At 35.1% G+C, this 72,089-nt stretch overlaps 4 protein-coding genes and 1 long non-coding RNA gene across 8 annotated transcripts; 1 reads left to right on the forward strand and 4 right to left on the reverse strand.

Moving 5' to 3' along the window:
* Positions 1-5,623: 5,623 nt before the first annotated feature.
* On the reverse strand, positions 5,624-11,294 carry LOC107789846 (tRNA A64-2'-O-ribosylphosphate transferase). Of its 2 annotated transcripts, none has more exons than XM_016611715.2 (7): positions 10,844-11,294; positions 9,460-9,612; positions 8,248-8,938; positions 7,308-7,408; positions 7,054-7,162; positions 6,544-6,603; positions 5,624-6,350 (listed from the first exon to the last, which is right to left on the reverse strand). In XM_016611715.2, exons 1-7 carry the CDS (start codon positions 10,907-10,909, stop codon positions 6,181-6,183), a joined length of 1,350 nt encoding a protein of 449 aa, XP_016467201.1. In that variant the 5' UTR covers positions 10,910-11,294; the 3' UTR covers positions 5,624-6,180. The 2 variants fall into 2 exon arrangements, with proteins under 2 accessions (XP_016467201.1, XP_016467200.1); XM_016611714.2 differs by having other exon boundaries at positions 9,460-9,617; positions 10,844-11,246.
* Positions 11,295-13,817: 2,523 nt separating this feature from the next.
* On the reverse strand, positions 13,818-19,338 carry LOC107789845 (senescence/dehydration-associated protein At4g35985, chloroplastic). Of its 2 annotated transcripts, XM_016611712.2 has the most exons (5): positions 18,416-19,338; positions 17,223-17,329; positions 15,442-15,608; positions 15,262-15,346; positions 13,818-14,152 (listed from the first exon to the last, which is right to left on the reverse strand). In XM_016611712.2, exons 1-5 carry the CDS (start codon positions 18,983-18,985, stop codon positions 13,996-13,998), a joined length of 1,086 nt encoding a protein of 361 aa, XP_016467198.1. In that variant the 5' UTR covers positions 18,986-19,338; the 3' UTR covers positions 13,818-13,995. The 2 variants fall into 2 exon arrangements, with proteins under 2 accessions (XP_016467198.1, XP_016467199.1); XM_016611713.2 differs by lacking the exon at positions 15,262-15,346.
* Positions 19,339-23,906: 4,568 nt separating this feature from the next.
* Positions 23,907-29,589, reverse strand: LOC142162918 (uncharacterized). The gene is made up of 2 exons (XR_012694414.1): positions 29,129-29,589; positions 23,907-24,107 (listed from the first exon to the last, which is right to left on the reverse strand). It is a non-coding gene; the product is annotated as an uncharacterized LOC142162918 (long non-coding RNA).
* A 13,012-nt stretch (positions 29,590-42,601) lies between these two features.
* Positions 42,602-45,022, forward strand: LOC107784648 (cytochrome B5-like protein). Its single transcript, XM_016605803.2, has 5 exons — positions 42,602-42,823; positions 42,955-42,992; positions 44,044-44,121; positions 44,240-44,331; positions 44,644-45,022. The coding sequence occupies exons 1-5, from the start codon at positions 42,742-42,744 to the stop codon at positions 44,708-44,710; spliced, it is 357 nt and encodes a 118-aa protein (XP_016461289.2). The 5' UTR covers positions 42,602-42,741; the 3' UTR covers positions 44,711-45,022.
* Positions 45,023-45,714: 692 nt separating this feature from the next.
* Positions 45,715-56,176, reverse strand: LOC107784649 (uncharacterized). Of its 2 annotated transcripts, none has more exons than XM_016605804.2 (14): positions 55,954-56,176; positions 53,741-53,796; positions 53,439-53,613; positions 52,868-52,969; positions 51,943-52,011; positions 51,031-51,147; positions 50,832-50,909; positions 50,137-50,199; positions 49,918-50,014; positions 49,264-49,342; positions 48,951-49,162; positions 48,497-48,642; positions 47,557-47,679; positions 45,715-46,295 (listed from the first exon to the last, which is right to left on the reverse strand). In XM_016605804.2, exons 1-14 carry the CDS (start codon positions 56,038-56,040, stop codon positions 46,143-46,145), a joined length of 1,557 nt encoding a protein of 518 aa, XP_016461290.2. In that variant the 5' UTR covers positions 56,041-56,176; the 3' UTR covers positions 45,715-46,142. The 2 variants fall into 2 exon arrangements, with proteins under 2 accessions (XP_016461290.2, XP_075076157.1); XM_075220056.1 differs by having other exon boundaries at positions 53,439-53,633; positions 55,954-56,091.
* Between the last annotated feature and the right edge of the window lie 15,913 nt (positions 56,177-72,089).

Genomic DNA, 72,089 nt, shown 5'->3' on the forward strand with positions numbered 1-72,089 from the left:
GATGGACCTCACTCACAGTTAACAAGAAGGAAGGGGGATTGGGAATCAAGAACTTGAAGATCCAGAATCAAAGTTTGTTGATAAAGTGGTATGGAGATTTGCTTCAGAAGAACAATCTTTATGGAAGAAGGTAGTCAGAGAAAAGTATGGCATGGAAGGAAAATGGATAAGCAAGCTTGTGAGAAATCCATACGAGGTCAGTTGTGGAAGTCTATTAGAAATTTGTGGCCTAAGATCATTAACAAGTCAAACTTCAGAATTGGTAATGGTTTGAAGGTATCTTTCTGGGAGGATAATTGGTTAGGTCAAGGATCACTAAAACAATCCTTTCCTGATATTTATTTACTGAACCAACAACAGGAAGCAACAGTAGCAGAGGTTTGGACAAATCAAGGATGGACTCTGACCTTCAGAAGACTATTAAATGATTGGGAGATTAATAAATTAATAGAATTCTATAAGAATTTGGAACGATTCAAAGTGACCTCTACTGCAGAAGACAGGGTCACATGGCAAGGGAATAGCAAAGGGAAGTTCTCAGTTAAAGCAGCATATAAGGAGTTCAACATCTCAAACAATCAGATTGGCTGCTGGCCATGGAAATTGATTTGGAAGGTTAAAATTCCTTATAAAGTAGCATGCTTTACATTGTTGTTGGCAAAGGAGGCAGTACTAACTCCGGATAATTTGATCAAAAGAGGATTCCAGCTATGTTCTAGATGTTACTTATGTGGAGAGGAGGCAGAGACAATCAATCATCTCTTTTTGCACTATAGAGTGACTTTACAATTATGGAGGATATTCATCAATTTGAGGGGAATACTGTGGGTTATGCCAAGAAGAATACCTGAAGTTTTAACATGTGGGAACAGAGAAGGCAACCTATCCAGTAATAAAGAGAGAAAGATTGTCCCAGCTTGCATCTGGTGGACAATTTGGGAAAAAAGAAATCAAAGATGCTTTGAAGATAGATACAGTAACATTCAAAAGATGAAAATGAAATATTTAGTTCTTTTTTACTTTTGGTGTAAAGGAGAATATTTAGAATATCATGAATCTATTTTTGATGTTTTAGAATCCTTATGAGAAGACAAAGGATTAGGAGTGTCTTTTCTTATTAGGCCTCCTTGTAATTATGGGTGATTTCACAGCTTTTGTGTAGTCTTTTATTTATATATAAATATGTTACCTTTTCAAAAAAAAAAGGAGGGTTTTTTTCCTAAATTAGTAGTGTGCGAGCTAGCGTGTCCTCACCTTGACTATTCTGCTGGATACTTATTGCCTCCCACTAGCACAATTAGTTTGCAACAAAATAAGAAAAGATAGTTGATGAAAGTGCATCGAATATGGTTTACGGCATCGCTAAGGGAGAATGTACCGAACTTTGTTCCATATATGTAAGCATGCCTTTAACAAATCTCAGAGAAGATCCAATATATGACAATATTTTCAGTACCCCTATAAGACTTTCTACTGCTTAGTTCTTGGCGATAATGTAATATTCGCTGCTTGGATGTAAAAGTTGGGTTCCGATTTAGTTGATCGTTCTTATATGGTGAGCATTTTACTGGTACTTCGATTTACTTCAGCATTGGTTTTATTACATTTGAGTTGGATATTTCTTGGTTGGGTTCGATTTTTGTCTCTTTACATCTCTCACTTTTCTGGATTAAGTGGCAGTATCATAAAGTAAAGAATCATAGATAGAAAGATTTTAAAGTGAAGCCTTATAATGAGGTTATACAAGTTCTGAGCTTATCAATCTCTGCACTGTTAAAGGCAAACCACATAGAACTGCAGTGTATATGAAGTCGTTTGAGCATATCATTCCTCTCAATTCACCACCTCATTTATGCTACACTTCGACTTTATTTAGTTATAAAGAGATGTTGATTCTGATTAATTTCTCTTCATTGGGTTATAGAATAATTTCTAACTTATATTTTTTGAATGCGAGTGCAAATTCTATTTAGTGAAAAATGTTTAGTTGTCATTTTGACCGAAGACTTTCTATAGGTAGTATCCATAAGATGAAACTCTGCTTCTAAAGCTATCAAAATGGTCGAATTTGTGATTTCAATGCATAGTTTAATGTTGTCTAGGGATGCATTAGGAAACTTTGGATATAAGCATTCAGCAAAATATGGAACAAAAAATCCGGAGACGAAAGAAGTTCTCCAAAGGTCGAAAAGATATTTTGTAGAAAGGGAAGACTTTCACTGTTATCTTATTTAATAACCTCGAGCTTGATAGCCTTGGATTTTTCGGAAAACTTGGTGCGTGCAAGGTTCGTGCATTCAATGAATTTTACTAATTTAAAGAAAATCAATTGGAGAATCCTAAACCAATTTCATTATAAGGATTTCTGGACCTCTCTCTTATTTATTTCATGCGATTACAAGAGTAGATACGGTAAATCTACCTAGATTATATAGAAGTAATGAAGTGATAATTTCATGATGTTTTGACAAGCAGATGGCTGCAGTTTTGGTTGCAAATGTGGCAACTGCATGACTTGCTCAAACATGTGCGTCGTTTTTCATTTATTGTACAACTGTCATGTATATCATCCCATTGGATCATCAACCCTATATAAACGTACTCGTGTTCAAGGCTTTGTTGCACCGAGTTTCTTGCTCTTCACATCCTCTCTGCTAGCTTTGAAGAAACTCGATACTACCGAGGATGGCAAGTGATTTTGCTCGATACATTGCCAATTTGAGGCAGTCACTTTTCGACGAGGTCTGATTCAGATCCTATTCCCTACTTTCTCTTTTTGATCAGGTTTTTTCCTTTTTATTTCTTTTATCCATCATTCATCTTCAGGGTGGCAATGATAGCAGGGTAAACTGGTACCTTGATGGAAATCTACTACTCTTGATGCGATAAAAGAAAAATTGACTAATTTTGCGAAAAAATTTAATAGGCAAAGGACTATGATTCTTAGCTTAAAAGCGATAAATGAAGGACAAAGTGCCAGATTCTAGCGCCCAAAATTTGATTTTCTTGCAATTTTCTTGACTCCCGATCATGAGGATACATTCTCGATAACAAGTTTGATGTATGCAAAGTTGGAATTGCTGAGGGATGCTTATACATGTCCTTTTTCTTGAACCGCTACTTATAGAATGAGCTTTCTACTCAAAATGAAAAGACACGTGATGGAAATGAACTGCTTGTTTGTATACAGAAACTCCTTGATCGGCAATTTCTTCAACTGGAGCGTTTGGAATCCAACAATGAGGGCTATCTTGAGGATGTTTGTGCTGACTATTTCAAGGATGCAGCTAAGTTTGTTGGCTTAATAGTGCCAGAACTGTAAGTATTTGTATTCTTCTCTAATTTTCTTTTTCAACTTCTTCCCCTCTCACAGGTCTGATATGTATGCATATAGGCAAGCACCTCCCTACGATGTGCATTCTATAGAGAGCCTCCTTCATCGGTTCAAGGGAATGGCGACTGCGTGAGTGTTTTCGTTTCTCCATCTTCATGTATCGTTTCCTCCTTTTTCTCCCTGTATCTTTTTCGTTTCCTAGTTCCTTTTTGTGTGGGGTTGAGGGAGGGGGGGGGGGGAAGGGGAGCTTTGAAGCAACAGTAAAGTTGTCTCCATGTGACCTATAGGTCAGCCATGGATATTTGCATCAGGTAGTCTGCCTATGTCATTACCCCTTAGGGTACGGCCCTTTTCCGGACCCTTCGTGAATGTAGGATGCTTTATGGGGAAGTAAAAAAGAGGTACTTTTGGCAGCTTGTGAAAATTATCTACAATTGGCTATTTCCAATGGTATGTTCACATTTAAAAGCATTTTCTTATTAGCATCCACTCCATTCTTAATTTGTTGGCTTATTGTAATCCTGTTTTAGTATTGCCTAGTAAAATCTTTACCTTATCAAAAAAAAAAAAAAAGTATTCCCTAGTAACTGAGTCTACTCTGTTGTGTTTGCAGTATGGGAGCTATAAAAGTGACGCATCAAATCGATTGCATGAGGGAACACCTAAAGCGTGGAGATTTTGAAGCGTAAGATCTAAGGAGGAAATTTATGGCTTTATTTTTGCAGATGATTGTGATTGTATTGACTTCAGATATGTAAACAGGTGCAAGCTTGCGTTTGAGCGAATTAAGCAGGAGAATGAGTTTTTGCAATTCAAACTGGATAATTACTTCAAGGTTCTCTTGAATATCATATAAAAAGTTTCTCATTGTTTGCATTTTTATAGTCATTGTTTTAGAAGTGAAGTCTTGGAGCAATGGTAAAATTGTCTCATTGTGACCTATAGGTCATGGGTTCAAGCTGTGGAAGCAGTCACTAATGCTTATATTAGAGTAGATTGTCTACATCATATCCCTTGGGGTGTGGCCCTTCCCGGAACCTACGTGAACGCGGGATGTTTTGTGCACCGGGCTGCCCTTTTTTTTAACTTCTCAATTTGGTTTTTTCAGCTGAGGAAGCAAGCTCCACCTGCTGAGATAGAGGACCAACCCGAGTATGGGTATATGGATACTGACAGCGAGTAGGAAGTGGCATCCCGGTCAGCCAACGCCTTCAGAAGATAAGTCAATCAAGTAAATGGATATGTGAGTAGATGTATGGAAAAAAATGGGAATAAGAGGAAGGAACTTCTATTTGCTTTCTTTGTATCCCTGATTGTAGTGTTAATAAACTTGAGTCACTGATCTCAGGTCTACTTTTGGTCATTATGACTTCTATAATCTATTATCATGTTGCTAATGCAAGTGTCTGGGATGGTCTCTTATCATGTTCCTTTTCTCCAATTGCTTTGTTGCCTGCCTCTCTGCCTTCATAAGGTAGGGATAAGGTCTGCATACACATTGTCCTCCTCAGACCCTACTTGTGGGATTTTATTGAGTCTGCTGTTGTTGTTGTTTCCAATTGCTTTGTTCTTTTTGAGATGGTTTTGCTTGGGAGCGGTGTTTGACATGAGAATTTGGTACATATTTGCTTTAAGGTTTGATACTTGAATGCTATAATAGGATTGAATATGCATCAAAAGTTTTGGTTCAATGACGAAATCTTTTGGGTTCAGTTCATCCAAAAACTTGGTCAGTATTAGTTGAATCAAATCTTTTGTAAATGTGAGTATTTACAACTATATATAGTCGCCTTTTTATTAGATAAACCTTAGCGATGACTTAGCAGTACGCGTTGAAGCCCGCTTTTTGCTGGACTAAAGCGTATAAAGCTATATATATGTCTAGCATTGTATGCACAAGATTGGCAAGATGGGGTGGAATGAAAATCTTGGAATTCTTCCCCTCTACTTAAGTTTTCAGGGACCGAGTTACCCAGTGTTTGTGTTGGTGGAAAGTAGCAGAGATTAGTAAATATTGAACTTTGATCCTTCTAATCTGCTCCAAGTGTATGCCAGACTGCCAGCGTGAGGTTAGCCTGTTGCTATTCTGTTAAAGGAAAATGGTCAAATTTGAAATGGAGCAACTTTATTCTCTGGTAGACATTTGATCTAATATTTCGTTAGAGAAGACTTGGATCTTTATTCTCAAAAAATTTGAACACATGGAATCCATCCGTTTCACACAAAAGATCTGTTATAATAAGGGAAAATACAAGATGTTGCGAATAATCCGAATGGCAATAGCATGAATTGACCAAAAGTGTAACGGATAGCAAAATTGAGCAAGTTCGAATAGTACAAGGAAAAAATGAACCTCTCCCGTTCTATTAATGGACATTGCCAAAGCTGTTCTACTACAAAAGCCGGGGCTGTGATAGCAATGTCCTGCTCTTGAGACAATTGGATAAGTCTGCTGGATGCAAAGTAACACATTACTATAAGTTCTTTTCTTACAATATGTTCAAACTTCGCATAAATACTTATTGATTAGAACCGTTCAAATATATATATCTAAGATCAACTAATTGTACATCTGCCACTGGCAAGGGCCGTTCACATACCTACTCAGCTTGCACTTGACAGAAATTAGGAAAACAAAACATCGCTTCAAGTGCGTTGGAGAGATGACAGAACTCCCAATGAAAGGAACTGCTTTATTCAAACGATAACAGAAAAAGCAAGAAAAACCAGATGAATATAGCAGCTTTACTCTTCCTCCGGAGCTCAATCACATCTGTGATCTGAGTAGCATTTTAAATTGTATTTGGGCGATCAAGTTTTAAGGCATGGAAGCAAAGTACGTTTTCTTAACAAACTGTCTCAATATTTCCTCCACTGAGATAATTAAAGACCTGCTTAACATTCCCTCTTGATGGGCGAGCATTCACAGCAAATTGGCAGATAAATACCAATCTTCGTCGCAACTCCAACTTAGTGACTCGTCTCTCACTGAAAAATCTTCCTTCATCAAAGTGCCCTGCGGAAAGTGCAAATATTAGACTATTTTGAGACAACCAGAAGATACAGAACAATTTATAAATTTTGCAGGACAGAGCACTAAAAATTGGTATATCAAAGTTAGATACTTAAAGGTAACAGTAGTTGAATTTTGTGTTAGTTAAGACAGTCAAAATTAGGACATAAAGTTGTAATAAGATACCCGCGCATACCTCTGTCATCAAATAATGACATCAAAATTGCTAAACAAACACAAATGCTAATATCCTCCCCTGAAAACACAAAGAAATAACTTTGTCAGAGATATTTTGTCTTTTGCCACTACAGTCAAAAATAATTAAAGCAACAGCTGAATAAATTGGCATATTAAGAAAAACTGCCAGATAACATGCAAAACAAAACAAGTCTCCCATTAAAGTATAACCAACCAAGTTGATTATTGTAACGTCTTTGGTCAATGGATTTGGCAACTAATTCATGAAGTGGTGAAAATGGAGACAGAAGTCCTCCCCCTATTTTCTGTCTCATGCCTTATCACCTTCAAAGACAGCTCATGCTAGACTTGCCACATAGTCTCGTCTTCAAAACCCTCCCCCACCCCCTACAATCCCGCACACGAAATTTGATGTACGAGCAAAATATATTCAGTTTTCACCTTCAGTGAGTACAAGTCAAATGGCATGTGGAAAACAAACCCGGCGACATAGTAAAGCCATACTTACCACTACTGCAGCAAACTAGGAGTTTCTGCCCTTTTTTCAAGTTGTTCTTTGCAAAATTCACCGCTGAAGGAAGATTCCTTAATAAAGAAAATCGGTCAAACTTCGAGCTCTGTATTGTCCACAACCCCCCGCCAATCAACACAAACAAACCCCAAAAGGGGGAAAAAAGAGTTAATGCCAACAATCAGGTAATTGGACAATAGTTAAAAATTTACTAACAATTTAAGCAACTAACTTAAGGAAATCATACGCACCACAATAGACAGGTTTAGATAAGCTTCAGACTCCTTGGAACAAAGAGAATTGGACTCCCGATCACAACTCAACACACAATCAACACCAGATGCATCCTTAGCTGTATGGTAAATCTTCAATCAGAGTGACCATTGCAAGAGGTTCGTGACAAAATTAAACCAATGGCACTGATAAATGACTAGCAAATCGAGAATAATAAAGAGAAAGGCAGGACATGGCTTTTTAATCATTTTACATGAATTTGCAATGGACATGCACAATACTGATGCGATCTGCTTACAGAAACATAATTTTAGGCCTTTCACGGAAAAACAAAAAGGAGATTTATGATCTGCAGTCTGCATTATCTTACTCATATCCAGAAAATGTGACAATTCTGCAGTATACTAGAAAATTAATTTACACTCTCTAAGGAACTAACCAAAGGTAAAAGCCTGCATACTACTTTTGCCAATTCTTTACTTGGGAATGTCTCTGCCAAATAGAAACGGATGCTTAAAAGTAGATCTACAGGGTCAAAATGGGGGGAAAAAGAAAGTTGTCATGATGATTAGACCTCAGAAATTCAAGCATAGTACTGGGAAATGGATAAGCACTCCCCACTTAAAGAAGTAAATAACTAACAAAGCATTCAGATCTCACAGCATAGCCCATGTTTTGACTACCAAGTGGTTAACCAACCTCCACTTATAATTTAAAATTTTAAAAAGTAAAATTGGTTGAAATTTTACCTGCGCCAACAAATTTAAAAGATGCATAGCCACCAAAAGAATTCCAGTCCATAACATGACACACCACAAGTTCAAACCACATGTAAAATAGAGTAAAACGATAGGCTAGTCACAGAGACAATCAACAGGAAGCTATACGCATCAATAACCATGCAGAACTAGTATAAATTCATTACTTCACAAGAATAGGGGTGCATAAGAAGCATACCAAGCTGTGTTGTGCCAACTGCTAGATTACTTTCCCCCAGCCAAAATATGGAATTATTATCAGAAGACTTCTCATCTATGTTCATGAATTGAGGCTCCAGGTCTAATTGTTCTTCCGCTGGCAAACGGCCACTACTCATAGAAGATTTTGAAGGCTTAATAGATATTTGAGGAGCATTTTCTCCCCTCTGTGCACGGTATACCCTGTCCTTTTCAATAATATCAGCTACCTTCTTGTTACACATATCAGGACCAGAGCTTATGAGATCATATGCATGTTTCCAAAAAAGATTTGGTGACAAGCCCCTCGCCCAACTTTCCTCATCATCTCCAGCTCCAGCTATGTACCTCCAACTAAATTCAGAGGTTGTTCTTTGCTGAAAGTTGCTACTTGGGGAGGACGTAGAAACAAGCAATATTGGAGTGAAGTCCCAAGAATCACAATCAGGTACTTCATTTAACCAGATCACAGTTTTTTGTGAAATCCATAGTGGGCGTAGCGGTTTTTTCAGGGACAAAGCAATGGAAGCAATATCAGCTCCACTGACCTCCAGATCCTTGGTCCAACCGTCTAAACGCTCCTCAATAAGTGCTCTTTCAGTATTTGAGACCCACAAAGGGAGATGCAAGGAACAATTCCAGCTATAAGAGTCACTAATACTATCTCCACGCTTGGTGGAATCATTTGTCTCCTGCTCAAAAGAATTCATAAAAAACATGAATAAGTACATCAAAACATATTGGCGTTTTTGTGTGTATGGCGGGGACATAGTTACGCCTTATATTAAATGGCAAGTCTGCATTGCACATCACACATAAAAGTTTGGGCCCAATGCAGTTATTGACAAGAAAGCCAACAGTAATATCTTTTGGAAAACGGACAAGCAAAAAGTCTCACAGATCACAAGCCTAGGATTTCTTTTCAATATTTCCTCATATCTTTTTATCCTTTCAGAAAGTACATGACCTCTAATCCTAATTCTATTCTCTGAGAGAACAATAATAGTGCTGACAAAAGAAGAAAACAGATATTTTATTCTCCTCTTCCTCCAACTTACAGTTAATCTTTTCAGAGGAAAAAAAACATAAGATCTTTTTGCGACTTGAACAAGGACATTCACAAAACTAAAAACTTTCTTTTGACATAAAAAGATAATAAACTATCTCTATTCCTAAGAAATAATTATGCACCAAAATAATTAGTTGTTCTTACTTTCTTTTCTGCAGTACCAGCCAAACCAAATCTCATTCTGTAATTCCAAATGGCACGATTCAATACACAGGTCCAAATCGGTATTGTCTTTGACATACTATCTGGAAACCTCTTCCCTTTCCTTGTTGAATCAACAATCATACACCCTCCCTTCTGTCCTAACCACCAAGAGCAATTAGTTTCCAACTATATCATGTAAATATAGAATAAAGATTGCAACCATCCAGCTATCAAATGTAATGCTACTGTAGTTGTTATATACAAATAAATATATTTTAAACAATTACAAGCAAAATACTGAACATCGTCAGATATATACTGATTTTGATGACCTATTGAAATTCTGTGATGGCGTTAGTGTTTTTTATAGCCTGAATACGGGTCTCACTCTACTATTTTCAAGGAAGCAACTGGACTGTAAAACCTTCTATGTACTGGTGCTTGCCACTATTGTACAAATAGTGGAACTAGTTATTAATTTGACAATAAGCTGGCTGAAATGTACAAAACTAACATCGCCTTTTGATTTCTTAGTGTCAGACAAGAGGATATTGGAAGAGGATATATAGAATTTATGCAAGAAATGCATCTTCTAAAAATGTTTGGAGCAATTTTCAGTGGTTCCAGGTTCATATTTACACAATATACTTAATGTGACATACTATACTTAATGTGCTTTTAGTCAAGCTTAGATTACTGTAGCAGATTTTTTTCATTTTATATGGTACTCTTTTCTCTTGGTTTAATAAATAATTTAAACAATATATATATATATATATATATATATATATATGAGAACATGATGGTGGCATAAAGATAATATTACCCTAAATGACATTCTCTTAACATGACATTTTAAGACAACAAAATACTACGCATACTTTTGCCATATATATATATATACAAACACACACGCAGGTGTGAAACGTCTTACACAGAAAATACTTAGAGACCAGCATATAAATTGGAACATTTTGAGTGCCAATTTACAAAGTGGCAGAAATTCTTCAATTAATTAGAAGAGTCCCTAATTTTATACATGCGTATATTACATACAATACATACATATATACACACACATGTGAAACGTCTTACACAGAAAATACTCAGTGACCAGCATATAAATTGGAACATTTTGAGTACCAATTTACAAAGGGGCAGAAATGCTTCAATTAATTAGAAGAGTCTTTAATTTCACACACACACACACACACACACACACACATGTCAGAAATGCTTCAATTGGCTAGATGAGTCTTTAATTTCTCTCTCTCTCTCTCACACACACACACACTCTACCTACCTTAATTCCCAAGGGAATCAAACAAACGAATCACTGTTAATTATACATAAAATATTAAATAGAAGACATAAGGAAGGTTACCAGCAAGAAGGGCAACATGTAGGTTAAGGCGAGAGGTATTAAAAGACCAATTATTGGTATGTCCATCGGTTGACTTGAAATAACACGCGGAGTGGAATTTTTGAGAGTACCAAAGGCCACAACGGAGATTTGCAAGTAGGGGAAGCTCCGGCCATAGCTGAGAAATCTCGCCGACGAATATGGAATCCTCGTAAATTGATCGTAAGGCGTTGTAGAGAGTGTTTTCGCTTCGTTTTATTGTTCTTGAAGCTTTGTATATGTTCAAATTTGCTGGATTCTCCATTGAAACTGGCGTTCGAGCTCTGCAAATTTGCAACCTAAACGACTATTAACGTCTTTTAGACTGCGATTTGTGTCCTTAGTAATGACACCTGGTAGCCATGTGATGTTATTTAGTAATTAGTCAATTTATTATGTTATTTTTCAAAATAAAATTAATATTGACTAATCGCTACATAGTAGCCCTAAGAATGGCTATTTGTATACTTCCTCCGGAAGGAAGTGCAAGTTGGGCTTCTATTGGATTTGTTTCGCATTTGGGCCACTTCCAAAAAGGAGAAATTAACTTGAGAAGAATTAAGGAATTGAACAAAGACAACGGAGTTTGGGGCTGAGCAACTTGATTTTATATTAATATATTTCAATGTATTTTCAATGTATCACGCTGTATTTTTCATGTATTTCATTGTATTCATTGTCTTTTTCTTCATTGTAATTTAATGTATCTCTGTATTCCATGTATTTCATTGTATTCACTATCTTTTTTTCATTGTATTTCAATATATCCCGCTGTATTCTATGTATTTCATTGTATTCACTGTCTCGCTATATGCCATGAATGTATTCATATGTTTTTTTTAATTAATATAATTTATGTATTCAGATGTATTATATAATTTTTTTGAAGATTGCTATGTTTTTGGGGTATTTTTCGGTTGAGAATCTTTTTTATAACTTGAAATACAAATTTTGTGTGTTAAAATTGAGTTTGTTGAGTTATATTAGAAGTCTATTATGTTAATTGATTCACTTTTCATTTAAAAACAGCGTCATCCTCTATTTCATGCTGTGAATACAGTCGAATACAATAATCTGTCTAGCTGTAATCCTATGTTTCACGCCATGAATACAGTCGAATACACTCAAATACAACAACTGATTAGTTGGACTTCCCTGATTCACGCCTATTTTTGTTACTGTATTCATGAATACAGTAGCTTAAATATATCAAATACATCTTATAACAACAGAAAAGGCATCTACAATCCGTAATATAGCAAATGGTATCTATAGATAGCTAATTATCACTAAAAGATAGTGCTTTATGAAAATTTCTCAAGAATTAACCTCCGAAAAAATTTCACATTAGAACAACTGGGCTCCCTATTTTTTAATTTTATAGCTCATATTTCAATTTACAACCAACTAGCCAAAAAATAATAGGCCAAGATTCAACATCCAACTCTAATAGGTTCTCAAAATTATTATTTAATTTTAAAAAAAGATTCCTTAAGCTTTTAAATTAATTTTCAAATCAATAACTGTGACTCAAATATTAGTTCAACAAACCAAATTCATTTGGGTGGTAAAAATTAGATTTTTAACAAGCTTAAATATGTGGGTTTAAATTTTGAATTTGATTTTGTGAGAAATTTAGAGTGGGTGTTATTTAGACTTGTTAGAAATAATATTAAGAGGTTGTATATAAAATTTGAAGTTATTTAATGGAGATTTGAACTAGTTTTGAACAAGAATTGCAACTGAAAATCGTGGAAGAAGTTCGTCTACAGACGCTTGTGTAAAGGTGTATAATAATGTATAAGATGTGTTCCGATACTTATATACACTATTATACATAATTATACAAAAAAACCGACTTCGTATTCTTCCTTGCGTCTTTTATGAAATTTAGCTCAAATCTACTCCAAATCACTTCAAATTTAAATTTTGAACTCCTTTTGATATTTTCAATCAATTGGAACAACACCCAATCCAAACAACTAAAAAATACAAACAAAAAAAAAACCATTTTCGAAAGCAAAGCTTTGAATGGTCTTCAATGGTGGACTTCTACTCTTCAATTTTCTTACATTGCAAGTAGGTGACACAAGAGGAGAAGCAAAAAATACATGGCCTCTTGAAGAATATGTAGAAGATGTAAGAAGAACAGAGACTAAAAGCAATGACAATGAGAACACATATTTAACTCCATAGCTTTTAGAAGCGATGGTTGTAAGAATACATATTTTGAATTTGCTAGTGCTTTAAAAATATGTACAATGTGGGCTAAGTCGGGTAAAACTTAAAAACATGGGCCATTTTTTGTTATGGTGTGAAGTCACGTGTATTTTCTTGTAATTCTTTCTTAACCTTCGCTTAAACTAAAAATAGCTAGTGTAGGTATATTATATGCATAATATGTATATTATATTGTGTATAATCAATGTATATAGCTAGAAAAAGTAAACAATAAATATGGCTAGCTATTATGTAAAGATCTCTTAACTTAAATAGTCGTTCGTCCAAAAAAAATAACCGATAAATATATAATATTTGTATTATTAGTATATACTATATGTATATTGGCTATCAGCTATAAATATTTTTGGCTGAGCAGCCAAAATATGTAACTTTCCCAAAACTTTGGGTGTTCAAACTTTTTGTTGGGCCCTTGAGTCCAAATTCATACAAATTTTTGCCGGTTGTCCTTTCTCGGGATAGCTGTTTAGTAAATGACCCTCATTTTATTTATCTTGCAACTTATGAACCTTTTATAGACCACATCAAATATTATTTTTTGAATAACTTAAAATTTTTATGAGAAACATTAGACCATGATTTAAAATTTCGTAAATTATTGCTAACAATCTAATGTTTTACGTTAGTTGAGTGTGTCAATAAATTTCTGCATTAGAAGTTGATTAAAAAAAAAGTTACATAGATGATGTAGAAATAATCGCAATGGTGTGAGCTCTTTCACGAAAAATTTTGCCATTTCTTACCAAGTGAACAATATTAAGCCTTGTTGAAAATATCTTTAGGCTGACTAGTCCGACAATGTCAGAAGATGTTTCAATCAACTTGAGAAACAATGTCATCTTCATTCAGACATGTCTTACAACAACTTTCTTTTTTTCCTTAAAATCTTAGTATTATTTCCTTGTTTTTGCTGCATTTAGTGCTCCAGAGGAGACAGAAGAAGCAGGATTAAGGGACTTCCTTATTTTGAATACATTCCAAGCAGTTCCTGCACAGTGCCCTGCTGTTGCTAATGCATCTTCTGTTGCTTCCCCTGCATTCTCTCCAAACCTATTCCACATTCAAAGCTAAAAATTAGACATCATAAATCATCACTGTGAATTCATGCGAGAACACAGGAGCAGAACCAGAGACCAAGTTAACTTTGTATTTGTCTTAAAAAATTCATTTAATATGTAAAATATTATTAGTTTAGAATCCAATAACTCAAAAAGACTAGAATACTGAACCCCTTAACTTCAAATCTTGGTTTCGCTTCTGCGAGAACAAAATAAAAATAGCGTGATCATTTGTGGTTACATTAATGGTGATCTTAAGGGAATGCTAGCAAAACTATTAAAAAGGTGAGAATATAATACATATAAACTTGCGACCCAAAGTAATTTTTGAACCACATTGTGCCCTTAATCCCTTATATTAGAAGCTTTACTTGTGTCCAAGGGATTCAAAAAGAATGTCAAGGGGATTCAACAATGTCTGTATGTGTATATACGTATAAAACGGCAGTCCGGTTCACTAAACTCCCGTTATATGCGGGTCGGAGAAGGGCCATATCACAAGGGTTTTGTTGTGCGCAGCCTTACACTACATTTCAGCAAGAGATTATTCCACGACTCGAACCCGTGACCTTCTTGTCATATGGCAACAGAATTGTTGTATATGCAAGAAAGATTGTTGTTACCCTATTTACAGAATTTTTCCCGATGAAGGGGATTCAAAGGAACCCTTTAGACCACGTAGTTCCATCCCTACTTTAATCTTAATAGCTTACTCTGTCTGTTCCACATTATGTAACACTCATATCTTATTAGTTTTTAAAATAATTATATTTTATATTTAAAAATAATTTAACTTAATCTTGTCATCTTACTCTTAATGACATACTTTTAAAGCCGTAAAAATTATCATAACATATTCAAGACCGCAGTGTGACATATAGATCACGGGTTTGAGTCGTGGAAGCAGCAACTAATGTTTGCATTAGGATAGGTTGTCTACACCACGCCCCTTAGGGTGCGGCTCTTCACGGACTCTGCGTGAACACGAGATGCTTTGTGCACCGGACTGTCCTCATGTTCAAAACTGCAAGTTCCAAACATCTTTTTTTTTCTTAAATTTCATGCCGAGTCAAAAGACGATCATATGAACAAAGGGAGTACCTATTAGTTACCATCCTAGTCACAGCACCAGAAGTTGCAGATAATGTTTGTTTTTCAGCAGCTTCAGCAGCATCTAAAATCTTGTCTACAGTTTTAACAAGAAAATGATTCTAAACATATTTGAAAAAAGAAAGATAAAACAACAAAAATAAAGCGAAAATAAAATTGCTGGCCACTTACTGATAGCATCAAGTGAAGCTAAGAGAACTTCTCCAGGAACCATGGCTAAGAATTTCTTGCCGGCTTGAGACCTGACCATTGGCCCCATAACTGAACCAGTTGCAATTCCAACCCCATTTAGCATAGATTTGCTCATCTTTTCTGTCATTTTTGACAGCTTCCTCACACTACAATATATTGAATGATAGGTTTTAGTTCAAGCTTTTTTGGACATTTTAGAAACAAGAAAAAAAAAAACAAACATTTTTCTATCTTTTGGGGAATGTTCCATATTTACTATTTTACTATCCAAAATATCTTCTTTTTTTTTTATTTGCACCGGATGTCTGAGTCTCTTCGAGCCCCGGCTAATTCCGGGGGTGCACAGGCCCTCGGCAAGGAGTTTCCCGCAAGTGCACCACGGTTAATTCAGGATTTACCCACCCTCAGAAATTGTTTGCACCCAGTGGGTTTCGAACTTGACATCTTGAAAGGGAGCAAACCCCAAGGCTCAAGTCAATTGCCACCATGCCAACCCCTGAGGGTTTTACTATCCAAAATATCTTAGGCGGTGTTTGGACATAAAAATTATAAAATTCCGGAAAAAAATGATTTTTTTTTTTAAAATTGAAAATGGTATTTGAAAATGAGAGGTGTGTTTAGACATGAATACAATTTGGAGCTATTTTTGAATATTTGTGAGTGATGTGAAGAGAAAAATCACTTTTTGAGTTTTTTAAATTCCAAAAAAAATCGAAATTCAACTTCAAGTGAAATTTAAAATTTTTATGGCCAAATACTGATCCGGAAAAAAGTAAAAATTTTCCAAAAAAGTAAAAAAAAAATTATGGCCAAACGGACCCTTAGTTGGCTTTATAGGATACTTTTAAGCTATTCACAACCTTGCCAAATTACAAGTTGTTTCGTATTTATCCTTGACTTTAATTAATAGAGCTCTAAGTGTGAATTCAGTAAATTCCACGTGACAAAGTGATGCAGAAAAATGTCTAATTTATTCATCTACTTTTGTATATGGTTTAAAAATTACTCTATGTTATACTTCAGGTTAAAGTTTCAATAGAGCCAATGGCAAATGCAAGGCGATTTGATAACGGTAAGAATATGGATGACCCTAATTGCGACGAATACAACCACAACAACAATCAAGTGAAATTTTACTAAGTAGGGTCTGGGGAGGGTAATGTATAGGGACAATACCCCTACCCTAAAGGGATAGAGAGGCTATTTTCGGAAAATCCCTCGGTTCAAGAGAACAAAAAAATAAAAATTAAATTAGACAATATTAGTATCACCACAAAAATCATAAAAAAAAAAAACAGGAACAACATGAAATCCAGAAGAAAGATACAAAGCAAAACTGATAGCTAGTAAATAGATCATGTACTGAAAAATAATAAGACACACCACCACTAGCTATATCAGACAAAAATCCTATCAGATAGCTAGTTAATAGGTCATGTACGACGAACAGTGACGAAGCCACATATTGATAAGGGTGGTCAACTGACTACCATTTGTCGAAAAATTACACTGTTTACATAAATAAAATATTACGTTTTCAAAGTATATAACACATATTAAACACCTTTTGTTAAAAAAAATTTCATTTCTTTTAAATTTGAACATCTTTAAAGAAATTTCTAGTTTCGCCGCTTAAGACGAATGATAATGTTAAAGATATTTCGTATGGTATACGAATATTTTTCTTTAGTGGTAGACATGCTGTGTGTTTTTCTTTAGCTTTTTGACTAATGAGAAAGGAATAAATAGCTGTTTCATACCGTTTTAGGCTTTCGTTGACTGCATTCTTCTTTGTAGCATTGCCTTTCCTTTTTGTAGCAGAGTTCTCTACAGCTGGAATTAAGATGTTTTCCCCTCCCTTTTGCACCTGCATTTCCCTTTCTAATTATTTATCCCTCCGGTCCATAATAAGTGATTAATTTGCTTTGGGAATACAAATACTAAATTCTAGATAAAAGTAGTTAATATGACTAAATTACCGTTACTTAAATGTTGCAGCATAGTTAATGTGAGGAGTAAAAAACTTTTTAGGTATAAGTACATGAGGGTAATTTTGGATAAACAAATTGAATTGTTTCTTGGTTATATAAATGGATACTTATTTTGGACCAAAATAAAAAAATAAATTGATCACTTATTGTGGACCGGAGGGAGTAAGTTTTTGCTCAAAATCAGCTTAAGATGTTAATCTACTAATCCTATACGCTCAGAATTCACCTTATACATAAAATCCCTAATTTTCTAATCAAATTGAACAATTTCCAAGTAAACATTTAACAACATAACGGAAATGGATCTTGGGTCTAACTCAATCTTAACGTTAGGATTAGGATAGCCACATCAGTTTTCCAGCCAAAAATTAGCATTTTTCCTTCACTTTTATATTTTTGTTAATTTTCTGTTACCAAAAAGAAAAAATATGTAACTTTTATAAAAGCTTAACTTGAATGACCATTAATGAAATTTACCCTAAGAAAATAACAGTCCATTCCCTCAATTTAAGGTGGAAAATTCTACTACTTTCAGCATGCTTAGGTTTGGACATCTGGAACGCGAATAATATAATTAGAAAAAAGTAGGAACGATTAGTCCAACTCTAATAAGAAAAAAAGGTATCGAGATAATTTAAAAGTTAACTCATAAGATTAGAACTGTCCAACATCACTATAGACATGCAACATCTCATTTCCTTGACCAGTGGTATAGCCACGTAGAGTAACTGAACACCCTTGATCAGAAAATTATACTAATTATATAGAAGATTATATTATGTATATTGGTCAAAAATTACTTTTTATAAACAAATTTAATTTTAAACATCTTTTACAAAAATTCTGGCTCCGCCACTGTCTCGACCGTGGAGACATGTTTTAACAAACAAAAGAGAAGAAAGGAAATTCAATAATTCCATTAGCCACAGTTTCACATCATAATAAGGTAACAACAAGCAAACCTGATTAGTATAAGCATTGCTACATTTGAAGATTCCTTTAACAATTTGACCTGTACCTCCAGCAATTGCCTTAGCCAAAACATTGTTATAATCTTCAATTCTAGGAGCAAAGTCTTTCCATTCAATATCATTTCTCTTATTTGATGATATTGAACTAGTAAACAATGAATTTTCCTTAAGAAATGTATCCAAAAATCCAAGATTTCCACTACCATTTTCTGAAAATGTCACGCCATAACTCAAAGGATGACCCTCTTTAACAGGCAAAGTAAACAAATAATGCAAAGCATCAAGTTTCACTACAGGTTCATCTTTAGTTAATGGCCATTGAAGTTCATCACCAACTTTTACAATAGTAGCCACACAAACATCTTCTTCTGATATAGAAAATATTGTGAAGAAACCATTTGAAAGTTCTAAAGTTTCTCCTTCATCCATTAAATGAACTTTGCATCCTGGAATACTTAAAAGAACTTCATGTCTGATATTTTTGGTTTCTGGGGTTTCTTTATGTGATGGGGTTTTGGCTATGGGGAAACTTTTGGATCTTTTTGGCTTAAAGCAGCTCATTTTTGGGATTGTTGTTTCTTTCTTTGCTGCAGAAAGAACTTTGAGCAATATAAGGAAGAGTGAGTACAGTAGAAAGAATTAACCTAAATACTCGTTCAAGCCGTAGTGTAATTGGTAAAGTTATTACCATGACAACTGGAGGTTACAGGTTCAAGCCGTGGAAATAACCTATTGCAGAATGCAGAGTAAAGTTGCGTACAATAGACTCTTGCGATCTGGCCCTTCCCCGGACCCCGCGCATAGCGGGAGCTTAGTGCACCAGACTGCCCTTTAATCTTGGTTACATGCTTTTTCTTTTTCTTCTCTTATAAAAGCTGTTTGAACATTTTCACCATTCATGTTATTCTCTGTAAAGCCCTATATATATATATATATATATATAATATGTGTAAAACCGTGTATAATTAATGTATAATATAGGAAAAAGTAAATAGTGTATCCTTGAATAAAGATTGCTAAAAAGTATCCCTAAACTATACCAAACATTTTGCTTTTTACCTCCTGTGGGGGCATTCATACCTTAGCTATTAGCAAATTGTCTTATTTGTCCTTTTTCTAATAGAGCTTCAACCTTAAGTATAACGGATGATACTTTTATTATAGTAAGAAATAAAGGGGTAAATTTAAAAGATTTATTAAAGTATTTGACACATGGAACCCATCAATTTATCATGGAGCTCTGTTGTAAAATTAAGAATAAATACAAGACAATTTGCTAATGACTAAGGGGTCATTTGGTTGGAAAATATGTTATTCCATAATTAATTATTCCGAGATTGTTATCCTATCCTCCCATATGATAAAAATAATACTATAATCTCGGACAATTAATTTCGGAATCAGTTATACTGTAATTTTATCTCAACCAAATATGAGATAAACTCATATAAAATTTAATTCCAAAATTACTTATCCTGTATCAACCGGACCAAACGTGCCCTAAGAGTGTGAATGATCCCTTTGCATAATAGATGGATAAACTTTTCATTAAAGGAAAGGATAATGGGAAAAAAGGGAATATAAATATGTAAAGGAGATGGTTAATATATAAAGTTTTGTACTTTAGTTGATTCTATTGTTATTGGTATTTATTCTATTCTTCAAATAGAAGTTGCTGTTAAAGGATCTTTACTTTCGGTGGCCAAAAATTAAATTCTTATTAACAGGCTGTAATGCAGTGCAAATGAGCACTGTAGATTTTCATTTCAGGAGTTACCTAGCAATTGTAACTAAGAATAATGGAACAAGCTTTTTTCATATATATATATATATTGTTAGGATCAGGAATCCGTGTAGTGCGGAATTTAGCCAAACAATATTATAATGACAATAACAAAGACAATGCAAGTTGATAATAACGATAAATTAAAGCATATAAAAGAGGCACAAAATTTAATGTGGTTCGGTCAAGGTGACCTACGTCCACCAGCGGAGAGGAGCAATTTCACTGTAACAACCGGCATACAAAAGAGAGTACAAAATTAGAGATGAAACTCTAATTATCCCAAAATATATCCCAAGATAACCTCGCTACAATCACTCACAAAGAAGAGGTTCACTCAAAGTGTTTCTCAACACTAACTCTATGGAATATAATAAAACTCTCTATTACAAGAATACTCAAAATGAGTTTCTAATCAAAATATGAGATGATTCAAATTAAGTAAGATGGCCTATATTTATAGGGCAAAGTTCTTGGTCCCCAAGTAAAGAAAAAAGAATAAAAGAAAATACTTTTATTCTTTGGCTCCAAGATTGAATACTTTGGCTCCAAGATTAGCCATGAACAAATTTAGGTCATATCTTACAAATCTCCACCTTGATCTAAATTGGATGAAATAGTTATTTTACTCCACCTCCAAAAAGGCCATGATGGGCTTATGTAAAAAATTTAATGCCATAAAAATCAGACACATCGTCTAATACCAAAACTGTAGTAGTGCCTATAACAGTATATCCCAATAAAGAATACGATGAACTAGATCTGTGTGCTTTCATGATCACAAGAGCACCTTGAAAAAATTTCAGAACTCCACCTTCACTAGTGAATTTGCACCCAAGAGATTCTAAAGTGCCCAAAGAGATGAGATTTTTCTTTAATTCAGGAACATATCTAACATCGGTGAGAGTTCTCACCACACCATTGTGCATTTTGATATGAGTCGTACCTTTGCCAATTATGTTACAAGTAGCATTGTTACCCAATTGGACAATTCCACCTTCAACCGAATCATATGTAGAAAACAAGTCCCTATGGAGACACATGTGATACGAACAACCGGAATCTAAAATCCAGTCATTGTCAGATTTAAAACTAGTTTCAGTTGCTAAAAATATAGTTCCTTCAATCTCATCAGTTGCTAAACTAGCTTCGGCGGTGTCAGTATCTTTGTGCTCATTTTTCTTTCCTTATGCTTTTCTTTATTTTTTAACTTATAGCATTTGGAGATAATGTGACATTTCTTATGACAATAGCGACACTCTAATATTGTATCTGGATGTTGAGTCGGATTTACCCCTAACGAACAAGCCAACTTCCGCTTGAGTTCCACTAGTTTCCCCAGTAATATGACTATCTATATGTTCTTTTGATTTTAAGATAGATTTAATATTCTTATAAGAGATATTATCTTTTGCATAAAGCATAGTATCTCTTATATACTTAAAAGATGGGGGTAGAGAACCAAACAGTAATACGGCTTGATCATCATCTTTAATTTCAGTATTTAATTACTCAAATCCATAAGAATGGAATCGAAGATGTCAAGATGAGAGAGAATAGAGGTACCTTCACCCATACAAATTGTATAAAGCTTCTGCTTCAGGTAAAGTCTATTTTCCATCGTTCTCTTCATATACAAGGTTTTCAATTTTTTTCACATGCCTTGGTTGAGGTTTCTACAGAAACTTCGCGTAAAACCTCATTTGAGAGATTTAAGATAATACCTGATTTTGCCTTTTTGTCTATGACGGCAAACTCCTCTCTATCATTTTATCTGGCTTTTTCTCCTTTCCTTGTAACGCCAAGTCTAAGTCATCCTGAATTAGGATAACTTTCATCTTTAATTGTCATATCCCGAAGTTTGCACTTCGATCAAATTTCTCAACATAAGTCTTTGTTAAAGTCATATTGGCTACTGAAACTAACCTGGTTAACTAGATTCGGCTCTGATACCAATTTGTTAGGATCGGAAATCTGGGTAGTGCGGAATTTAGCCAAAACAACGTTATAATAACAATGACAAAGACAATGCAAGTTGATAATAACGACAAATTAAAGCATATAAAAGAGGCATAAAATTTAACGTGGTTCGATCAAGGTGACCTACGTCCACAAGCGGAGAGGAGCCATTTCACTAATAACAACTGGCACACAAAAGAGAGTGCAAAATTAGAGATAAAACTCTAATTATCTCAAAATATATCCCAAGATAACCTCGCTACAATCACTCATAAAGAAGAGGTTCAATCAAAGTGTTTCCCAACACTATTTATGGAATATAATAAAACTCTCTATTATAAGAATACTCAAAATGAGTTTCTAATCAAAATAATGAAGTAAGATAGCCCATATTTATAGGGCAAAGTTCTTGGTCCCCAAGTGAATAAAAAAGAATAAAAAAAATATTTTTATTCTTTGACTCCAAGCTAGAATTCTTTGGCTCCAAGATTGAAACTTTGGCTCCAAGATTAGCCATGACAAATTTAAGCCATGTCTCTTTTATATGTATCATCAAATTCGGTGTTCAGTATCGACTAGTTTGACTAATCTGAATTCGTGACGTTTAGGACCGATTAAAGAGTGAAACTGCTCCTGTCACACCTCCTTTTTCCGCCCCGCGAGGGTACAAGGAATTTTTTCCAATTAAAGGACAATCGAAACAGGATTTATTTATTTATTTCAGAGTCGCAACTTGGGAGATTTAGGGTGTCCCAAGTCACCAATTTAATCCCGAATCGAGGAAAAGAATGACTCTGTATTACAGTCCGCGAACCAGAAATCCGGATAAGGAATTCTGTTAACCCGGGAGAAGGTGTTAGGCATTCCCGAGTTCCGTGGTTCTAGCACGGTCGCTCAACTGTCATATTTGGCTTAAATATCTGATTTTATACAATTATGAGCTCATGTGCAAATTTTTAACTCTTTACCGCTTTTATTATTATATTTTTAAAAGAATGTGAACATCGTTTAAAAACATGTCTTTGGATTGCGTCACATAAAATGCACCCGCGATCCGGAGCGTATTTTTATTCAATGTTTTGGGATTTGGATTTGAGTCGCATAAACGCGCACCCGTGTTTAGGAACGTATTATTATTAAAATCGTGCCTAAAGCGATTAACGTATTATTATTTCTGGGTAAGACCGTGGAATTCACTAAACAGTCCATCCCGAATTCTAAATATTCAATTAAACATTTATTGAGGGCCCCGCAATTGGTGCATTTTATTGGGCGAGGCTCATCTCATTTTATTTTTAAAGGACAGTCCTAAAATGCCTACATTTTTCTCTTATTAAATTTGTCTCTACAAAATAAAAGAGAAAATATCTTAATTTATTTACATGCTTGAGTTGTTATAGATGGGTTTCGAATATGATTCATAAAATCTGAAAATGATGTAAACAGGACAGTCCGTTGCCACTGCGGGCCCAGGCCCAACGTGTATGACATAAAACTAGACCTGGGCCGTCTTATTCACATGTTACTACTTAGTTACATTATACTAGGCATGTTCTCAGTTTGTCAAATTAAAAAAAACTTAGCAATCTAATTTTAATCCTAGACCATTTACATGCTGAAATTAACCAATATTATTTAACTAAACAATATTCCTACCAAGTTCCTAAATGGCCTATTCGTTTGATTTTTTGACTAGACGGAGTTACTACACCATTTATTTATTTTTAGGCAATATATAGATAGTTCGTCCGTTAAGCTATCGTCGGATGTTCCACTATATATATTAAATAGCTACATGATTCTGATTTTTGCAAGCTAAATAATTTATATATACAAATAAAATTCAGAATATAATTAAATTAAATTTAGAACTTCAACTCTTCATTTTCGTATTCATGCTTCATATTTCGGTTTACAATAACCAGCGTGTCAGTTGTGTACCTGATATTGGAAGCAAAAGAAAAGGGAGATCAGCAGAAATTCAGTAGCATACAACAACAACAACCCCAGCAACCAGTAACAACCAACAGCGAGAAACTTAGTGACAGATTTTAAAATCAAGACAAAATCCAGAAACACCAACAACAATCAACGGACAGAAGCAAAGGGAATCTTTTCAGATTTTGAAAGACTAGTTAGTGTTTAACCCTTAATTTCTGAATCCGTATATCAGAATATTTGGATTGTATATCATGTGTATACTATTCTTCTTTTGAATTTCCAGAATGTTTTTATTTTTATTTTCTGAAGTCTTAGTATTTTTCGGAATTTCCTCTCTCTTCAGATTTTCTTCTGTATTCTGTCCCTCTCTTGTATTCTTATTCTGTCCGCCCTCTTCTCTTATTTTCTGTCTCTCCTCCCTTCTTCTTTTTTAGTCCCCAGCTCTCAAATGTAAAAGTCTGTCTAAAAAACTCTCCTGTCTAAAAATCTGATCAAGTTTCTCCATTTATTTCCCATCCCAAACCCTTTAATCAATTAATAAAACCACCACTTCCTCATACCAAACCCACTATCTTCTCACTCATCCCCACTACATTAAACAAATATATCAACTTCACCTCATTACATCTTGTCCCCCATGCCTAACATAAACAATTACCATATTCCCCTTCACTACATTATGTCTTGTCCCTCATTTATATTAAATAATTATATCACCCACATCCCATTACATTTTGTCCCCCATGCTTAACAAAAAGAATTATTCAAAATGTTAAATTACCAAACTACCCCTCCGACCTTACTAAAATTACCAATTTAACCATGAATGTACTGCAATTTACCAAACTACCCCATCATCTATAACCAATCAATTAATCAAACTCAACCAAAATATAGCCAATATGACCAATTTCTACATAAATTCAAACAACAAATCACATGAACACGATTTCTGAACCAATTCAACAACAAATCACATGAACACAAATTGAACAACATCAAATTAATGTGCATAAATTAACTATATTGGGAACCAATCCTGGTTAACTTAGACCAAAAATTGATGAGCAAGGAAACAACAATATTAACAACACAATACATGATTCAAACTAAATCAACAAATCAAAAAACCAAAACATAAACTCACATTAAATTACTGGATGAACTTCAAACAAAGAATAAACATGCATTAGATCCATATTAAATAACAAACATGACGGATTCAAATGATTTAAACTAAATCTAACAATATTAAAATTAAACTAACAATTTCTTCTACAAAAATACAAAATAAAAGCACATGAAATAAACTGAAAAACTAATTAATCAAAGTTCCATTTGAATCTAAAAATTAAATCAACAAAACATATGAACAAACTAAAAAAATTATTTCAACGATGAACAAACAAAACAAGAATTGAATCATTTATCAATTTTGGATCCGAAAAATATCAAACAAAAATATGGACAAAATGAAACTTAAAAACAATCCACTAACCGGATCGAAATGACGAACAATGACTGACCAACGACGAACTTGTATGGACTGTTTTGATGACCCCAACCAAAACTCGCACAAAGGACGACGAAGACGATCCTAAGAAGCAACTGAAGGAGGTGAAGCAAATGTGAAGCAACAACGATGGGGTATGTAGTGAATAAGAAGCAGTAGCAGTTGGTCATTTGGATGGAGACAAGTGAAGCAAAGCCTCACGTCCATGGTTAGAGCTCGGGAGCTCGACCACTCAACTCGAGCTCGACGAAACGAAGAAGATGAAGGAGAAAGCAAAAGCAGCGGGGAGCAGAAGCAGAAACGTGAGCAGCAGCAGCAGCCCGGAGGAGTTGGAGAAGATAACGAAGCAGTGGCAGCATCAAAAATGGAGGAAAAGAAGCAGCAGCAACGGTTAAGAGGAAAGGACGCAGCAGCAGCTAGCAGGCAGCAGCAGGTGGTGACGGGGTGGGGCAGCCATGGCGAAGCTGTAGCAGCAGCATGAAGAAGAAGACGAAGCAGTTCTGAGGGGTCGTTTGAGCGTGAAGGTGGAGGAAGAAGAAAGCAGAAGCAGCTGCAGCAGCACGGAGGAACTGGAGGATGCAGCAGCGGCGCGTCGAGCTCAAGCTCGATGAAGCAGGCAGCGATGGGGTTTGGCTTCGATGAAACAGTGGCGATAGTGGTCGTTCACGTCGCTGCTGGAACTTGACGAAGAAGAGGGCAGCCATGGATGAGCTTTTTGAGCTCGACATGGAGAAGATGAAGACGCAGCAGAAGGCAGAAGCGGCATGGCCATGGCTGTGTGTGTTTTAGAGTTTGGAGAAGAAGAAGAAGAAAAGGTGGGGGGCGGATAGTTTCTTTAGGGTTTTTCTTTTGTTTTGTTTTTTGAAATGCAAGATAGGGGGGGTGTTGGGTATTTGGGTATGGATTGGGTCGACCCAGTTTGAAATGGACCGGGTCGTGGGGAAGGTTGAACAATTTTTTGGGCCTGTGGCTTACAATTGAAGAAGTGGCCCAATCCGATTTTTCTTTGTATTTTTGCTCTCTTTTCTTCTTTTATTTTTCTAAAACTAAATTATAAAAAATACTTGAATTATTATTAAGAACTAAATTAAGTTATAAAAGCGCAAATTAACTCCCAATAACAATTAACGCACAATTAAGTAATAATTAAGCATAAAATTGTATATTTGGACATTAAATGCTAAAAATGCAAAAGATGCCTATTTTTGTAATTTTTATTTTTTTGTAAAACAAACTTAATTACTAACAATTGTAGGATTAATTCCTAAATGTAAAATGTGACATATTTTTGTATTTTTTATTAATTTAACAAATAAACATGCACAGACAAATTATTCAAAAATATCACAAATATCACAAAATTGCACACCAAAAAAATCATTTTATTTTTTTGAATTTTTTGGGAGTAATTCTCATATAGGGTGTCACACCTCCTTTTTCTACCTACACCCTCAAGGGCGCAAAGGAGTTTTTCCAATTAAAGGACAATCGGAACGGGATTTAATTATTAATTATTCAGAGTCGCCACTTGAGAGATTAATGGTGTCCCAAGTCACCGGTTGAATCCCGAACCGAGGAAATTTATGACTCTGTTAACAGTCCGCGTACCAGAAATTCGAGTAAGGAATTCTGTTAACCCGGGAGAAGGTGTTAGGCATTCCCGGGTTCCGTGGTTTTAGCACGGTCGCTTAACTGTTGTATTTGATTTTATCTGATTTTAATACATGCTAGCTTATATGCCTTTTATTTAATTTTGAACCGCTTTTATTATAATTATTATTTTTAAAAAAAAAAAGAAAAGAAATTGCAACGTCGTGAAAATGTGTCTCAAACCATGTCGCAATCAATGCACCCATGGTTGTCAACATACTTCGACTCCATTGAGATTTGGATTTGGGTCGCATCAATGCGCACCCTAGTTTAGGAAGGTGAATTATTAAAATAGCGCCTAGAGATTCTAATGTAATATTATTTTGGGGGAGGACCGTGAAGTTCGCTAAATGGCCCGCCTCGAATTCTAAGGATTTGAAAGAAATAAATAAATGAGGGACATGAGTGTTGGGATTTTATTCGGCACGGCACACCCCGAACTATTAAATCGAATCAACTAGCAGCCTAAGCAAACCCATTTTTGGTTATTAATCCAACCACAGGAAGCTAACGTCAAAGTGGTCATTTACAATATCTCAATAGATGCATAGTAGTTACAAGTAAACGAGACAAAGAACAATATGATATGCTACAATAGATTCCACCATATACAGTTGAGGAACTGAGTACATAACTTCAAGAATGAAAATAAGGTAAGGTTATGCAACAATTCAACTAGCTGATGTGAAAGAAGTGGTAATTTGTTTCATCACACGACGCTAATCTAAATGCAGTTGGCTCAAGACCGTTAGGTTAATAGACAATTGCAAAACAGGCTGCACTATATCTACACAGGTAAACTAGACTTGAATTAGCTCTTTCGGTGCCATGGTTAAAGACATCATCAGTGTGTGTTGAGCACCTCAATAAAATGTAAGCTAATGTAAACAATCTGTTCATTATGTTACTCCTACACCACAGCAAATAGCTCGCACAGTTACGATACACTTGATGCTTATTTTAGTTGAGCATAAAATGCCTTAAAGCAGTAGAATGAGAGCAGCGATTAAAGAAGGGGAACTGCAACTAATGTCCACAAAGCAGGAAAGACACCTGAAACCTTCAAGTTCGCCACTGCCTTATCATGGAGGTGGTCAGATTTCAACAACAAATGTGTGGGGAAAGCTAATCCAAGCAGGTCAGAGAAGCAACATAGGAAAAACTATTTCAGACTCGAACTTGACGGAACCAAACCAACATAGTCATGAAAAGCACAAGTGAGCAGATTATCGACTCGCTATTCATTTAACGGTCATGTAACTAGTTAAATTCCAGCTGGGAATTATAAAAAACCACATAGGTCTCACTTTCAAGAACAGACCTGGTTAACCAATTGATAGACACACGAATGGTCTCAAATCTCATAAATAAAGACACTAATTCGACTTCTATCAAACATATCGGAGCAGAGGTGAAACACTAAGCGTGATCTTAATATAGCAGCCATTTCAACCTCCCTAGGATCATGTGATTTAAACTTTGATCACGGCAAAATCCAAGCACAGCATGCTCTGCTCGTTTCGAAGACAAGAACAGAACGATTTAGACATCGATGAGTAGGCATACGACCCTGAACAGATAACCGGAAACACTCGTACCAGAGAGTCGGATAACCAAGCGAAAGACCATGTGAGTATACATGAGGCAGAGCAGAACAGAACAATGAGTGTAAGATTCGAACAACAAACGATATGTCAAACAGCACTACCAAACGCGAACTGAAACTGAAAGCCAACTTCAAAATTTAACCTCTAATGGAATTAGTCAAAAAATTACTTCTATAAATGGATTTCCATGGCTTTTATCGTATTTTCAATCAACATCCAAACCGACATAAGAAAAGAGAAAGAGATTGAACCTGATTGCGCGAAGTTTTGATTAATTTCGTTTGGACTTCAATACAAACGAATCCAGCCTTTGAATTGGAAGTGACAACAGCTGAAATTTTAAACTCCTTTTAATAACTATATACTCGACAATACACCCTTTGATTCCAAATTCCGTCGAGGTTCAATGGCGAAGCAGCAGAGCAACCATAGAAACAGAGTCGACGAAATCGAAGCTCATGAACTGTTAGTAGACCTCAGTTCATTTTCCTTCGAGTTCAAAACCAAGCTCATCAGTGAAGAATCAGAAATTGTTGAATTTTTTTTTAAAATATAGAGAACGAAGAAACGAATCAGATTAAACACAAAACCACAACAGTTTTTTTTTTGTATTTTCTTTACAGACTAGAACCAAACTAAAATTCAATCGAGAAGAAGAAGAAAGACCATTGTTTCTTAACCCTCCGTTTTCTGCTCCAAAAATTCCCCCCAGCAAAAAATCCGATTGAGTCCTTTTATGAAACGAACCCTGGATGAATGTAGGGCTCGGATTGTACGAAATCAATCCAATGCCTCACATTCATCCAACGAATCGTCTCTAGGACCTTCCAATCACGTGCCTCCTCTCAAAATCGAGCGAGTGAACAGAAACGAATCTTGGCATCAGAAAATCCGTTAGCAAAAGCAAGAGGATAGGTAGAGGGACGCGTGGGTTAGGCCTTGATGCTCACTCGCGTGAATTTGACGATTTATTGGGACGGATTTGAGGCCTGGCTTGCGTGTTCTTCAAAGACGAAGAACAGTCGCGGAGGGGTGATTTGGGATTAGGGGTATGTGGGTTTGACTGAGGGATTTCCTGTGGGAATATGGGCGGGTCGGGTCATGGGCAAGAAGGGGTGATTTGGGTTGGGGTTGGAATGGGTGTTGATTTTGGGCTGGGATCCGTTTGGGCTGGGGTTTTTAAGAACGAATTTGGCCCAGATTTTGGGTCTTTTTAAGACCACCTATTTTACTCTTATTTTCTTTTCTCTTTTATTTCCTTTTTCTCATTTTTAAATTTTTTATAATTTTTCTAATTTTTATAAAGATGTAAAACTAACATGAAATCCTAATTATTTCAAAACAAAGACTAATTAATTCCTAAAATTGTTTAAAAAATTATTTCATGACAAATGCAAAAGTGAACTAATTTTGTGATTTTTCATGTTTTGTTCGAAACAAATTAACCCTTAATTGATACTAAAATATAAAACTAAAGCCTAATATGCAAAATGCATATTTTTTATTTTTATATAAATTAAAATGCGACAATTATCAAGGAAGTGACACCGAAATGCACAAAAATTGTAAAAATAAAGAAAAGTTATTTCGTTGGAATTTTTGGGAATTATTCATATATAGGGCAAAAATCACGTGCTCACAACTGTCCCTCTTTGCTCGGAAACACGAAAGGTTTTCTGGCAAAGATAAGTGAGCAAATACGAGCGATTTTTGCCCGTTCAAATATTCCGTTGTGAAGCATTTTTTTTTTTGAAAAGTTTGACCGCATCCTGCTTCAGAGGTTGCCTACATATCCTGGGCTAAACAGGAATCAGGTCAGTGTAGTTCGGGAATGACCGGCAGCTGGGACTACCAGGAGCTGTGATTTCACTGCGATTGCTGTTGCTGCTGCTTGTTGACTTCCCTTATTACACCGTGTAAAAATAAGAGAAGTTAGACTAAGCTATGAACTATGAATTACAAAAGTCCTATCTAGATTCTTCAAACTTGCTCTTGTACTTCCTTGTTGCCTTGTTGTCTTGCGTTGCCTTGTTGCCTCATTGTCTTGTGTTTTCTCGCTAAAAATTCCCCGTTGCTATTTCAACTGGTTAACTGAGATGTTATTCCCTCTCTCCAAACTGCTGAACTTGAGTAATCTTGAACTCTAATGTATTCCTCTGTTATCCAGGCGAGCTCCTGACTTTGACTACTTAAAAATTTAACACCTCTATTCTTCAGGTGGGCACCTGAATTTGAACTTTGAAATTGAATGTATCACCTCTGTTATTCAGGCGGGCTCCTGACTACTGAACTTGAACTGAATGTATTCCTCTGTTATCCAGGCGGGCTCCTGACTTCATAAAAATAAACGAACCAAGAAAAACTTTCTGCCCCAGTTTGGAAACTGGGTACAGGTTACTTGATATTAATAAGAATTTGATTAAAACTTGACTTGAAATACCTCTATTATACAGGCGGGCTCCTGACTTCCGAAACTTGAATTGTATGCCTTTGTTCTTCAGGCGGGCTCCTGACTTCAAAAGACAAAAGGTCTATTGAAAACTAAAATTTGAATTATATCACCTCTGTTCTTCAGGCGGGCTCCTGATTGCTGAATTTGAAATTGAATGTATTCCTCTATTATCCAGGCGGGTTCCTGACTTCACAAAAATAGACAAAACAAAGAAAACTTTCTGCCCCAGTTTGGAAAACTGGTTGTTTGTTACCACATACTAATAAGAACTAAAACATGAATTGTGATAAGACTGAAATGCAACTTTTAAAAATTTAAAGACTGCAATGTATCTTAAAATTTAAACTTTATCTTTGGTGAAAAATTCATCAGACTAAGATTTTCATCTTAGGAGAAAGATTCAACAGACTAAGATTTTTATCTTTATCTTAGGTGAAAAATTTATCAGACTAAGATTTTTATCTTAGGAGAAAGATTCAACAGACTAGGATTTTTATCTTTATCTTAGGTAAAAAATTCATCAGACTAAGATTTTTATCTTAGGTGAAAAATTCAACAGACTAAGATTTCTTTATCTTAGGTGAAAGATTCAACAGACTAAGATCTCTTTATCTTAGGTGAAAAATTCATCAGACTAAGATTTCTTTTAACCATTTTCCTTCAAAATTTGTATTATCTACCCACTAACTTGAATTATCTTCTTTCAGAACTGCTTCCGTAAAAACTGGTGTTGTCCTCCTTCAAAAAAAACACTTCCCTAAAAACTAGTGTTTCATTCCTCCAAAAATTACTTTTCTTAGAACTGGTGTTTCTTTCCTGAAAACTACTTCCCTCTCTTTTTCTCTCTTTTTTTTAACACTTGTATTGACCTTCATGTTCTTCAGATGGGTACCCGAAAAAAATTCAAATTTTCAACACGACAGAAAATTTTCTGCCCCAGTTTGATAATCCTCCTGTAGCATATCTTTCTGCCATCAATAACATTTCCATGCCCCTGTTTCAAATCAAAGAAAATTCTGTCAGTTTAAAAGTGCGGTGGTTGGTTGTGGTACTCCCGCTGGGATGGCTTTCCTTTTCTCCTTTCCATGCTTTGCGTTCTCTGACCATCTTTGAAACTTGGCTGATAACTTCCACCCTTCTTGACGACTATCTCTTAATTATTAGTTATAGTCTTCTTATCTGACCCCATATGTTTTCTGACAACTGATTCTTCTTGAAGGTCTTGCATGTTTACTGATTTACCGCTTTCCCCGTCATCTGTGTCACTGAAATACCCTTTTTCCCCGTTCAATCCCAATACCCTCTATCTGTTGCATTATTCCTGAACCGACATCTACCAAACTTTGTGTTTCATAAGGATCCCAAAGTATGTGGATTATTACCAGCTCAGTGCTCTTGTTATTTTTCCTGACTTGTGACCCCATTTTGTGCAATTGGAAAGCTGGTGGCCAATTTTGAAGTCATTCCACACTTGTTACGACCAAAAGACTCAGAAAGGGACATAAACAAAACAAAAGGAACAGAGTAAAGGACAAATAGAAAGAGATGATTCCTAACAAGAAAACTACACCGTAGAAACCTATCGGATGTGGATACCGACTCTAATGACCTTGACATGCACCTGCGACCTATTCTGTTAAGCAAATCTGATGTTCATCTCTTGTTGTTCCTTTTTGCCGTGAAACTGGGCTTCACTGCTCCGCTTATCCAATTTGATTCGCATTCCTTATTCGGCTTGTAGTGCCCCAGAAGGTTTTCACCATCAAACCTCTCTCATTTCGTTCTTTATCTCAACTTACTGTCGCCTCAAGGTGCCCGTGAAGGTTTTCACCAATAAGACTCTCTCATTTTTTATTTCTCTCAGCTTTCATCACCTTGCGATACCCATGAGGACTTTCATCAATAAGATTCTCTCATTTTCATTTTCCTTGTTTGGACCGGAGTGCTGCCCCTGACATGAATTACCTTACCTGCTTGACTTGGCATTTCTCAAAGACTGATCAGAAGGTCTTTCTTTGGACCGTAATGTAGGCTTTTGGATGGGTTAGAAAGAAAGGGTATAAAAGGCTCAAAACAATTTCAAAATGGGTTAAAATTACAACTTTCGGAATCCAACTTCTCACAACAACCACAATTTCTGCCTTAGTTTCTTGCTTGGGGACTTTTGGATTTTTTGTTTTGGTATGACTGAACCTCAGAGAGGCTGCCTACGTACCCTTTCGGGATCAAGTCAGACGTAGTTCACGTCATAGAAACTACATTGTTGCGATTTTCTTCCTCTCTCTTTCTTTTCTTTTTATTTTTTTTATTTTTTTTTCTTTTTCCTTTCTTTTCTTCATTTTCTTTTTCTTTCTTCTCTTTCTTTCTTTTCTTTTCTTCCCCTTTTTCTTCTTCTTTTCCTTTCTTCCTTTCTTTCTTTCTTTCTCCTTTTCCTTTCTTCCTTTTTCTTTTTTTCTTTTTCCTTCTTTTTCCACTTGCGTATCTCCGGCACTTGCATTTCTTTAATTGTGCCGTTGATTCCGAAAGAGGGGTGTGAAAGAAAACAAATAAGGCTCAAAGAGGTTGACAAAAGGGTAAAGTGTTTAGATAGCAGAACAAAACGCCTTCGTCATTTCAAACTTCAAAATATGCCAAATACAAAACAAGTACAATCAGAATAAAGAAACCATACACATTATCTCTTGACCGCATCGGAATTGACGGCCATTTCCGACCGGCCCCCTGTCAATTTGGCCAACTTGCTTTTACGGGGATTTTTATGTTTTACTTGCCCCAGTTTCACATGGTTCGGGCGTCAAACAATCTCAAAATGTCCCAATCTGTTCTCATTTCCTCAAGTGTCCTTATCGTTTTCAAAATGGTCTTATTGCTTCGCAACTTTTGAAGATCAGACTGAGAATTATGCGTGCATGTCATGTCACTAGAACCGGCAAAAGGCAAAACAAAAAGTTAGAAAAGAACTACACAAAGAAAATGATTGGGAGTAACAACAGATCGGAATTTGCATTAGACAAACGATGAAACAGTTCGAATAACAAAACCAAAAACAAAACAAACTGGATTGCAACCCTAGAATGAACTTAAACAAACCTAGACAACCCTAGACAAACCACTACGACTAAACAAGCTAGACAAAAATGAAAGGATAGGAGGGTTTGAACACAAGACAATATTCGGATTACAACCCTGCAAATAATCCGGACAACAGAAATGACAGCCAAATGGACCACCAAAGCTCCTCCCCAACTGACTTAGGAATGGAGCGTCTTTCCAATTATAAGCATGACATCTTAGCCACTAAGCTTCGCATCCATATTGCCATGACCACTATCTGCTTCAGTATCTTCAACTTCAGTCAACAAGTTCCCAAGAGTATTCTCATACCCCATGTCACCGGGCATCATCCCCACCAAGTGTGCCTCCTCATGTAAGGGATGCAGCGTGATATTCTGGGTGTCACTGTCTTGAATCAAATTTTCCTGGATCATCCTTTCTATCTCTCTTTTCAAATACCGACAATTTTCTACATTGTGCCCCAGAGCATTGGAGTGGTATTCACACCTTTTAGACGAGTCAAAGCTTCTCGCACGTCGGTCCACCTGATTTGGAGGAATGGGTGCAATCATGTCATGTTGTTTTAACTTCTCAAATAAGCTTGCATAGGACTCTCCTATTGGTGTAAAACTATCTTTCAACTTCTGTTCCCTTCTATACCCCTGGCTTGGATGTGGGTTACAAGGTAATTGAAAATTTTGCGGAGGCTGTTGGAGATTTTGTGATACTCGTGCTCGCTTTCTTGGGTGATTTGGTGGCGAGTATGGGGGGTTCGGAGGTGGATAGTAATGCTTAGGGGGTCATGGAAAACCTGATGAGGCTGCATATACCTTCGAGATGTTCTCCTAGGACCTCTTCTCGACCCTGATATCACCATGATTTCTTCATCCCTCTCATTTGTGTTACCAGATTCAATTTGGACAGCTTGAGTTGCAGCTTTGAGAGCTGTTTGAATTATAATTCTACCTGTCTTAAGACCGTTCTCCACCATTTCTCCCATTTTGATTGCTTCCGGGAAGGATTTACCCACTGCGGACGTCATGTATTGAAAATAATCTGACTCTTGAGCCTGTAGAAAGACAGTGATTAACTTGTGGTCATCCATGGGTGGCTTAGCTCTAGCTGCCTGCTCTCTCCATTTGATGGCATATTCCCTGAAACTTTCAGTTGGTTTCTTTTTTAGGTTAGAAAGGGAAATGCGGTCTGGGGCGATGTCGATGTTGTATTGAAACTGTTTGACAAAGGCCCGTGCCATGTCATCCCAGACGTACCAGCAAGATGTGTCTTGATCCAAAAACCATTCAGATGCTACTCCCGTGAGGCTTTCCCCAAAATAAGCTATAAGCAATTCCTCATTTCTTCCCACACCTCTCAATTGGTTGCAATACCTTTTCAGGTGGGCTATGGGGTCTCCATGTCCATTGTACTTTTCAAATTTGGGGATCTTGAAGCCAGGTGGCAAGTGGACATCGGGGAACATGCATAGATCTCTGAAGGCAACACTCTTTTGACCTACCATTGCTTGCGTGTCTTTCAACCGTTGTTCTAATCTTTTCACTCTTTGAGTTATTTATTCCTGTACTCTCTTTCGGGCAGGCTTCTCGATGTTTACAGGAAGCTCAAATGAGTACGAGTGGTACTCGGGAGAGTGGTACTATTCTTGCTGTGTAGCAAATCGTGACTCGTGACAAGGCTGTCCTTGGCCATTGGCCCAGACTTGACGCATTTTGGTCATTTGTTGTTTCAGTGTTCTATTTTCCTCAACCATAGTAGACCCTTGTTGAACCCTCTGACCCTGAGTCTCTTGAGCACTCGTAACAGCTTCGATGTCAGTTATCATTTTTCCTCAGATCTTGTGTTTCCAGCTTACCACAAACCAACCACCTCAACTTTCTTCACAATTCAAAACAAAACATGTTAGAATGGATTGAGTCGGTCCTCATTATTAACAACATCTTTTCCATTTTTTTATTTAATTCTTCTTTTCCATTTTTCATTCATTTTTTTTTGTTGCGGTCGAATCCTATGTGGATTGCCTACGTATCGTGACCCCGCACGAATCAGACCAGGCGTAGTTTGTGCAAATAAAAGGTAAACGACAATAAAAAATATTTTTTGGAATTTTCCATTTTAATAATAACTACAAAACTGACCAACTTAACGATGCAATACAGACTCGAAAATCAAACGACTCATATACTCTAATCAAAAGAAATACAAACCCAAAAACAAGATGACAAATTCCTTCCCCTATATGCCAACTTTGACCCAAAAATCCGAACGGTATCCACTTGACCACTGACTTTTTCTTATTTTTTCAAAATTAAAATAAATGACCCGGTATTGCAAATACGGCCTTCCTGCGCCTCGGGGGCGGAGATTTTAAGGTTGTGAGGGTCAAAAATCAAAATACGACCAAAGGTGGCTGTTTATGCAAAGTCAGTCTTCTGACTAAAAATAACAGACTCTTTTTTCTTTTTTCTTTTCAATAAATAATAAAACAACCTATTTTCCAAACTAAAAATAACAGACTCTTTTTCTTTTTCATTTTCCACAGACAATAAAACAACCTATTTTTCCAAACTAAAAATAAAAGACTCTTTTTTCCTTTCCTTTTTCAACAAACAATGAAACGACTTATGTTTTTCAAACTAAAACAAAGACTCTTTTTATCCTTTTCTTTTTCAACAACCAACTTTCCAAAATTAAAAGACTCTTTTTTCTTATATTTTTCTTTGCTTTTTTTTTTAGTAAAACAAAATAATTTTTTTTTTTTATTTTCTCAAAATTTCGGCAGAGTTTCGCCAGTAATTGGTCATTGATTTTTATTTCTAAAATAATCAATTAACTTCCTAACTGATATTTCTTCTCTCTTTTTTTTCCTCTTTTCTCTTTTTTTCTCAATTTTCCAACATTCCCGAGATTCATAAACCGGTCAACATGCAGGTTCGGAACAAATAAATGCACAGCACAAGGGAATGCATCAAGATGGTTTTTTCATTTCAGGTTGCTAGTCCTAGACGGACCCAACCCCTGTGTTGAGTCCCCTAAGTCAAATGCAACGTGATGCAAATAAGCATTCCTACTAGGGATCCGGCATAAAGTTATGTTATTCTATGTTCAAAACCTGAGTCAGTGTTCTAAACTGTGTACCCGAGCGGACAACTCGAGTCGAGGAGGGGGCAACTTACCGGGAACCAAAAGGTCATCCGGCTTCGTAACTTGTCCGGCCTCTTTCTTATTTCAAGGTATGACACTAACAGAATAGGGAGTCTCAACCAGTAAGCACATCCCCGGAGGTGAAGAGAGAAGGGTGTCGGCACAGTTTATATACAGTTCAGATAATATCAAAGCGGTAACATTTAGCACACTCAGCAAAAACATGTAAGAAAATCAGATATAATTAAATACAACAATTTTTCTAAGCTCGAATTCTGAACCCTGAACCAGAGATTCTGGGTTCGTCCCCAGCAGAGTCGTCAGAGCTGTCACACCTCCTTTTTCTACCTACACCCGCAAGGGCGCAAAGGATTTTTTCCAATTAAAGGACAATCGGAACGAGATTTAATTATTAATTATTCAGAGTCGTCACTTGAGAGATTAATGGTGTCCCAAGTCACCGGTTGAATCCCGAACCGAGGAAATTTATGACTCTGTTAACAGTCCGCGTACCAGAAATCCGAGTAAGGAATTCTGTTAACCCGGGAGAAAGTGTTAGGTATTCCCGGGTTCCGTGGTTTTAGCACGGTCGCTTAACTGTTGTATTTGATTTTATCTTATTTTAATACATGCTAGCTTATATGCCTTTTATTTAATTTTGAACCGCTTTTATTATAATTATTTTTTTTTAAAAAAAAAGAAAAGAAATTGCAACATCGTGAAAATGTGTCTCGAACCATGTCGCAATCAATACACCCATGGTTGTCAACACACTTCGACTCCATTGAGATTTGGATTTGGGTCGCATCAATGCGCACCCTAGTTTAGGAAGGTGAATTATTAAAATAGCGCCTAGAGATTCTAACGTAATATTATTTTGGGGGAGGACCGTGAAGTTCGCTAAATGGCCCGCTTCGAATTCTAAGGATTTGAAAGAAATAAATAAATGAGGGACATGAGTGTTGGGATTTTATTCGGCACGGCACACCCCGAACTATTAAATCGAATCAACTAGCAGCCTAAGCAAACCCATTTTTGGTTATTAATCCAACCACAGGAAGCTAACGTCAAAGTGGTCATTTACAATATCTCAATAGATGCATAGTAGTTACAAGTAAACGAGACAAAGAACAATATGATATGCTACAATAGATTCCACCATATACAGTTGAGGAACTGAGTACATAACTTCAAGAATGAAAATAAGGTAAGGTTATGCAACAATTCAACTAGCTGATGTGAAAGAAGTGGTAATTTGTTTCATCACACGACGCTAATCTAAATGCAGTTGGCTCAAGACCGTCAGGTTAATGGACAATTGCAAAACAGGCTGCACTATATCTACACAGGTAAACTAGACTTGAATTAGCTCTTCCGGTGCCATGGTTAAAGATATCATCAGTGTGTGTTGAGCACCTCAATAAAATGTAAGCTAATGTAAACAATCTGTTCATTATGTTACTCCTACACCACAGCAAATAGCTCGCACAGTTACGATACACTTGATGCTTATTTTAGTTGAGCATAAAACGCCTTAAAGCAGTAGAATGAGAGCAGCGATTAAAGAAGGGGAACTGCAACTAATGTCCACAAAGCAGGAAAGACACCTGAAACCTTCAAGTTCGCCACTGCCTTATCATGGAGGTGGTCAGATTTCAACAACAAATGCGTGGGGAAAGCTAATCCAAGCAGGTCAGAGAGGCAACATAGGAAAAACTATTTCAGACTCGAACTTGACGGAACCAAACCAACATAGTCATGAAAAGCATAAGTGAGCAGATTATCGACTCGCTATTCATTTAATGGTCATGTAACCAGTTAAATTCCAGCTGGGATTTATCAAAAACCACATAGGTCTCACTTTCAAGAACAGACCTAGTTAACCAATTGATAGACACGCGAATGGTCTCAAATCTCATAAATTAAGACACTAATTTGACTTCTATCAAACATATCGGAGCAGAGGTGAAATACTAAGCGTGATCTTAATATAGCAGCCATTTCAACCTCCCTAGGATCATGTGATTTAAACTTTGATCACGGCAAAATCCAAGCACAGCATGCTCTGCTCGTTTCGAAGACAAGAACAGAACGATTTGGACATCGATGAGCAGGCATACGACCCTGAACAGATAACCGGAAACACTCGTACCAGAGAGTCGGATAACCAAGCGAAAGACCATGTGAGTATACATGAGGCAGAGCAGAACAGAACAATGAGTGTAAGATTCGAACAACAAACGATATGTCAAACAGCACTACCAAACGCGAACTGAAACTGAAAGCCAACTTCAAAATTTAACCTCTAATGGAATTAGTCAAAAAATTACTTCTATAAATGGATTTCCATGGCTTTTATCGTATTTTCAATCAACATCCAAACCGACATAAGAAAAGAGAAAGAGATTGAACCTGATTGCGCGAAGCTTTGATTAATTTCGTTTGGACTTCAATACAAACGAATCCAGCCTTTGAATTGGAAGTGACAACAGCTGAAATTTTAAAGTCCTTTTAATAACTATATACTCGACAATACACCCTTTGATTCCAAATTCCGTCGAGGTTCAATGGCGAAGCAGTAGAGCAACCATAGAAACAGAGTCGACGAAATCGAAGCTCATGAACAGTTAGTAGACCTCAGTTCATTTTCCTTCGAGTTCAAAACCAAGCTCATCAGTGAAGAATCAGAAATTGTTGAATTTTTATTTTAAATATAGAGAACGAAGAAACGAATCAGATTAAACACAAAACCACAACAGATTTTTTTTTTGTATTTTCTTTACAGACTAGAACCAAACTAAAATTCAATCGAGAAGAAGAAGAAAGACCATTGTTTCTTAACCCTCCGTTTTCTGCTCCAAAAATTCCCCCCAGCAAAAAATCCGATTGAGTCCTGTTATGAAACGAACCCCGGATGAATGTAGGGCTCGGATTGAACGAAATCAATCCAATGCCTCACATTCATCCAACGAATCGTCTCTAGGACCTTCCAATCGCGTGCCTCCTCTCAAAATCGAGCGAGTGAATAGAAACGAATCTTGGCATCAGAAAATCCGTTAGCAACAGCAAGAGGATAGGTAGAGGGACGCGTGGGTTAGGCTTTGATGCTCACTCGCGTGAATTTTGACGATTTATTGGGACGGATTTGAGGCCTGGCTTGCGTGTTCTTCAAAGACGAAGAACAGTCGCGGAGGGGTGATTTGGGATTAGGGGTCTGTGGGTTTGACTGAGGGATTTCCTGTGGGTATATGGGCGGGTCGGGTCATGGGCAAGGAGGGGTGATTTGGGCTGGGGTTGGAATGGGTGTTGATTTTGGGCTGGGGTTTTTAAGAACAGATTTGGCCTAGATTTTGGGTCTTTTTAAGACCACCTATTTTACTCTTATTTTCTTGTCCCTTTTATTTCCTTTTTCTCATTTTTAAATTTTTTATAATTTTTCTAATTTTTATAAAGATGTAAAACTAACATGAAATCCTAATTATTTCAAAACAAAGACTAATTAATTCCTACAATTGTTTAAAAAAATTATTTCATGACAAATGCAAAAGTGAACTAATTTTTTGATTTTTCATGTTTTGTTCTAAACAAATTAACCCTTAATTGATACTAAAATATAAAACTAAAGCCTAAATGCAAAATGCATATTTTGTATTTTTATATAAATTAAAATGCGACAATTATCAAGGAAGTGACACCGAAATGCACAAAAATTGTAAAAATAAAGAAAAGTTATTTCGTTGGAATTTTTGGAAATTATTCATATATAGGGCAAAAATCACGTGTTCACATAGGGCAAAAATCACGTGCTTACAGCTCCCTATCATTTTATTCCTGGGACTTGAACCACAAATATCTCGTAAGGGTGGAAAATGCAACTGCACCTTTTTATTAGGAGTGGAACGATCTCAATTTCATTTTATTCCTTGTCTTGCCTTTTTCTTTTTGGTTGAAAGAGTGGAAAATTGAAAAGTGAGATTATTATTTTATTTTTTTTTTTGGTTTTTGTGTCTTCTCATTTATTTATTTTTTGGTTGGTTTGGCTAGTATTTTGATTCATGCACAAAAGAAAGTTAATTACGAACCCAGTGACTACGACGTATCGGGTCTAATCAGATTCTTAACACATGCTTATCTCTTGTTTCAATTTTCTAATATGCAGCAACTCTGAATTTGCTATTATAAATTACTTGAGTGATCCATATTATTTTTGTCGGGAAGTACTATTTAGTGGTAAAATATTTTCTACCAAATGTATTTCTATTCTCAAGACTCGAACTCTAAACCTCTAGTAAAAAATAAAAAGTATTTACCATTTTACCGCAATTCGATAATAAAATGTTTAATATCTTCATATTAATTGACTATACCTATTGTATGCTCAATGTGGTGCTTGCAATTCAATCATCTATTGGCCCAAATAGGGTCCTTTCTTCATAATAATATTTTGGATAACCACATAGGCTGAACGAACAATTTTAACAAAGATTTTCAAGAAAATATAAGACTTATAAGTTCGGGATTGAACTTATAAGTTATTTGGAATCATTTTTGTTATTATACTAAAATCTTTTATTATATTAAATAAATTCAATAATTTATATATATTAAAAAAAATCATCTTCGAGCTCTGAAAATGAAGAATTTTCAGTAAAGAATATTTCTCTCTTTTAGATGGATCATGATAATATACGGTTGTAAACTCCAACTTAAGAAGCGAAATTTTGGAGTAATAGTAAAATTATTTTCGTGTTGTATATAAATCACGGTTTCGAGTCGTGGAAGGAGCCACCAATGCTTGTATTAGAGTATATTGTTTACATCACATTTCTTGGGGTGAGATCCTTCCCCGGACCCTGAATGAATTCGGAATGCATTGTGCATCAGACTGCCTTTCTTTTTTATATCCAAACACAAATTTGAATTTTCACAAATTTATTTCTAACTATAATTTCAAAAATAAAAGCATACTTCTTTTTCAAATTTCAACCCTAATAAATAAATGTAATTTAAGTCCAACAACCCGATCCATCACCCAAACCCGTCCAGCCAAACCCGGGCGATAAGATACTGTCAACAACAGTCCAATCTCAGGCGAATCTAACTTCTAAAAGTTTCGCCGGAAATTCAAGAATCAAGCTCCGCTTTTCTTTTTCTAATCGCTTTGCTCCATTATTCAACGAATAGAGCTAAATTTGAGAAATGGATGTTACATTGGCGACAATATTATTGGGTATTTTACTAGCTGTACTCATTGCAATACCTCGACTCCGCAGTAAATCTGGTAAGCTTTATCCAATTCTGTAACAGCTATTATAATTTGTTTTTCTATGAATCTATGTGGGTTTCAACTTTCAAGTGTTTTTATATCCAGAATTGATGTTTGATTACTGTCATTTGTGTTTTACTATACAGATCAGCCTGAAAAGGTTGCCTCAAATGCTCAGAACCAGGTACTTTAATTTATAGTTAAGTAAAACATTTTTGGTTGTCTGATTTGGTCTATGATGAATTATTTTTGTTGTTAAATTAGGTAATATATTATTGATGCATTGCTCCCTTAATAACTATGGTTGTAAAATAATAGTTGTACTGATTCTTATTGTGTGTAATAAAAATTCGATCTTTGGACTAACTCAACCTGAAAAACCAACTCAAACAATGAGGAATACCCAAGACCATATAAAGGAGATTGCCACTCATATACTATTCTAATACCCCTGGCATGCCCCGGACGGGACGTCTAAAGTTAGAGAAAGATAATGTGGACGGCCCCACATTAGGGATGGATCTAACTCTGATACCATGATAAGAAAATGGATATTGGCTTGCTCAATTTTCAAAAGCTAGCTCAAATGATAATGATTTCCTAAGATCATATTAGGAGACTGAGACTATAGGCCGTACAATTAACTGATGGGTGATTCTAACATTGTGAGAAGACAAAGACGCAGAGACTGTTGTTAATGGTGTGACATCTCAAATTACTCCCGTTTATTTACAAAAATGGATAAAACGCATGGATATATCACAAAAGTTGTACGTTCCTTTTTTTGTAAAACGCATGAATATATCAGTTGTAGTGGTGAACTTTGTACTTTACTCCTCGTGTACTAGGTTTATCTCTATATAGATGATAGGCGACACACTGCTTGAACTGTTTTTTTCCTCCTTTCCTTGAGATACATGTTTTATTCCTAAACCTTGTTTGTGGCGTTTTGTTTGGTTTGGCGGGGGTGAGTGCTTAAGGAAATGGTAAAAGGACGGAGAACAACAAATTGGGTGGTGGTGTTTGAAACAATTATTCATTGTTGTTTCTCGCTATCGAAGTATTTGCTAGGCAACTGCACAAAGCTTCATAACTGGCTGATCTTATAATTGCATATTGTTTGTGCACCAGCACTTGTATAATATCTTCATATCTTTCAATTTTCCTTTTTTCTCTTATTCTGCTGATTCCTTTTCTTTTTCTTTCTTTTTGGATGTGTTCTTTTTGAACTGAAGGCATTCAAAACATATAACAAAGCTGAAGTTGCGCTACATAACAAGAGGACTGACTGCTGGATCATTATCAAAGAAAAGGTTTTATTAGATTTCTACTTGACCACATAAAGTATTACTTACGCTTGTATTAACATTAACCTTTCCTTTTAATGTTAATTTCCTAATAGGTTTTCTTCGTTGCTTTTTCTGTCTTTAGGTGTATGATGTTACCTCATATGTTGAAGAACATCCAGGGGGTGATGCCATCTTAGATCATGCTGGCGATGATTCAACTGAAGGTTTCTATGGGTAAGTCTTTGTCAAATATGTTTCTTTCACAATTTCAGTTACAGATGGAAATGCCAGAGGAGATAAATGGTTACAAATAAAAATGTCCATATTTGTCTTTTTGCTTTAGTGTCCCTCTGGTAATCCAATTCTTTTTGTTTTATAAGAGCTTGTCTTAAATATGTAATCGTCGAGCATACTTGATCCTATTCTGTTTGTGGTTCTCAGTTCCCGCCATTGCCTTATTTTTCGAAGTTTCATTCTTGGCTGTTGTATCATCTAAATAGTTGGATTTTATTAACCATAAAAATCACGGTCACATTCATGTTGCAGGCCGCAGCATGCTACACGAGTATTTGAAATGATTGATGACTTCTGCATCGGAGATCTGGAAAAATGATTACTTCCATGGATTGATAGGAAAATATTTATCCGGTTACAATTTGCCGTGTTGGCGTGTTCCCATCTTCTAATGCTCAATCTCTGCAGTGCTGGCTTTCCCTATTTCAGTTTGTACTGTGGGCCTTCTATTTTTAATCAGCTTTCCATGGATTTGAAACCCAATTTGTCATGTCCGTTGGTGTATGTACCTCGGCATTCATTAATTGTTATTTCCAATTTTCCATGCCCTCATATGCCTTAGAGGAATCCATGTTGGAGTTCATTGTAATGGAGAGCCCAAAAGGAAATGTCAAAAATCATTTTAACTGTTGCTACTGGATTTGGTTGAGTATAAGCTTTGCCATAGAATAAGATCGACAACTTATACTACACACTTGTTTAGGACATTTTAGCTTGAAACAGGTCATGTTCTTGTCAAACAAAGCAAGCAATTATCAATTCATTTCGGCCACCAGCAAAAGCCAAATTATGCCCATGCTTCTCTAGTTCAATCTGAAAATCCAATCTTCTTTTCAAGCTTCTACTAACATAATCCCCTAAAGTTTCCAATAATATTACTTAACCTTGGTGAGATGTTATTTACTGTCATGATAACTCTTTTTGCATCAAGCAAAAGACACCAATTGGAAAGGTAACGCTTCACCAGAAAACAGGCACTGGAAATGAAATCCTAATTGAATAGTTTTCTGTATGTGAAGCCTACACAGTATCTGCGATCATCAATAGTTCAATACAAACTGATATAGTCTAAAGATTCTTCAAGAGGAACTTTGATCTTTGGCATCTTATTCAGCACATTACCAAGAAGCATAGCTGCCGTATTTTTATATGCATGTAAAATGAGTGTTTTTTCTTCTTTCGATTCGTATTAACTCGCATATTTTACAAACCAAAAGAATCAAAATCGAAATAATACAAATTCAAACCGAATAAGCGAATACACATAGAATCTACTACGACAGATTTATCTTGTTCAGCCATCCAATATGTCAGAGAAACATCTTAAGCTAAAATTACAAATAACATTACAATTGCAAAAACCAACCCAAGCATGGGAGGTCTGTATGTGAAGAATAAAGTGATGAATTTAATACCCAGAAACAATAAGACCGATCATTTGCCACCGTCTAACTGGTCAACCAATCAAATACAGCACCAGAACATGTTAAGCTAACATTGAAATGGACATCAAATTACAAATAACATTACAATTACAAAAAACCAGCCCAAGCATGGTAAGGCCCGAGTGTGAAGAATGAAGTGATGAATTTAATAGCCAGAAACAATAAACCTTACACTTACAACCTATACCAATGAAGTGCCCTTAGATCAGGGATACATAACCCAAAAAAAATTGGTCCTGCAATTCCTTGGTCACTACCACCAAGGGAGCAAAAGAATCACATAATTTACCACTGTTAGGATCTTATCTAAACGTCATATTTCTTCGGTTGGCGCCACTGAGCTAGAGTTCTGGATAAAGAACTAATGATAGCAACCTTAGGTGTTGATCCATTCTTTCCAAGCAAATCTTTTCCTGCCAAATCTGTAATTTTAGGAACCAAATGCTTATGTCTGTCGATCTGCAAAAAAGGGATCGATGATGGCCTCAATTGCTAAATTCAATATGTTTAACCCAAATAGGCCAACTCAGACACCGAAAACGGTTTTGATTTTCTCCACTAGAGTATCAATATAAACATGAGATACTACTCAACAGATAATGGGAGTTAAACTGAATATCAGAAAATCAATCAATCAATCAATGAACCATGCTTCAATCCTAAGTTAGTTGTGTTCTCTAAGCTAGATAACATAAATAACTATGTCTTAATCCCAAGAAAGGCAGGGTCGGCTGTATTAACCTTCATTTTCCATGTCGCTCCATTTAAACTTATGTCAGTCCAACATTATATAAAATAAAATAAATAATAAAAATAAAAAGCATAGAATAATAAAAATAAACAAGTATCAAATATAAAAATTTAGAACTAAATATGTGAAAAGATGAGTATCTTACCGGAAATTAAGGTAATAGATGAAGTAGTCAAACACAACTACACAAGACAATTAAAAATCTCTCTAGATACCCTTAGGTACCTCATGTAAGGATATTATAGTGTGAGACATTATATGACGCAACACCCTTCTCCACTTGTAACCGGATTTTGAATTTCACATGAATTTTAATACATACTAGTGTGAGAATTGACTTACTAAAGATTGATTATGATACCATATGAAAGATTCCAAGCATCTAACTTAAAACCTTAAAAGCAACGGCTGATTAGTCCAACTCAAGACGTTTTAAACTCCTACAAATACACTTATACACCCAATATGGTACGTTATAAAATTCAAGAAAAAAGAAAATAAAATTGACCGAGTTAGTGGAAGTTTCTCTTTCCTGATCCCATAAAACGTAATAAAATTCAAGAAAAAAGAAAATAAAATTGACCAAATTAGTGGAAGTTTCTCTTTCCTGATCCCATAAAAATAAAAAGGAGTGCTTCCTTTTGACGCAGTAGAATAAAATTGCTCTTTGCTACATCTAGTCAAGATGTTTTAAACTCCTACAAATACACTTATACACCCAATATGGTACGTTATAAAATTCAAGAAAAAAGAAAATAAAATTGACCGAGTTAGTGGAAGTTTCTCTTTCCTGATCCCATAAAACGTAATAAAATTCAAGAAAAAAGAAAATAAAATTGACCAAATCTAGTCCCCCCCCCCCCCTTTTCAGGTATTAACCAGATGGATAAAGCGAACTCTGTATCATCGACAAGCAGATGATATGAAGGAATACAATGATCTGAAAGCTGGTGGCTTAGGAGGGCATACCTTGTATATCTTCCCATCCTTCAAATGATACCGGATACCAGACCAATTGATGGACTGAGAAAAATGAGAACGCATCGCAGACAATGGGTATAAGAAATTGTCAACGAGCATTGCAATGAATACCTGCTCGATAAAACATCATTTAATAAAACATTAATGACTTATTGTGATCAAAAGCTACAAAACAGGACCATACAGTGAATTCATACTCAAAATATAATAACAGAAAAAAATGGTTTATAAATACCCTCCGTCCAAAAAAATACACGATGTTAATTCTATTAACAAAAATACCCTCGCGACTAACGGCAGAATTGGTGAGCCTTTCATTTAATGACGTGGCGATTTTTAACTGGGTCACGTGGCAGTCTTTGACTGGAACAAAAAATGGATATTATTTCAACCCATTTTCAAAAAATGGAAATGTTAGACCCTCCATGGGTTGAAATAATATCCATTTTTTGTTCCAGTCAAAGATTGCCACGTGGCCCAGTTAAAAATCGTCACGTCATTAAATGAAAGACTCACCAATTCTGCCATTAGTCGCGGGGGTATTTTTGTTAATAGAATTAACGTCGTGTATTTTTTTGGACGGATAGATGGACGGAGGGTATTTATAAACCATTTAGCAAACGATAAGGGTAGTTTTGGCCCTTTTCCGTTCTTTTTATAGGTAAAAATAAAACCACCTTTGACCATGTTTGACTATATGAACCCTCTGTTTTCAATATATAAAGAACAAATAAATTTCTTAGTTAAAACATTTTAACCTCTCAAGGTGTCTAATTCATGTGCAAATGCATCCACTTTTCAAACTTATAATTGTTTGCAAGAATAAGTTCAGTAAAATCTTGTAGTCCACAAAGATCAAACCATAAAAAAGGGGGGACAAAAAGGAAATGAACTGTTCAGCCTGTGTTGCAAATCTGAATGGACTTACAAGGCACCAGTTATAAGAAGCAAGTGATAGTTGAGGTGCCTCGGGAGACAACATATTGCACAAGTGAACTTCAATTCTTGTCAAGTTCCACATGGAAAGAAGTTCAATCAGTGTGCAGATGGCAAGGCATCCAGCAAGTAACAACCCTGACAAAGTACCAAAAAATCATATCCAGCTTAAAAGAGGATGAAATATGCAAAGTTCCCAAAAATTACTGTAGCATAAAGAGATTTTTCAAGAACAATTAAGAGCCATTTAACATTTCAAGAAGCACCACCCAACCCAAAAAAGATCTTGCAATTCCCAACTACCTGGAATTGCACACTGGTATATACGCATAGCCGCTACCTAGGTTCAGAATCAATATCATCATTACGATAATCTAACGATGCACATGACAAAGTTTCCAGCACAAAGTATTCTACTTCTACTCACACAACAGTAGTGTGCTCACCATTACATTTCAAGACTGTATCATCAGGAGAGTATCCTTTAAAGTAAAATCTCAGTGCTGCTGCCACATGAATCCCAGCCATGACGTATGGAGTTACAAAACCCCAAGACAGATAGCAGTGGGTTGTAAATAAAGCCCGATTCATGATCCAGTTAACTTTTGTTGTATATGACTCCAGTACAAATGTTTGCTTTCTCAAATAATTCCAGTATCTACACAATACCACAAGAAACTATAAGGCGAGCCTACAACAAGCAGTTATCATAATTTATCTCAATATCTCAACAAAGAATTTGATATATTTTTCACAAACCTAGGGAAGGTAAGATCGCTTGCAAGAGGATGTGGAAAGACTGCAACTGGTGGTGATGTAATGAGCCTCTTGTGTTCCTCTAGAAAAAATAGCAAAATAAATAAATAAGATTAAGAACCTAAAACGTCCACGCCAGAACCAAGATTTTGCAGAGAAGAAAGTTAGTAAAGTGGAACTACTCACAATTAATTCCCAGAACATCCTAAAGCTAAATAAGAAGTACCAAAACTCAGTAAGTGGCAATGGTCGTTAAGAGGTTCACTATTCAATATCTCCAAGAGGGTTATATAATCACCCAAAATACTATACCGAAACAATTACTGCAACAAAAAATGCAAACACCTACTTAAATTATGCATGTGCCGAGAAATTTCCTCCATTGTCAAGTATATTACTACAATACTACATAAAGAGGACTAGAGGAGAATACAAAAGTTCAGAGAACAGTAGATCTTTGCATATTTATGGGTAAGAGATGCATAGTCAGGAGAATTCGTAAAAAGCAGATAGTTGCAGAATAACACAAAAACTAGAAACTCTGTATCCTTGGAATTTGGCTCTCCCAACTATGGTCTACGAGGGGAATATGCACCAGCTGCATTCCCGCTCTTGTGCAGTAACAGTTAGGGGTGAGCAACGGGAGATAAACTTTACCAGCTATAGCCGCTAGAGTCATGTCATCTGAGTAGCCACCATCTCGAAGCGCTGACACTACACCATGGCGGTCGGTTCGAAAATCGTCTGCATGCATCTGGAATTAAAAAGGTACAGAATAATTTGTAACGAGATGCAATATATGAGTAACAGGCTTGACAAGAAGGGAACATCGCTATACTCATGAAACATGGAACAAATTAAATGGTAAAAACTAACCATCATGCATCCTCCCCAGAGGAAGAATGTTTTTCCACCAGTAGCAAATCCCATAGAACATGGCTGTAATTAAATGACAATGAACCAATACGAAACAGGAAGTCAGCAAAATGTTAAACTAAGTTAATATAAGACCTTTGCAAAGTGTATGGATGTACACTAAAGACACACAAGGGCAACATAGACACATCACCCCAAATCTTATAGGAAGCTCAAAACCGTCATGTTAAAGGAGAAGGTTCAAGTCGACCAGGAATCAGCATGTAAGAGCTGGAGTGCATTTCTTTCCAATGTAAGATATAATAACAGAAAAAAAACGCAAAAAACTAACAATTCTGTGTGCAGTTAAAAGAGGAGATAGAAGAGTGCAAACTATATAACTTTAAGCAATCATGGAAAATTAGTGTAAGCAATAAAGTTCTAAATATTCCCTTATTGATATAAAAAATATTATGGAAAAATGAAAACTTCAACCAAGATGTAAAATTGAAAACCAAGAGCAGAATGAACAAAGTACAAATCCAACACCTTTCAATTAGTGAAAACAAATGATTACGATAATGATAGACAAGCTTACTCTAAAATCTCCCTCCAGATTACAGAGATGACGCATTGGAAATAGAAGCAAAAACCAAAAGGAACTTGACAGACAACGTGCACAAATGAAAATAGAGATATGGGCATAAATGACATACCATGTGATATTCATAAATGCAGTAACTTCCCAAAGTTCCAGATGGTAAATCGAGAGGATATCCTGTTTGAATAAAGATCTGGCAAGCATACAGACAAAGTATTACATTTCCCAGTGTTATGGGTGAAATGGACATTTGATTAGTGAGCTGGCATGCTGTGCCAAAGCATAAAGTTGCTTCAGGATTTAGAAGATATTACCTCTGGATTCTTCTCCATTTCAGTAGTAAGGGCTCCAATTGATCCAGGGTGCAGTCTAACATCATCATCAAGGAATAAGACATACTTGGTGTCTTTATGCATTTTCTCCACCCCAACCTGTAAAGAGCACCATTATTCAGGTAAGGAAGATCAACGAAGCAATAGTTCATAAAATAACCTATTTACAGCGACCACCTAAATAATACATCTCGATTAACAGATGCCGCATTCCTTCTAGTCTAATCCCTCTTCTTCAAAATCCTTACACCCATCAGTTACATCAAATGGGCTAAATAAGCTCGAACAAGATCTGACTGCAATCTGACTCTTCTAAGGGACAATGGTTCGAATTGGTTTGTCCCGAAACAAAGAACGGAAGAAGCATAATTCGGAAACTGGAAAAGTTGAGAGAGAAAGAGAGATGGGGGGAGGGAGGGAGGAGGAAGAGCAGAATCAGAGAGAAATAGGATGGGTTTCATGTGGGTAGATGACTTCTTTCTTTACTTTAGAAGTCTAGAGACAGTTGAAATAGAAAGAGAAATTCATGTACTCGCTTTGTGGCCTTCCCTTGCATCAGTCTGTTATGCCTACCATTAAATGCTTTCAATTTTTCCAGAGTTTTCAACATTTCATGCTCACGGTACAAAGCATATAAAATTTAAGGGATATTTTGAATTGTTTAAGTTGAGATTCAAGGAAGTTCCCTTAATGATAATTTTACAGTATCCTCTCTTACTAACTCATGCACCAACAAGAAAAGCACAACCCTAAACTCTGATAGTACAAATTGCTCCATCTAGGAAAAGCAAAGAATGGTAAATCCTGTAACCATGCAATTCTCAAAGAGATAAGGCTTGGTTTCTCTCATCAACATAAAGAAGACGGACTAAAAAAAGGAATCATGATACATACCAATTGATTGTGAATCTTCTGACTACAAGTTGTTGACAGGCCGGCTACAATAACTTTAGCATCAACATCCTGTGTGCAGAACACAAAACAAATGAAGAGTTTAAGAAGTGCAACACATACATGCAATGGGAGCATGAATAGGCACCCAGAATGATAAAAATTCTAACTACATGACATAGAAAATGCCATATCAAGGATATAATTGAGGTAAATACCAAATAATAATGAACATCTTTCTTTTTTGGTAAGGCATAAAATTTGTTAAGCGTCCTACATTGATTGAGGAAATGGGTTGTTGTCTCCTTATATGGTCTTGGACAATAGTCATCTCTCGAGCTACTCGAGAGGTTGAGTTAAGCCCAAGGTCCACTTTCTTTACATGGTATTGGAGCCAACCCCATTCTTATTTTTGGTTTACCCGATATTGTGTCCCATGTTATGTTGTCCCCCCTGCAGATATCCAGTCCTGAGCCGGGGGGGGGGGGGGGAATTAGGAAATAGATAGGAGGTTTCATAAAAAAAAGCCTCTCTTTGAGCCTTTCCGTTTTCTTTTTGATAATTTGCTTTTGTTCTCTTTCGTACGCCTTTTTCACAAATCTTAAACTTTATTTGCAAACATAAAATTTCTTTCGTGCCTCTATTTTTTCCATTTCCAAATTTCTTAAATGTGACCAGTAAACAGATTTTTCAGAAAGGTTAAAGGAAAGAAAGATAAGACCAGTGAAAGAAGTGAGTACTGATGATAGAACCAATGATGATGCAACGCAAATCAAAAGGCAAACATTAAACTAATAACTAATACCAAGTCTTCAATTTAGAGATTCACGATTGCTCAACATAGAAAACGAATACCATGAGAAGTGTGCAATATAATGATATAAGCAGATACCAACTTTTGAATGCAAAAGAAGGCCTAATACCACACCTTAAAATCTGCTAGCAATCGCTTCACAGCATGATAAGCAGGATCAGCGGTACTTTCAACCACAAAAAGGAACTCCAAAGGACCACCATAAAGAGAAGTGATCTGAGCCATTCACAATGGGAACATAAGCAGACCAAGCAGACGATAAATTACCTGGACTAAGTGTGAAAAAATGGAGCACATAATTCAAAGTTTTTGTCATAGATCCAAACAACATGAATATGAATAAGATACCAAACAGAGAGCTAAAAGACACAAAACTTTTTTTGATGAAGTATAAAATTTTCGTTAAGAAAGGGCAAAACATGCCCACATACAAGAAGTATACCAAAAAGTAGAAACACCTCACAAAAAGACTAAATAACAAAACTATTAACATGTTACTATCCATTATGCTGTAATGCGGGCTTCTCAGAAGCAACAAGTAAGATATTAGGCAGCAACCTGAGATTATTTTCAAGCAGGAAAAAGGCCATAAAGAATTGTAGCATAAACGTAAGTCAAGACTTCAAGTAACTCAGCTTAATTGAAAACTCAAAGGCTCCCAGCCTAAAGGTTTCTTATCGTTTACCTGACTTCTCCAATTGTGTAGATTGTGCTCTCCAAACCCTTTTAAAGGCATTACAACTGAGACTGGGGGCAAGTTGACCTGATTTGAATGCTCAAGGTCATTGATATCCTTTGTAAGGAATGCAAAACTATTGCCACATCTCATACTATCCTTCATGCGTCGAATCTCCCTGCCCCTGCAAAAAGAAACCAAAAGCTGCATGAAAATCACTACTTTCAGAATCCATTACCTACGCCAATTATAAATTATCAGCAAGAAAGTGTGCACCATAAACACTCTAGATAGATTATAAGATCTCATACCTTACATAAGCAGCTAAAGCCCATCCAAGAGCCAGTACTAAGCAGATAAAACATCCCTGCAGATACAAAGTCGCATAAAATGCCAAAAAAATAGATTAAAAAAACGAGACAAGAAAGTTCAAAAGTGTGAGTAATATAGTTTTTCTTAATTTGTCAATTACGGATCAAATGATTAAATCACACACTGATAGAACACGGAGAAGTTTAGCAGATGAAAGAGATTTACTCATGTTAAACATATCACCAAACAGTGATTAGATGAGGATCCATTAAAAGTAAATATTAAAAAAATGTTGAGAACCCATTAACAGACAACTGAAACTTTATACATATGTTTTGTTTGTCTTCAGGCACATTAAAACTTTTTATTCTCATCCAAACAAAGAGATATAGAAGACAACCTTAAAATAGATAGCTTATTTTTATTAGTAACCTCCAATAGATTGCTTTCATGCACTTTATAGTATAAGCCACCATGACTTGACATAATTTAAACTGTTTACTCAACAATCTGCACCCTAATAATTTCCCTTTTCCATTTGTTAGATTTCACAATTCACACCATAATTGCCTCCTGCAGTGTGTTACTGTAGGTATCTACTTTCTTGGTTTATCCATGAATCTGCCCTATTAAACCCAATATGAAAGGACATTGAGCTATAAACACGAATGAGCTATTTTTTTCAAATTCTTTCATTATTTTTTTAATAGTCTGTGCAAAATGAATTTTTTTAAAAGCATCTTGTTGCAGTCATTCATGGAAAGGGCATTAACGAAATTGCGTAACACCAAAGCAGACTTTCAGAATAACAACCTAGTGTAATCCCCTAAGTGGGGTATGGGGAGAGTAGGATGTACGCAGCCTTACCCTACCCAGGAAGGGGATGGAGACTGTTTCCGATAGACCATCGGCTAAAGAAAAGGCGGTAGACTTTCAGAATAAAAGGGAAAGAAATAAAAAAATAATAATTAGAGAAATATTGTGTACTGCTATGGATTGAATCTTGCAAAAATGCTGGGTAAGGCTGCGTACAATAGACCCTTATGGTCTGACCCTTCCCCGGACCCCGCGCATAGCGGGAGCTTAGTGCACCAAGCTGCCCTTTTGCTATGGATTGAATCGGAAAAACAGATCGTCAGCTCTATCGAGCATCGACTAATATCCTTAATCTGTCAACAGTATAAGTTTACAATGATTAGAGACTCCATTAGCTACAAATATTGAACTCCCTAGCCAATTAGGGCTTGAATAAATTCCACGAAGCTCAAAAATTACTGGTTTTAAAGGGATTTTTACACAAATAGCCGTCCATATTCATTGTTTACTTTTTCTAGCCATATACAAAGTTTATGCATTGATTATACACATATAATACATAAATTATGCATATATTATATTTTCCCGTGCTATTTTTAGTTTAAGGAGTTGGGTGGGCAGCTATTTGGGTTAGTTAAACGGTTTTAAATAACCATCACTGGCATCACACCATGAAACACTTGAAGCGACCAAAATGGAGCTTAAGTGACCATCAGCTTAAAATAAATGGAGTATTCCACGTGAAATTCATACTTGAAGCTTACAGATAGAGAGTGCATATAAACTGGAAATTCGTTTTGTCACCAAGTCCCTAATTCTAGAAAGAGTGCTTTCAGGAATTAAGCCATGTAGTGTGCTACACCCGTCCACTAGTCTAAATTGCCAGACTGATTTACAGACACAAGATGGTTCTGCCTTCTACATCATATAAAAAACAAGTACTCTTTTTATCTTGGCAAAACTCCATGACTATAGATAAATCCAAGAAGAATATGCTTGTCAATGGCTCTCAATTCTGAAGTCTGAAGAAAATTAACTGAGAAAAAAAAAACTCCCAAACTGCGAACTACCACGAATGCAGCATAACACACATTGAAAGTTCAACCTTTTGTAATCTTATCCTTTTCCTCAGCATTATATTAGCAACGAAATTCTCCATCAAAAAAATATACATAGCGAATTTTAATCCACGTAAATAATGAAATAAAATCAAATTTTAAGTCTAGTCCTTAGATCTAAACCGTGCCAAATCTAAAACACATCCAATAAGCAATTTTCTAAATTTTCGAACAAAAATAAAACAGCTAATTAATCTAAAACGCAAAAAGAAGCAGCGAATAAAACTAGCAGCTAATTCAATAAAAAGTAAAACGGAGCAGCGGAAAACAATAAATACCTGGATCTGAATAAAAACCGCGAGGGGACTACACAATGCCCTGCTAGCAGAGAATAAAAACTTATCGAACGAATCAAGCGGCAACATTTTTATTTTTATTTTTTCAAAAAATGTATGAGATATATAAATATATGTGTGTGTGTGTGTATTTGTTGCCTGTTTAAATTGGCGCGTGAGAAGTGAAATGTGCTAGGGCAAAACAATGCAATGCAGTGCCCTAGATCTGAGAGTAGAAATTTTGTAAATTTCAGTAGTGTTCTCTCATATCAATCACCATTGAAGGGGAAGAAGAGAGAGAAACACTAAAGAGAATGAAGAAAGAGAGAGAATGAGGGGAGAAATGAAAGGAGGAAAAAGGAGAGATTGTGAGAGACCGCGTAATTTTATATTTCGAAGGGGGGAAATTGGATTAGAGAGGAATATGCTTCATTTGTCCTTATTTTATCATTGCTTAAAATGTTAGTGATAAGAAGAAGAAAAATATTTAATTTGTAATTATTTAATTTGAATGATTTAATGAACTTTCGTAATACAAAATTGTGAAGATTCTAATCAAAAGGAGTCAAGAACTTTTATTATTCCAAAAAAAAAGTAAAAAGAATCATATAAAATTGAAATAAGTAGATCGAGAATTTTTAAGTCGCAGGTTTGTCGGAAACATCTCTACCTTCACAAGATAGAAGAAAGATCTATACACACACTACCCTCACTACACTATACTTAAGGAATTATACTGAATTTATTATTATTGTTATTTTTGCTGATACATTTTATATAATTTTTATTTGCAAGCCTAGGAAAGTTTTTGCTCCGAGCATTATTATGCTCTCTATTGGGTCCTTTGGCTGGAAAAAAGTTATTATATAATTAATTATTTTGAGATTAGTTATTCGGGATTAGTTATTTCACTTTCCCATAGAAAAAAAAATGCTACAATCATGATATAACTCATGATATAACTAATCGCGAGATTAGTTATATCACGATTTTATCTCAACCAAATATAAAATAAATTTATCTTAAAATTAATTATATTTTATCCCTTATATCAAACGAGCCCGAGGTGGACGGGGGTTCTCGAGTGAGTTGCTCATTATTGTGTTGGCCCAACTCAATGAAGAGTATTTGGTGAAATTGTTTGATGGGGAGAAAGTCTAGTTGGCAAACTAATAATCAGAGATAATTGAAGTGTTTTCATCACATGATGCATGTGGATTGAGTCATTTCATCCTCTAATGGTGCACTATGACTTTGAATTTTAAATTTATTGTCAGAAGCGGTATCGTAATTTGATGTTTATGAGTTCTAAAATTATTGCGTTTAAACAAAAGTGATTGAATTTGGTCGAAACCGCAACTTGACTTCTTGTGACATAAATTTACTAAAGTTGAAAATTATTACTATTATTTTTAATATAACATTATATGAGTCGAATAATTCTTGTAATTGCAACAAAATAATTATACAATCATATAGTAGTAAAGATCCAAGAAAAAAGTGCTTGTACTTAAAAACACTTTTTTCGGACAGGGAGGAGTTGTTCCGTTGGTGGTTATATGTAGGGGTCCTCTCCAATGGGGAGTAGGCGCGTGCGAATTTGCACGTGGTGAGGTGTTTGTAGTGTCGTTTTCAGACGAAATTATGATGCAGCACACATTGGATGCAATATTCTATTCATGTGAAACACGTAGTTCCAAATAGTAAATGGACATTGGACCCCACCACCCTTTTATCCATTTTTATTTCTTATTCGATTTTCAAGATTTGGTCTTAATTTAGTCAAGTACTATAAGGAATCTCCAATAGTTCAAAAACCAATTTCCAGGATCTTAATTTAATAAAATTTATAATTAAGGGGTCGTTTGGTTTGAACACGGCTTAGCCGAGATAAATTATATTGGGATTATTTTTTATTCACTATTTAGTATGTTGTATTAAAAATGGCAATTGCATAATTTTTAAGAAGAAGATATAAGTTATCCCGGTGCTAATTACTCCGCGCTCTATAAGGTATAAGTTATCCCTGTGGTAATTTTAATCCCGGGATATCTTATACCTGGTTTGCTAACCAAATTGTTGCTCCCAAACACACACGCAAATATACGTGATCGACAAGTAATATAGGATTGTAAGAGCCTGTTTGGCTTAGCTGATTTAGAATAGCTGATAAGCATTAGGTGCTGAAAAGCACTTTTTAAGTGCTGAAGCTAATTTAAAAAAATAAGCAGTTACGTGTTTGAATAAAAGTGCTGAAATTAATAATAAGTAGGTGAAGAAATAGGTATACAAAGAGTTTTATTTTAAAAAGAAGTATTTTAGGGATAGAATAGTAAATATTTTGGTCAAACTTAAAGTGTTTATAAGCTGAAATTTGATAAGTTGGGGGAGACCAACTGGCTTTTGGCTTATTTTTGGCTTATAAGCACTTAACTTATAAGTACTTTTAATTTTACCAAACACGTAGATAAGCCAAAAAGTGCTTATAAGACAGCTTGACCAGCTTATAAGCTTAGTCAAACACCCTCTAAGTCCAGATATAGTACACACAGGGACTTGTGATTAACTATCTACTATATTAAACCCAAACAATCAATTTATTCAAGCGAATCCTAAAGTATGGATATTTAACTAAAATTAATCTAGACTAACAAATTAAGAGATTAAAGAAAACAAGATGGCGAATTATAAAGACGAATTCAATGTGAGTGAATATTCTAGAGCTATGGGTTAGCTAACAATCCCGTTGAATTTTCTACTTAAATCGCCTAATTAATTTATCTGGTTTATTCATTGACAGGGTTAATATTGATCGTAGCCTTCTCTCGAAGTACAACTTTCCTATTCAAGCTAATCTAATGCCTATATTCCTATGGAATTAGAATTAACAAGAACGCATTAATAATTCTTGTATAATAGCCAAGCAAAACGATTAGGTATATTCCTATTCTAATTGCAAATCTAACCCCTGCTCGAGTTCAAGATCTTGCTCTACTCAATCTTATATGCAATCTAGAATTCCCTCTCCCGAGTTCAATCCTAGATTCGTAAATAGTATTCAATTGGTGATCAAGCAATCAAATAATTAAGCACAAGATTGAATAAATAAACCAATATGATAAAATAATAAGAACAATTCAAGATTCAAACTACAACGTTCATGTAGCACCCAGAACTCTAGAACTAATAAACTATGAGATTATAGGAAGAGAAGAAAAACTAGTTAGAAGCCTCCTCCAAGCGTGGTTTGTATTCTCCCACGTGAATTCTCCTTCAAAGTATGCTAGATCTCTTCAAAGTGACGTCTTTTCCCTCAAAAATAGGCTTAGTCTTTCTTTTATACGTGTTGGGCAGGTCTAGGACCGAATAAACCGTTTCCTGGGTAAAATAGGACAAAATCACATCACCGACGCCCTAGGTAGCGCCAGGCACCCTCCACGGCGCTGCCAAATTTCAGATTCTGTTTATGGCGCCACAGGTAGGGCTAGGCGCCACCTGTGGCGCTGAAATGTACAACTTTCCTGTTTTTGTCCGTTTTGGCTCTAATTTTCACATTTCGCCCCCAATTACTCCTGAATTATTCCTACACATAAAAATATTTCAAATTAATATAAATCATTGTATTTAACATCCCAAATTCACAAAACAAAAATAAAGTATGAGGCGATATACGTAGAAATATATATATATATATATATGCTTTAAGCTAAATATCAACACCCCACACTTAGACTCTTGCTCGTCCTCGAGCAATGGGACTATCAAATAAACCCTCAACTACGTATAAGTCTCAATTATTGAGGAGCAATTCAACTTTTAACTACACACTTTATCCTTGACTATGATCAATATCGACACACAAGCATGAACATACAAAATTTAACATTCTTTCCGTTTAAGTATGCCCAAGTATAATATTTCAATTCAATCAATTCCAACAACCTATTTGTCACCACCTAACCTCAAAAGTCGACTTGTAACCACTCAGCACGCTCAACTCATGCACTCACACAACAAGAAAATTTACAACATCACCAATCATTCATGAGATCATGTGCCTTTACCAACAAACGAAAGAGTGAATATATATTAGTCCACACATTCAAATGTGCTTTTGAATATAGATGAAGAACATCACACAGTTGAACAAAATTCGCTCACTCTCACAAAGAATTCATATGCATCCCGTGGTCGTACCATAAGTTTGCCCGTAGTGTATATCTCTACTAATTTAAGCTAGCCAAATCTAGGATCAATTAGGACATTAAGATTGTAATGTATGCTAAGGGACGGGTATGATACATTTAGAAATAGAGACTAACCCTCCTAAGCACTTTAATAAACTACATTCACAATTCAAGCACATATTCTTCTTCACTTGCCACAAACCATATGCAACATAGCCCTTACTTTTCATTTAAGCACTTCTATACTTCCACTAGCACAAATCAATAAGAATTGGAGGTCTGTGTTTTTCTACATTATTTGAACTATCATATTTTTTGTCTCTTTTCTTGCAATTTTTTTTTCCTTTCTCTCCTTTTTTTTTCACATACTCTATACATTAAAGTTCATCGGCTAGTGACTTTTGATTTCAACTTTTAGTGCACCAACGGGCCTTTCCATGGTTCCACTCAAAAACTACTCCCTAATATATCACCTTACTTCTTTTAGCGACTAAGTGCCTTAGGAGGTAAATGTTCAATCAATCTCAAACTAAGAACAAAATAGGAGTATGACTTGTAATGTGGTTGCCAAAAGAAAAGTCTCCAGGCTCAAAGGGGCTAGCAACGGAAAATTTTATTTTTATATGACTAGCACATCCATGACCAAGCAAGAAACGCCTACATCATCTCCTAAATTAGCACAACTTATAATTTTGATTCGATTAACACACGGGGCAAGTTCTAGACTACACAGGATAGCACATAAAATCACAAATCCTCACACACACGTTGCACGTGACTCAATCAAGACGGTTTTGTTCAACTCTCAAGTCAAGCAAGCACACATAATTGAGAAATTTAAACAATATTGCACTATGTGGCATACAAGTTAAACAACTGAGAAAAGGCATCACAAAATAGGTTATTTACTTTACTTAGGCTTTACAATTCAAACCAAATACACGGAAAAACAGAATGTATGTCATAGTATAATGTGCTAGCATCAACCATGTCAATGAGTATCTAAGAGCGACTCAGTTTTTTCCTAAACTACTCCTAAAAAAAAGTAATAAAGTACGTGGTTCGAGCTACCCCCTTGGAAAAGAACCGATGCCCAAAGAAAAATCAAGGGATACTACCTAGCTATTCTAAAAAAAGAAAAGAAAAAAAATCTTTTTGGTGTTTTTAATCAGACTTTATCCCTCAAGAAAATTGTCCAAAAGGTCCATCGTCAGGAAAAATCCGAACTTTATCTAAAAAAAAATTCAATTTTTATTTTTTTTACCTAGACTATGTCTACTACGAGTTTTAAAAGAAAAATTAAATTAAAAAAATAGTTTTATACAATTACATTTCCGAAAGTAATTTTTTCACCCCACACTTATATTATGCATAGTCTTCGATGCATGATCATAGAGAAAAATATTAAAACAAGGGTGAGAACTACTCCCTGAGGCCCTCTCGGGCCTAGCTCGGACGTGATCCTCAATCTTAAGGATCGGGACGACCCCACACTTAAGCTCAAACATGCTCATCAGCTTCAACTTCGGGTACTCAGACTTTCCCTACTCTGCAAAATAAAAACTACACAAAACTTGACACTATATAAAATAAAATAAAATAAAATATATATATATATATATAGGTTGGGTTGCCTCCCAACAAGCGCCTTATTTATAGTCGTGGCACAACGCCATTGCTTTCACCAAATTTTCTTCCATTTTGAGGATATAAATTGCGCCCCCAATTTTGCATCAACTTTTATGTCACGTTCTTGGGGCGATGGTGTAAAAATAATTGAACCAAGCAATAGATATCACATTTTGCACTTCTTGCCCTTAAGTGAGGAATGTAATTTTGCCTCCTTGGTATGGCAAATTTCAGAATATAAACACTTTATTCCTTATCCATTGACTCCTCCACATGCTCGACTGGATCAATTCCCATGTCACCAATCAAACACAATGTTAAAAAGTGTTTAGAATGAGGTCCAATACGCTCCAACTCAAAAATTGCATTATTGTTGACATCCTCAATTTTGCACTCTTCGTCAACCTTGGCATCATTAATTATATTTTGGTCGAATAGTTGAAGTTCCTCTTTCTGTTCCCTAAGCTGGCCAGTATCCACAAAAATTAGTTCTAGGGCATCAGACGCCTCAAACTTTTTATTCAATTTATCCTGCATGTCATTTTATGGTATTTATGTTATGTTATGGATTTTATGGTATTTTATGTTATGTTATGGATTTTATGGTATTTTATGTTGTTTTATTATGAGTCTATTGATAGTACTAATATAGTGTCTCTTGTTGCCTCTTTGAGCCGAGGGTCTCCTGGAAACAGCCTCTCTGCCCCTCGGGGTAGAGGTAAGGTCTGCGTACATATTACCCTCCCCAGACCCCACTTGTGGGATTACACTGGGTTGTTGTTGTTGTTGTATCCTGCATGTCATGGATATCTGAGCCAAATTGGTCTATCTCTTGTCTTAGCTCCGCTCTTCCTCCTATCAGTTGTTCTGTCATATTTGAAAGACCATCACAGAAAGGCTCATGAGATTTTATCAGTTGAGCTTGTTGCTCTAGCCAAGATTGGCTCACTACATCTGCTTCTTCAAAATTTGCCTATTGCTGGTACTCACTCTCTTCATTTAGTTCTTCTATATTGGCCTTCATTCTTGTGATTGTTGCCCTCATTCTTTTCATATCTTTTTTGAGTTCATCATGTTGCTCTGCTACTTGCCTCAAAATATCTCTAATATATGCATCAGGTTCCATATCTTGCACTTCATTACCCCTATCAAACTTACAAATATTATTAGAAACATCATAATAAGAGTTTTGAGAAGGATAATAAGAATTAGGACAACCATCCCAATGACCACCTTGACAACCACACACATTACAACATTCATGTAGCACCCAAAACTCTAGAACTAATAAACTATGAGATTAAAGGAAGAGAAGAGAAGAGAAGAGAAGAAAAACTAGTTAGAATCCCCTCCAAGCGTGGTTTGTGTTCCCCCACGTGAATTCTCCTTCAAAGTATATTAGGTCTCTTCAAAGTGGCGTCTTTTCCCTCAAAAATAGGCTTAGTCTTTCTTTTATACGTGTTGGGTAGGTCTAGGGCCGAATAAACCGTATCCCAAGCAAAATAGGACAAAATCATGTCACCGGCGCCCTCCACGGCGCTGCCAAATTTCAGATTCTGTTTCTGGCGCCATAGGTAGGGCTAGGCGCCACCTGTGGCGCTGAAATGTCCAACTTTCCTGTTTTTGTCTGTTTTGGCTATAATTTTGCACATTTCGCCCCCAATTGCTTCCGAATCATTCCTACACATAAAAACATTTCAAATTAATATAAATCATCGTATTTAACATCCCAAATTCACAAAACAAATGTAAAATATGAGGCGATATACATAGACATATATATGCTTTTAAGTGTGGTTGAAACAATAGTCTTTTGTTACAAAAATAAATTTTAATCTTTTTGCAAATTTCGTTTACAAAGTATTTTTTTTTAGAAAAGTCCTTTTTTTATTCAAAAAACAAAGAAAGTGTAAATGCTGAAATTTTTGGAAAAAAAAAAGTTTTGTTCATTTATTCAACTAAATGCCGGAATCCACACGCTCAACTAGACTGTGAACTTAGGGACAGATTTATAACTTAGATTATGGGCACTTGAACTTATGGTTTCCATGTCAAATTAGATATTTTTTCTTTTTAAAAATTAGTCTAATATTATATGCTGGCCAATATGCTCCAAAAAGATTGAATGATGCACTTGGTTGAATATTAAATGGGCATTTGGACATAAGAGTTGTAATTTTTTTGGAAAAAAGTTGAAAGAAAATTCAAGTGAAAATGATATTTGAAAATCAACGTTGTATTTGGACATGAATATAATTTTGAGTTTTTGTGAGTAATCTGAAGTGAAATTTTGAAAATATAGCTTTAGAGATTTTCAAATTTTCGAAAAATTTTGAAAATTATCTTCAAGTGAAAATCAAAAATTTCATGGCCAACCACTGATTTCAGAAAAAAGAATCTTTTTATGGCCAAATGGGCCCTAAGTTATTTACTCAAAGGAATATAGATTAATTCTCACTTTATTTTTTTTATTTTTATTTTAGCAGTGCACTCGTGCTCTAAAAATTCCAGATTCGCCTTTTTATGAGCTCCCTACGAGAAATCTTTATTTTCAAGCTAGAATCTAAAAGCTCTAAGATAAAGGAACTTTTATCGTTTCACTGTACTGTATACTAGTATTAGTACCCGCACAGATGCGCGGACATTAATCAAGTCAAATATTTAAGTTATTTGGATGGTATTTTAGTAATCTTGAAATTTACACTTTCTCAGTAAATATAGATAATCATTGGATATTAACGACATAAAAAAAATTAACCATTTCTTCTATTTTTTTTTTTTGATACCATTCTTGCCGGTGTCATTGGATCCTAAAAATAATCAGAAAATAAAATAATAACTCATATTTATGGTAAAACAATCAAATGTTGAGACAATGAATGACTCTTTGGATAAGACTTAACTCTTTTACTACTACTTGAACTCTTATTTGGTGTGTTAATATCTCTTAAAAAATATTTCTTTCTTAAAAATTCAGTTACTAAAACATTATTTTTCAATAATAATTATTTTTATAATAATGTAATTGGAAATATTATTCTTAATTCAAAACTCATTTTAGTTGGTTATCTAAAAATATAAAAAATTCTTTAGCTAGTGAATTGTTTTTACTCCATTTTGATAGTTGACATTAACCATGTTAAATATCTGAGTTATTTGAATTATATGTAAATAACCTTAACATTTAAACCTTCTAAATAATTATAGATAATCGTCAGATATTAATTAAGAAACACTACATGAAAAAAGACTATTATTTTCTCAATTCTCGTAGTGATAATTTTATTTTTGCACTATTCTCATAGGTGTCATTGGAACCTAAAAATAACTACAAAGTGAAATAATAACTCATATTTATGGCAAATCACAAAGGTTGACATGATATAAACGATTCTTTGATTACGACGCGACTCTTATACTACGATTTGAACTCTTATTTGGTATGATTTTATCTTTTAAAAAATATTTCTATTTTGAATTTTCAATTTCTAAAACTTCATATATATTATAATAATGATTATCTTTATAATGATGCAAGTGAAGATATTATCATTAGTTTAAAATTTACTTTAATCAACTATCTAAAATTTAAATGATTCTTTGGCCGGATTTATTTCAATATGACTCTACTTTAAGTTTATCGATATCTCTTGCCCCAGAATTTGAATTTTTAATACCCTATATATACAAAAATTTTGTTATTTGAATCATTAAATGTTAAATTAGTTGATTATTACTATAAAATATTGCATATATTGTCTTAAAATTGTCAAGTAGTTTATTTTTCGATAAATACTTGGCTTAACCTCAATGCAAACTACTCAAGTTGCATTCCAATTCAAATTCGAATATCATATCAGTTTGTTAGTAATAGTGATTTTTAAAAACGATATATAATGTAAATTAAAAAAACATTCTAAGATTTCCTTATCTTATAATCTATGTATTTGAGTTGGAAAAAAAAAAATTGAAATCGATGAGATTTACTTTCAAATTTTTTATATTCAACAAAGATGAAACATAAGAAGAAATTTCTTGTCATTTTTTATTTTTCGTTTGTACATCTTTCTAACATTTATTTTTCAATATTTATTTTTTATCTTATTTTTTATGTCATTATATTTTTTTGTTACAAAAAATTAATTTATTTCATTATAAAAGGATGAGTTTTAATAAAATATTCTCTACATATGAACTTTAATTATATTTTTGCTCTTTGGTTGAGATTGTTTCATATTTTTCTTTTGACTTTATCTAATCAACCTAAATAGGTGCTCACCCGACCACGTAAATTAAAAAATTGAATGATATGTAATTTATATATAATTCATATATAATATGCGTATAATCGTGTGTTATCGGTATATATCTATTTATATTAGCTATAAAAAGTAAACAATAAATATGCCCGTATATTATGTAAATACTCCATAAGTTTTCGATTTTTTTTGTTTATCCATGATATAACATCTATTATAAATAATAAGAAAACTCTCTACTAATGTTCAAAAATATCTTATCTTTTTATTATCTTTGAATTAAAAAAAGTAAAGAGTTTTTCCGAAATAATTTGTTTACATTTAAAAAAAATTAATTCACGTCATACCAATTTTTTCTTTATATATACTCTTTGTTACACTTAAAAGTCGTTATAGAAACTATCAATTAAAAACCAATTTCTCTCTTGTTGAGATTGAAAAAAAAAATCTTTCACATAATCTAATGATTCAAGACTAATATTTTTCAACAAAAAAAATATTATATCCTTGCAATATTGGCCTGACTACAGCTAAATGAAGGGATTTCAACTTCTACCCTTCAATTCATTGAATGTGCTAAATTGAAATTAATGATAGCAATTGTATAGCCAAAGTTTTGTTATTTGTTTGATGTCCATTTATGCAAATTGACTCTTCAAACAAATATTCTTCAAGAAGAAAAAAGAAATAACTCTTTTTTTTCTAATGTTGACTGATTTTGTGATGTTCTTTCTCCGGCATGTATGTTTACTTTATTATATATGTAAGCAAACTTTTATTTGGTTTTGTAAACTCTTTTTTGTTATTTAGATAAACATAGACGTGTATCTCATATATCAAATTTATTTTAAAAGAATTTCGTTTTATTCAAATCTAGCTACAATGTTTCAAAGAACTATACTTATAGGATTTTAAATGTGAAAGAGTTTTATAGTTATACGGAGTAGTTTTTTTTCCTAGAGGCGAAGTAGTATTTAAATAATTAGAAAAAATAACAAAAGTTCCTAATATGATTGCATATGATAAAATGACAAAAAAAGATAAATTTTATTTTAAATTTAAATTCGAATTTTAGAACTGTATATATAAATTCAAAATTATCTTTTAATTTATATATATATATATATATTATATTTAACTAAAATAGTCAAATATAAAATAAAGTCACCATATACTATTGATATTTATTAGCTTAACCATAATGTCAATTATATATTGTAACTTTCTTGATTTAATATATATAGAGATTTGTGGTCACACCAAAAAATAGTAGCGTTAAGAATCTTCGTCCAACGGCTTAGTTTAAGCCATTTGGTCCGTATCGATTGTTGGAATATGCGTTTAAATTCTTCCCCCACTTCCTTTTTTATCCTCTTCTTCTTCTTTTTGTTCAACTTGTTATTACAAACTTATTAACTACGCCAATAGAGTGGAGCCAATTCATTTGGCAATTGCCATACAACTGGTGCAGCTGTAGTTGTCAATTAGCTACTCATTTGCGTATACAATTCGATCAAAATAGCGGATCTACGATTTAACCTATGTGGGTTCAATATCTAACATTTTTAATATCGAGTTCATTGTATTTTTAAAGTTATGGGTTCGTATTTACTATTTGTTAATTTTTAGTAAATTTTTACGCAAATTTACGTTACACATAAAAAATTATAAATTTAATTGAACTCATAAATACAATACTATGCAATATCCGCCCCTGCTGAGAAGTAGGCATCTAAATGTTAAAACACATATAAACTTTAGCTTGCACGCATCAAGTTAGAGCGTGAATGTTAAAGCACATATAAATTACGAAAGTTGATACTAATATCATATGTATAATGGTTGGAATCCTTCTATGCTTAACTAATTAGAGGTCGTGAGTTTGAGCACGAGAAATAAATAGATTCTTAGTACGGAGCATTTACTCCCTTTTAGTAGAACTATCAGACAGACACGAATTCAAATTTATCGACTAAGAAATGAAACAGATTGTTTTTTACCATTTAGTCATCTTATCTTCTCATTGAAAATAACGTTTACAATTTTACGAAAATCAAAACTTTATTTTAGGAAAATTAAAATTTTGCACTACAATTCTTGCGTTTATAATAAGTCATTGAAAAGGAACTTCTAGTTTGGATATTGGAGTAATAATAAGCTACCTTTTCGGCTTTTCCCTTAAAATCATTTTTTTCTTATAAGGTAACTAATAAATAAACTTTTATTTCAGGAACAATTTTTTTCTAAAAAAAAAAATGAATAATTATTGGTATAAAAAAGAACTAATTATAACAGGTTGAACATAAAAAGGAAATGATTGATCATGAAAAGTACAATATCCAACCAAAAACATGGGGTAAATGTTTCCTTCCATTTTAAGCCATTTGGTCCGTATAAAATTGATGGAATATGCCTTCTAAATTCTTCCTCCACTGCCTTTTTTCTTTTTTCTTTTTCTTCTTTTTGTTAAACTTTTTATTACAAATTTATTAACTAAGCCAATTCATTTGGCAATTGGCATACAACTGGCACAGCTGTAGTTGTCAAATAGCTACTCATTTATGTATAGAGGTGGAGTCAGAATTTCAAGCCAATAGGTTCGGAATTCTAAACATTTTAAGTTATTGAGGTCTAAATTAATAATTTTTACATATTTAATAAAAACTTTAAGTCAAATAAATAATTTGAACTAAAGCTAGTGGGTTCGGTCGAACCCATAACCGACATTGTGGCTCTGCCTATGTTTACGTAAACAATTGGATTAAAAGACTATACTGGGAAGAAGCTAGCATCTGACAATTATGTATAACTAACACAAGAAGATGGATCACATATTTTCGGCAGAGACGGAGTTAGGATTTGTAGTTATTGGGTTTTGTATTTTAATTTTTTAAGTTGTTGGGTTTTAAATTAAAATTTTGTACATGTATAAACATTTTTTTTAAAGAGAAATACAGAGATTTGATCAAAATTACTGGGTTAGGTCTAACGTATACACCAGCTCGCCCCTCATTGTCGGCCAAATAGTTTAGTGTTTGTCATAATTGGTGTTTGGCACTCATCATTTTCTATGTACATTTCTAAATTTTTATGACTCAATCAGTCTTTATCAGGCCATGTGGTGGTTTTAAAGGGAGGACATTTATTGCAAGATTTAGTGGGCGTTTGGACGTAAAAATTGTAAAATAAAAATAATAGTGAAATTAAGAATTGTAAAATCAAGAAAATAGTGAAATTCTTTTTCGTGAAACTAGTGTTTGAAAATTAGAGTTATGTTTGAACATGAATATAATTTTGAATTGTTTTTGAAGTTTTGTGAGTGATCTGAGTGAAAATTTTAAAAACAGTTTTTTGAATTTTTTTAATTTTTCGAAAAATTCCAAAATTCATCTTCAAGTGAAAATTAGAAATTTTATGGACAAACGTTGATTTCGAAAAAAGTAAAAAAAAAAATAAAAAATAAAATAAAAAAAATCTTATGTCCAAACGGACTCATATATTTTTCATAGGGTAAGGTGGTTCAATTGAATATTTGAATTCCATTCATCAAAAATTTATATTATGTAAATAGGATAAAAATAATTTTTGTATATATAAGTATATATAAATTATTGAATCCTCTTGGTATAAGAAATAACTATAGTGCATAGGTAAAAGGAGTTCAAAAATTATTTTAGGTTGAGATTCAAATTTTAAGTGTGCTAGGCGAATTGGAGCATTCCGAGAGTCACTGTGACTTTGGGTATTGCAGGCGTATCGAGATTGATGAGGTCGTAGGAGCTATGCGTAAGATGAGTAGGGGCTAAGCGACCGGGCCAGACGAGATTTCAGTGGAATTTTGGAAATGTGTGGGGAGAACATGTTTGGAGTGGTTGATTGAGTGTTTAATGTTATTTTTAAGGAGAAGAGGATGCCAGATGACTGGATGTGGAGTACGGTGGCTCCATTGTATAAGAACAAAGGTGATATCCAGAGTTGTAACAATTATAGGGGTAACAAATTACTGAGTCATACCATAAAAATGTGGGAGAGGGTGGTTGAAGCGAGGGTGAGGATGACAGTGTCTGTATCCGACAACCAGTTCGGGTTCATGTCGGGTCGTTCTACTACAGAAGCTATACACCTTGTTAGGAGGTTGGTGGAACTGTATAGAGAGAGGGAGAAGGATTTGCACATGGTGTTTATTGACCTAGAGAAAGCGTATGACAAGGTTCCTAGAGAAGTTTTTTGGAGATGCTTGGAGGCAAAAGATGTGTCGGTTCCCTACATTATGGCGATTAAGGATATGTATGATGGGGCTAAGACTCGGGTTAGGACAATAGAAGGAGACTTTGAGCATTTTTCGGTTGAAAGGGGGTTACACCAAGGTTCTGCGCTTAGTCTATTCTTATTCGCCCTGGTGATGATGCGTTAACAAACCATATTCAAGAGGAGGTGCCATAGTGTATGCTATTCGCCGATGATATAGTTCTGATTGATGAGTCGCGAGCCGGTGTTACCGAGAGGCTCGAAGTTTGGTGATGGGATTTCAGTGTCCTTGCCTTATACTTTTTATGTTTTGATGATCTAACAAACTTATTGTCAAGAACTAAATAAATAATCTTACCCACCTGGTGTACATTTCAAATGAACAATATTTAGTATGATCTCCAGTAAGTGAGTGAACAACCACAAGGCAAAACACAACAGGGACCTGGTCCCTTAGGGTTCTCCGACAGAAGTACAAGTCAACTGTACAGCTGGAACGTAACAGCAGACAGTGACTATCCGCAACTGTTACAAAGAGGAACACAATAGGGACCTGGTCCCTTAGGGTTCTCTGACTGAAGTACAAGTAAACTATACGGCTGGAACGCAACTGCAGAAAGTGATTGTCTGCAACTGTACATGCGACAGTGCAACATTCACTTCTCATTGGGAAGAAGCGTGTACCAAGATTTGATATCACCATTGTGATGTCTTTTGTAGTATAACAACCCGGTTCAAGGCACAACACTTTCACTGGAACATTCAGTGATATTCTCTCAAGCATAAAAGTGTTCATCCGGCATTGAAGTCACTGGTGTGTCAAGAATAAGAAGACAACTCCACTAAAGGATTAGTTTCACAATGAGTCTATGTGTATCTGTAGTTGAGTTATAATCTTATTATTTTTTCTTCATTGTAACTCCTATCTTGCTTTCTTAGAAGCTTTGTTTTAGGAAACCCAAAATTCGTAAACGTTCTGAGTTTATGTTGTGACTAGGTTTGTCATAATTTAAAGTCTTTGTCACTAGAGAGTGACAAAGTGGCTTGTGGTGAGAGTATTACAAGTTAGTCAAAGTCTTTATAACTAGAGAGTCACAAAGTGGCTTGTGGTGAGAGTGTCACAAGTTAGTTGAGTTAAATCCTTTGTAATAGAATTATTACAAAGTACCTTGTAATAGGTGTTTTTACAAGTTAGTGAAGTTGAAAGCCTACAAGTGTAGGTCGTGGTTTTTGTCCCCTTGTGTCCTTGTGTGGGATTTTTTCACGTAAAATCTCGTGTCTCATTTACTTACAGTTTTACTAGCATTCTCCGCATAGCTTTATAGAGGACCAGGTACTCTACTATTTGGTGGACTCATATAAACTAATAATTGGTATCAGAGCAGGTTCTTTCTAAAAGGTTAACACCTAGAAAGGATCTCAATGGCTGCTCCACCCAACTTTAAGGAAGGACAATCAACCTACAGACCTACTAGATTCAATGGTCAATACTACGGCTGGTGGAAGACTCGCATGCATGATTTTATAATGGCTGAAGATTCAAAATTGTGGGACATCATCTGTGATGGTCCACATATTCCTATAAAGAAGCTTGAAGAAACTGGACTGCCGAAAGACAGAAAAGAGTACAACGATATTGACAGAAAAGCCGTAGAAAAGAACTATCGCGCCAGGAACATCTTGGTATGTGGTATAGGACCCGATGAGTACAACAGAGTCTCCGCTTGTGATACTGCCAAAGAAATATGGGAAGCGTTGCAAACCACACACGAAGGAACTACTCAAGTTAAACAGTCCAAGATTGACATGCTCACCA

This window comes from Nicotiana tabacum, chromosome 8 (genome assembly GCF_000715075.1).
Source record: "Nicotiana tabacum cultivar K326 chromosome 8, ASM71507v2, whole genome shotgun sequence".
Taxonomy (NCBI): Eukaryota; Viridiplantae; Streptophyta; class Magnoliopsida; order Solanales; family Solanaceae; genus Nicotiana; species Nicotiana tabacum.

Coding starts and splice junctions, on each gene's coding strand:
- LOC107789846 (XM_016611714.2), bottom strand. CDS start 11,126: ATGGAGAATCCAGCAAATTTGAACATATACAAAGCTTCAAGAACAATA. Junction 7,163..7,307: donor ATCTAAACCTGTCTATTGTG/GTGCGTATGATT, acceptor TGGACAATACAG/AGCTCGAAGTTTGACCGATT. Junction 6,604..7,053: donor CCTAGTTTGCTGCAGTAGTG/GTAAGTATGGCT, acceptor TTGTGTTTTCAG/GGGAGGATATTAGCATTTGT.
- LOC107789845 (XM_016611712.2), bottom strand. CDS start 18,985: ATGAGCTGCTTTAAGCCAAAAAGATCCAAAAGTTTCCCCATAGCCAAA. Junction 17,330..18,415: donor GCAATGCTTATACTAATCAG/GTTTGCTTGTTG, acceptor AGGGAAATGCAG/GTGCAAAAGGGAGGGGAAAA. Junction 15,609..17,222: donor GTCAACGAAAGCCTAAAACG/GTATGAAACAGC, acceptor AATATATTGTAG/TGTGAGGAAGCTGTCAAAAA.
- LOC107784648 (XM_016605803.2), top strand. CDS start 42,742: ATGGATGTTACATTGGCGACAATATTATTGGGTATTTTACTAGCTGTA. Junction 42,993..44,043: donor CCTCAAATGCTCAGAACCAG/GTACTTTAATTT, acceptor TTTGAACTGAAG/GCATTCAAAACATATAACAA. Junction 44,332..44,643: donor TCAACTGAAGGTTTCTATGG/GTAAGTCTTTGT, acceptor TTCATGTTGCAG/GCCGCAGCATGCTACACGAG.
- LOC107784649 (XM_016605804.2), bottom strand. CDS start 56,040: ATGTTGCCGCTTGATTCGTTCGATAAGTTTTTATTCTCTGCTAGCAGG. Junction 50,200..50,831: donor GCATTTATGAATATCACATG/GTATGTCATTTA, acceptor ATTTAATTACAG/CCATGTTCTATGGGATTTGC. Junction 50,015..50,136: donor TCTGGGGAGGATGCATGATG/GTTAGTTTTTAC, acceptor TTTTAATTCCAG/ATGCATGCAGACGATTTTCG.